This window comes from Sesamum indicum, linkage group LG2 (assembly GCF_026168435.1).
Source record: "Sesamum indicum cultivar Baizhima isolate 11 linkage group LG2, ASM2616843v1, whole genome shotgun sequence".
In the NCBI taxonomy this organism is placed as follows: Eukaryota; Viridiplantae; Streptophyta; class Magnoliopsida; order Lamiales; family Pedaliaceae; genus Sesamum; species Sesamum indicum.
The window spans coordinates 20,741,624-20,804,925 of NC_142658.1; the positions used below are offsets into that span (position 1 = coordinate 20,741,624).

General features: G+C 34.0%; 6 protein-coding genes and 1 pseudogene across 14 annotated transcripts; 6 read left to right on the forward strand and 1 right to left on the reverse strand.

Annotated features, from left to right (window-relative positions):
- The first annotated feature begins 7,926 nt into the window (after positions 1-7,926).
- Positions 7,927-11,014, forward strand: LOC105156377 (alpha/beta-Hydrolases superfamily protein). The gene is made up of 8 exons (XM_011072491.3): positions 7,927-8,518; positions 8,652-8,681; positions 9,073-9,202; positions 9,325-9,471; positions 9,668-9,798; positions 10,154-10,291; positions 10,491-10,589; positions 10,706-11,014. Exons 1-8 carry the CDS (start codon positions 8,231-8,233, stop codon positions 10,922-10,924), a joined length of 1,182 nt encoding a protein of 393 aa, XP_011070793.1. The 5' UTR covers positions 7,927-8,230; the 3' UTR covers positions 10,925-11,014.
- A 4,680-nt stretch (positions 11,015-15,694) lies between these two features.
- Positions 15,695-18,357, reverse strand: LOC105156378 (zinc finger protein JAGGED). Of its 5 annotated transcripts, none has more exons than XM_088876858.1 (6): positions 18,033-18,357; positions 17,811-17,905; positions 17,136-17,270; positions 16,716-16,800; positions 16,288-16,407; positions 15,695-16,191 (listed from the first exon to the last, which is right to left on the reverse strand). In XM_088876858.1, the coding sequence occupies exons 1-6, from the start codon at positions 18,041-18,043 to the stop codon at positions 16,035-16,037; spliced, it is 603 nt and encodes a 200-aa protein (XP_088732984.1). In that variant the 5' UTR covers positions 18,044-18,357; the 3' UTR covers positions 15,695-16,034. The 5 variants fall into 5 exon arrangements, with proteins under 5 accessions (XP_088732984.1, XP_088732987.1, XP_011070794.1 ...); XM_088876861.1 differs by having other exon boundaries at positions 16,288-16,404; positions 18,033-18,347; XM_011072492.3 differs by having other exon boundaries at positions 15,695-16,407; positions 18,033-18,344.
- Positions 18,358-20,766: 2,409 nt separating this feature from the next.
- On the forward strand, positions 20,767-24,407 carry RPL15 (ribosomal protein L15). Its single transcript, XM_011072494.3, has 4 exons — positions 20,767-20,935; positions 21,048-21,402; positions 22,062-22,213; positions 23,817-24,407. Exons 1-4 carry the CDS (start codon positions 20,852-20,854, stop codon positions 24,036-24,038), a joined length of 813 nt encoding a protein of 270 aa, XP_011070796.1. The 5' UTR covers positions 20,767-20,851; the 3' UTR covers positions 24,039-24,407.
- Positions 24,408-34,061: 9,654 nt separating this feature from the next.
- Positions 34,062-36,197, forward strand: LOC105156381 (uncharacterized). Of its 5 annotated transcripts, none has more exons than XM_011072498.3 (4): positions 34,062-34,649; positions 34,897-35,102; positions 35,213-35,279; positions 35,396-36,197. In XM_011072498.3, exons 2-4 carry the CDS (start codon positions 34,918-34,920, stop codon positions 35,696-35,698), a joined length of 555 nt encoding a protein of 184 aa, XP_011070800.1. In that variant the 5' UTR covers positions 34,062-34,649; positions 34,897-34,917; the 3' UTR covers positions 35,699-36,197. The 5 variants fall into 5 exon arrangements, with proteins under 5 accessions (XP_011070800.1, XP_020547687.1, XP_011070799.1 ...); XM_020692028.2 differs by having other exon boundaries at positions 34,062-34,232; positions 34,872-35,102; positions 35,216-35,279; XM_011072497.3 differs by having other exon boundaries at positions 34,063-34,649; positions 34,872-35,102.
- A 3,587-nt stretch (positions 36,198-39,784) lies between these two features.
- LOC105156382 (uncharacterized) lies at positions 39,785-40,575 on the forward strand. The gene has a single exon (XM_020691926.2). The coding sequence runs from the start codon at positions 39,991-39,993 to the stop codon at positions 40,354-40,356; it is 366 nt and encodes a 121-aa protein (XP_020547585.2). The 5' UTR covers positions 39,785-39,990; the 3' UTR covers positions 40,357-40,575.
- A 6,198-nt stretch (positions 40,576-46,773) lies between these two features.
- On the forward strand, positions 46,774-49,363 carry LOC105156383 (uncharacterized). Its single transcript, XM_011072500.3, has 3 exons — positions 46,774-46,989; positions 48,414-48,619; positions 48,822-49,363. Exons 1-3 carry the CDS (start codon positions 46,888-46,890, stop codon positions 49,084-49,086), a joined length of 573 nt encoding a protein of 190 aa, XP_011070802.1. The 5' UTR covers positions 46,774-46,887; the 3' UTR covers positions 49,087-49,363.
- Positions 49,364-55,211: 5,848 nt separating this feature from the next.
- LOC148789262 (uncharacterized) lies at positions 55,212-60,548 on the forward strand (annotated as a pseudogene).
- Positions 60,549-63,302: the final 2,754 nt, after the last annotated feature.

The window sequence follows — 63,302 nt, forward strand, 5'->3', positions numbered from 1 at the left end:
CCGTGATTAATAATAATTATTTATCATGATTTTTAATCATAACTATTAATATTGTAGCCAATAATAAATTTTTTTAATATAATTGTTTCTTTCTTAATTTCTTTTGTTGTGACCCTAAACCAATTGGATGGAGCATAATCGTTTCGCATTTCCATTAATACGTTTTGGAATCCCAAGTGAGAAATCGAGATAAAAAAGTGAAAAAACCACGGTGGAGCTTCGGAGAGGAAGTCAAAAATTCAGATTTCATAATTTAGACGAGTTTTATTTTTTATTTATTTATTATAATATAGACGAGTTAAAAGTAATTGGTCTTCATGTAAATACAAAAATTTGACAGAAAAAAATATTTGAAAAAATAAAAACAAAAAGCAGCACAACCCTTAAACTTGAAGGAAAAGACAACTTGATCCCGTGAGGCAAAAAATATTGAGTTTCTTTCTTAAAAGTTCAGGAATCTATTTTTTTATTTTTTATTTTTGTCTCAAAAAACCTTTTTGTACTAATTAATATTTTGATAGGAGGTAATTAAATCACAACAAACCTAATTTAGACTAAAATTTCCTTCCTAAGCAGGAAACTCGTAGACTAAAATTTCATGAAACACAAAGAGAGAAAGAAAAGAAATGCAATGTTTTACATAAATCTAGTCAAATGTCTTCCAAATGTGTAATAATTGCAAGGATCAAGAATTCCCAAATGAAAGTCATCAATTCCACTATTTCCTTTTTCCAAGAATTTTCCACATCTGTTCAGCCAATTTTTGTTGACAATTGTTCCAGCATTTTAGTTTCAAAATCACGTGCCCATCTCCGTTCATTGGACCCCAAAATCTTTTTTACTCCATGTATTGCAAACGAGTAAATTACCTCTACATAAAAAAAATAACAGCCATTTATCCTTTTATATTTTTTAAAATTGAAGCAATTTACCTCCCTCTCTACAGATGTAAGTTATTACATTTTAAAAACTACAAATTATTGTATTTTTAAAAATATAGAAAAATAAATTACTATTTTTTTATAAAAAGATAATTTACTCATAAATAATATCACAAATAATTTATTTATATTTTTTCCTTTATTTAAAAGCAAAATCGTTAAGGCATGGGTTACGAACTAGTATATATGGGTGGTCAAAAAACACACACCTAGCTAATATTAAATCATCAAAATATCCCCTGATTTTGAAAATTCAGCTTGAATGGATGAAAATAGTCTAGTACCTTAATAAAAGAATAAATTTATTTTCGTCCCTATTTTAGTTCATATAGCATATTTGTCCCCTGTTCTGATTGTATAACCTAAATACCTCATTATCCAATCAATGATGTTTTAGTTTAATGATTAAAATTGAGATTCTTTAAATAAATGGGGTCATGAATTCGAGTTCTACTAAATATGTATGTGGGTATTTGTCTCGTTTATGTAAGTTTGTTATAATTTATTTTATTACTTTTTGCTATATATATTAATGTATATGTATTGATCAGCCGATGTACGTAGTTCTTGTTCATTGAGATAATAATGTTTGTTTTATTGATATAATGATGTAATTACGATATTATTAAAAAAGGGGAACGACAAATTAAGGAAAAAAAGCAGCTCAAACTATGTATATGTAAAAATTAAGATAACTTAATTTGATGTGAAATGCTAGGTCTTTAAATGCTGGAGTAGACGCTACATCAAGCTACTCACAATGATCTTATGAAACGTGATGTTAAAAGTTGATTTCAAACTCTCTGTCAATATAAATGGCCTTTTCATAAATAACATTAATTGCCACAGTTTCATTTGTGTTAACTCCAAGTTGTTAGTTATTATTTTTTCTTTTTTTTAAAAAAAAAATCCCAACTGCTAGTCCTCGACCTCGTCTAATTCGATGATAAATCCTGTCTGAATTAATGTAGGTAACTGTAAAAAAGCAAAAAACTTTTGCACATGACTAGTCTTAATTTGAACATTTATGAGGGTAAAATCAAAGCAATTATGGACAATTAATGAAAAAGTAAAAGGGTGGGTTGAAAAAAATATGAGTAACCATCAAAGTAATGATCATGATTCATGACTCTCTCCCTTCCCCGCCCATGGATTATAATTAAGTGATCTAATGATGACATCTTATTCTTTCAGTAAAAATAAGGCATGAGTTTGAGTCTAAGACAAAAATTGAAGTTGATCATTAAAAAAAAATGGCAAGTATGGAGAATCCAAGAAATATTGATATTACAATATCCTTAGTAAATACAAAATTATTGAAGTTAATAATACATGTTAAGTAGTTGTATATTGTAATATTATGTGCATAAAAAGCGTCTATCAAGAGGAAATATTTTCGTAGTAAATTAGAGGAACGAGGATGGAAGTGAAAACATAATCTTCGAACAAGATTTTCAAATCATAGAAAGGAAAAAAGCCTCCACCCTAATGACTTTATTGTGAAAATAGACTTTATCTTTTGATTGTTTTATCATTAATTATGATTATGTAATAAATTTGGTGAAAATGAGGACGAGGTAGGGTCCCCTCAGATTATGTCGGACATATTATGTTTGTTAGTTCTCCTTATCATGAAATGTAGTTACATTGTAATTGTCAAGTGCATTTGAGCATCGACTTGCATGTAATAAATTCTTTTTTATTAGTTAGTTAGTTAGTATGTAATTAATATTAATGTATACAATTGTAGTTTGGTAAAGTGAAAGCTTCAGCGTGTTATATATGAAATTATTTGATAGATCATAAATGAGAGATTAAAACTTTTCAATTTCAACTTTGTCGATCCAAAAACTTGAAACAATATCTTTTAAAGTGAATTAGTTGAGTAATTGCTACTCAAAATGGGTGAAATACGCCTCGGTTATCCAAGTTATGAGGCTACAAAACACACCACCGTCCGAACTCCAAGAAGAGGCCTGGGTAATAGTTGTTCGATGTTTTAAGTTAGTAGATTGTAAAAGAAACGATAACGAAAATTATAAAAATATTATGATAGCAAAAGTTGACATGTTGCATGGAAGACAACTATTTATAGGTTTCTCCCAATTTTACGATTGCGCGTGAATTACAAATACCAAAATAATTTAATAATCACAGTGAGTCCATGCATATCAGGGTAAAAGAGTGCACCGGGCTAATCATGAATGAAAAAAAAAAGAATCAAAAACTTATCTGAAAAATATTGTAACTATCCTGTGAAAAGATCGTAACATGATTTTCATAAGATATCAGTATGCTAAAATATGTGTGCATTGTCTACACTTAAGTTTTAACAGCTAAACAACTATAAGGTATAAATTATTAATTAGTTTCCTCAAATTTTGTTCTGAGCGTGCATGCGTGTAATTCGTACTTAAATTCTTAAACTAGCCAAATATTTAATTGTCATCTTATTAGTCAACTTGTGGATTTATAGGTAACCAACATAAGAGAGACCTGTGAACCACCTCACATCGATCATCATTTTAGTACAGTAGAATTTGTGCTGTCAAATGTATAAAATAAAATAAATAAAAAAAGTTGCATAAAAATTAACTCTTTTGGTCTAACAATGCACCCCAAACCGATCATTGCCTTACTATTTTTTTTGTGTTGTCCAATATATAAAAATTAAATAAAATTACATCTAATGTCTTTGCTAGAAAAGATTGGCTTTTCTGTTTTGAATTATATTGTGTGTTTATTTCATTCAACATACGCACGTTATGTATATAAGAATGAAATAATGTATTTTATTTTAAAAAAGATTTTGTACACGTGGCGTGTGTATTTTAAACGGCGTAGAAAATATAATAAACTTTGCAATAAAAAATTCGATCGGAGTAAAACCTATCTTTGTATATGATTTACATTGATGACTAATTAACTATGAACATATTAAGCTATATATCATGATTTAATCATCTTCTCTTACCTACTCTTTCGGCATCTTTCCAATGTATTATATTATACACTAGTGTCGCTCAACTGAAACTGGATGTCTGATAAAATTATTTTTAAATTAGTTATTTTTCTTAATTATCATAATTAGGTAAGAACTGCGACACGTGACAATAATTATTTTGCCATTCTTTTGGAACATTTCACCATCCCCCAACTCACATTCATAAATAATTTTGGTACAATGGGTTTAGACCATTCTTAAACAAATTATTTATTGCTTGTCATGCCTTGTTGATATATCCCTTTGGCGTTTTAGAGAAGAAAGTCCACAATATTTCAATCCATATAAACCCCGACACATAGAAAAAACACAAAGAATTATTTATTAAGACATCATCAATAAACGTTTGTTTGCGCGAGTATATATCTGAAACTCTAAGTAGTTGACTTAGTTAAGAATGTCTTGATAATGTTGCATGAAGCCTTAAAGTTAAAAAGTTGCACGTTCGAGTCCTAATAGGATGCATATTTGATCTATTTTTTACAATAGTTTCTTATTTGTTGATTTTTTTTGTATATATTTTACACTTTAATTTTTTGCATTGTTGATGTTTTATTTACTAATAACGGTAAACAAATTATAATAACTCATTTTGATACATTGAGCAATTCATCCATTCAACAAATGCATCAATATAACTATCATAAATAAATTATAATAACTCACATAAAGTGAAATAAACACTCACACGTTTAATGAAACTCAAAATAATGACCTCGAATTTATTCGTGGACCTCAACCTTAACCTTAACGACTAGGCTAAGACACCATTAGTACATTATTGATGTTTCTAATCCAGTTTAAATATGTTAATATATTGAATATGTAATAAATTATTTTCATATATATATACATAGTTGACTTAAAGATGATGATATTATATATAATGTAGCACAAGGCTTAGTTGCACTAAGTTAATCCAAAAAACCATCACATCGTACCATATTTTATTAGCAAAACAACCCCATACTTGGAAGAGATGCATAGTTCTACAATTGTCATTACCAGAATGTTTTCTTAAAAAACCAGTTGACTTAATTTCTTATTATATACAGTTGGTAATAAGCTTCTCTTCTGTCTCTTTCAAGTTCCAAAGAGACATGCAGACAAGATTAAATTTCATCAGAACCACATGAAAGAGCCAAAACGAAAAAAAAATTATTATGTAATCCGTCTGATTATGCATGGCAATGACATTATTAATTATCTTAATTAAACAACAACCTCAATTAATTATTCGCCAAGATGTAATTTTAATTAAATATTACATTATAGTAAGTAAACATCAAATCATAGAGCTGTATAATATTAGATTGAAATGACGGAACATAGTACATACAAACCATGTAGAGTTGTTATATTAATGGAACCAAAGTCATAAAACTTAAGTAGCATACATTGTCAAGCAGATGTTTTTTCAGCTGAGTTCATGTTCTAATGTCCTATTAGTTGATGTGGATTTTCAGTTTAGGTAGTTAATTAATTAATTACTTAACGATAATTTTTATATCGATGTTCTTGCCTACTTTGTGAAAAACTATGTTAAAATATTATTGCTCCACTCATATGTTAACTTGTTATAATTAGTGCAGCAGTTGTTTTTGGGACACAATTTTTATTACATCATATATTAAAATCTAATTAACTACGTCGATAATTCTGAAATAGAGTGTACATTCAAAAGAATTACGTAAAAACAAACTAGTTATAAAAGTAGAGTTACAGTGACATTCATGGAGTTTGAGCGAACATCATTTTAGTTGTGGGACATAATGTTTGTCTCAGTTTATCTGGATTACTATAATTTTTTATTATTTTTAGTCATATTAATATATTGCTCAGTTTATGAGATGTTGATAATCACATGTGTAATTACTACTTCAAAAAAAGAAAACAAGAAATCTTATATTTACTGAAAATCCGAGATTCTTGTATGAAAAGTAACACAATATTTTACAAGTTCTCATCCCTTTTACCAAATTAAAATAATTAAAAATTCCCACCTCTATATTAAAAGTATATCAAATATGATTACGTAATAAATGAATTAAAAGTTTATCAACGAGGTGAAATTATATTCTCAATTAAATTAAAATTTAAGGCTTAAATCTAATTCTATTTAAAAAAAAAACATTAATTTCTTTAGGGAAAACTAACAAGAAAAGCCGCCTTATAGACGAAATATTTTTTATTGTTATACAAATATGATCTATGTGAAGAACATAAGATTTCTTGCTTATTTACCAATATTTATATTTTTAATTCTGCTATGTGATATAAAATTAGTTTTAATTTTGAGAACTTACTCATTGCGTTAGCATCCTAACTCGCCGATAAATGCTTTAGAAGATTATGAAATTAGCAGTTGTTACAATAGTTAAAAATAAGTACTTATCAATTCTGCGTTAAAAATATTTGTTGTTTATAAATTTTGTCTTTTCATTGCTTAAATTAACTTCTTTTAAATCAAAAGTTATAATCAACTCACTATCTACTTTTATAATTTATTAATAAAATTATAAGTATTAAACTGTTTTTACAAACACTTAAATTTTATTTTTATTTTTAAATACTTTCAAAAATGGTCCTCTGAAACTCAATCACAATTTAAAACGCCCAAGTGAGGGTTGAATGGTTTACTTTTCTCTCAAAGTCTAAACTTAATGGGCCTCAATCATTAAATTGGGCCGACATCCTCGGATTGGCCTGTTTTATAGATTTCAGAATAGCCCATAAATCTTCATAGACGTTTATGTAGGCAAATTTAAATTTAAATTTTTTCAATATAAGATAATGAGCCACTCCTAACCGTGAATTTGATTTTTCTTTCCTTCTTTCTAGTTTATTCTTTTATCCAAGTTTCTTCAATTCTTTTTTAATCTAAAAGAAAATATATGCAGGCAGCGGTTGCTACCTCTATTTGATTCACAACGAAAAGTAACAAAGAATTTACGCTTCAAGTGTTTGGGAGTCTTAAATTTTAAATTTTTATTAGTTTGAATTTTGATTTAAGACATTGCTCATTAATGTCAACCGAATAATTGTTTTGATTTAGGTTTTTCAACGATGAAGCAGCTGTTTCTAACAATACTTAACCAAAGGTGTATCACGCACATTAACTCAGTCTTTGTCACCGACGACTTGTTGGTCTATTAGTAAGCAAGCTAAATTTAAAGGCCGACCTTTTGTTATGACCAACTGTTTTAACTCTTTCGTTTCTGTCCTCAATGGTCTTCACATTTATTGACATATTTTAAATAAACTTAAATTTCATCTCCTATTTTGGATTATTATACTAGCGGAAACCGTATAAAAAAGATCATTTTACACTGTACTCGAAATTTAGGGTAATTACACGTAATTTTTTTTGTGATTTGAGAAATTACTTCTAGTACTTGTGATGTGTATTTTCGTCCAACAAATAGATCCCTTCATTAGACAAAATTCATAAAAATAAATTTATGTTAGCAAAAACGTTAGAACAAAAATTCATATTTATCTCCAATTGATTTTTTTTTATAGGTCAAATATATATTTTATAATCAAAGTATCCTTATGCATCTTCGCATACTAATGCATGTGAAGAGGATTATCTCCAACCTTACAAGAATAGTTTGGTTATAAAAGATTTGTTTGACCTATAATATATAAATAGGAAGTAAATATGAATTTTTATTCAACTTTAATATTAATAGTTTTTGTGAATTTTGATTAGTGGATGAATCTATTTGTTAAATAAAATAAATATTAGGAATAATAAATATAAATTTTTAAATTATAAATAATTAACGTATAATTACACAAAAAAAAAATACTTTAAGGAGGACGGTGTAATTAGTCTAGGAAGGAGGGGAAAAGTCTGTGTCCGTTCACGACCACGCCTATAATGTGCGTGATACACCTTTGGTTAATTAGTCTTTTGCTCTTGTCCATGGATACCTTTTGTTAAAAGTTCAAATGGTACCCGGGTCCAGGCAGAAAAATCATCATAAATCCTTAACAAAAATGAAAAACGAGAGAGAGAGAGAGAGAGAGAGGTATTGAGTAGGTACCCATGATAGGCTGGTAAGAGTTTATACAACCTGTTGACTCTAAACCCTTCTCGCACTGAAATCCGTCTGGACGGCGCAAATCTGAAAATAACATTCAAAACACACTACGTTGATTTTTTATTTTCCTGCACAGTGATCCACGCACCACCACGTTTTAGAAATGAATTCGCTCTTTTTTATTGGGAAAGGAAACTACTAGTACTTGTCTTCCCACTTCCGAACCAAGATTCCCCATGGACCTTGCTCTAACCGCCACTTTCCGGCCCCTCTCGCGGCCGGAATATCCCCAGTTTCGCCGTGATCTTTACAGACCCATTTCCCTCCGGCGACAGCTGAGTTCCAAACCACCATCATTCAGACCGACAGTGATCGTCACGGCACAGAAGAAGCCGAAGATCGAAGGGGTCAGTGATGAGCTGAACTCGATCGCATCGCAGAACTTGGACCACGCTGCTGCTCGCAGAAGAGTGCGCTCGGCTTTTGCTAATGTCCAGCAGCAGCTTGATCATATATTGTTTAAGGTATTAATCCTGAATTAATCTTTTGTTCTAAAAAAAAATATATATCTTTAGCTGATAATTCTTGGCTGTTTCATTTGTTTATGTTTTACTGAGTGAATTTTATACTTCCCCGTGTCTTTCTTGTGCTGAGCAGATAGCTCCAGCTGGGATCAGGACAGAGGAGGTGAGTTGTGCTGAGCTTGGAATAGCAATAGTCTGTTTTAGCATTGTTTTACATCTTTTGAAGAACCTTTCCTGAATTACATTTGTGAAAGAATGATAATACCAAGTTTTTTTCCTTTCTTTTTTCTGTCATATGCTTTTGATTCTTGCTTTTAGCTTGGGTTAATTCTGGGATTGATAAATGAATTTTGACAAAGTTTCCTCAAAAATGACAGTGAGTGTAAATTTAAATTTAATAGTAATAATATCTTGGTAAGTACGACAATAGTTGAATTTCAAGGGGCTTTCTTTCATCTTCCCCTGAACTGAGTGTCACATTATGGGCTATCAGTGGAAATAGGAAATTTGTAGATCCAAAGTTTGATGATTCAATGCCTTATCTTTTTTGGTAGTGGTATGAAATGAATTCAAATGGACAAGAAATTTTCTGCAAAAGCTGGTTGCCAAAGCCCGGTGTACGAATCAAAGGGGCGTTGTGCTTTTGCCATGGATATGGTGATACCTGCACCTTCTTCTTTGAAGGTTTGTTTTTTCGCCATTTCCTTTGGTTCCGATCTTTTTTCTCATAGAAAAAGTTATCCACTTGATGTTAGTACTTATGTAAAGAGTCGTTCGACTTATATCATGAAAATTCTGAGTTTCAGGCATTGCCAAGCACATTGCTGCTTCGGGTTATGGCGTTTACGCCATTGACCATCCAGGTTTCGGTCTTTCTGAAGGATTGCATGGATATGTCCCCTCTTTTGATGCCGTGGTCGATAATGTCATTGAACAATACAGGATAATGAAAGGTTAGCTTTCTCCATTGTCGATGGGACGATACTCGGTAAAATCATGATGTTGAGCACTTTGCTTCAATGCCTCAAAATCTTGAAACTTACAAAAATTGTTCATTCATTTGTAGTTATTGTTACGTCATTGTTTCATTTCCCGGGCAATCTGGAGCTCAGTATCCGCTAAAAACCAGTTTTGTCTTATGATGCACAGGACGGCCAGAGATACGAGGACTGCCCCGTTTCTTATTTGGTCAGTCCATGGGTGGAGCAATTGCTCTCAAAGCACTTCTTAAGACACCAAATGAATGGGACGGCATAGTGCTGGTTGCTCCAATGTGTAAGGTAATACTACCGTCTTCGTTCATACTACCTTAGCTTCATAGATGTCTGAATCAACTAACCATATGTCGTGATTATTAATTTGAAATTCCCATTGAGACTAACTATTGTACGAGAAGATTTATTGGATTCACCATAGATAGCTGGATCAACTCTCCTGGGCATCGAAGCTGCTAGCCAAGTTTCAACTCTGTTCGATCTTTCTGTAGTAAACTATAAGGAAACCACCTAGTTTCCAACAATTAATCAAATTACTCCATCAAATCTTTTAATACAGATCCTGGGCAGTTTTGCATATAGGGTTTTATTCTTTTGCCATTTCATCCATATGAATCACCAACTCATATTTGCTACTCAGATCTCGGAGGAAATGACCCCCCCTGTTCCACTCCAGAAGGTACTGATCTTTCTATCTAAGCTAATGCCACAAGCGAAGCTCGTCCCCCAGAAAGATTTAGCAGATTTGGCTTTCAGAGAGTTGAAGAAAAAGCAAATGGTTTGCCCTTTCTCCTATTTCTCCTTATGAGTATCACATTCTAACCAATCACAGTGACTGCAATGCTTGAACATGGCTTAACAATGAAAAATCCCTTAAGATAACGAATATTCTCACATAACAAAGTGAAGATAAACTCATAGCTTCCTTTTTCGTGAATTTTGGTTCACGTTGAAACTAATGGACTTCCCTTTTCTAGGCTCCATACAATGTGATCAGTTACTCGGACCAAACACGACTGAGGACTGCTGTTGAACTCTTGAATGCTACAAAGTATATCGAATCACAGGTGGAGAAGGTGAGTGGAGAACGTTGTGATTCCTCCATCAATCAGAATTATTCATTGGTTTTGTATACGAATTATGATGGATGATTCCATTTCAAGAATTAGTAACAGTTGACAGGGTATCACAGGTTGGGTCTGCGATGCTGATTCTTCATGGAGCTGCTGATAAAGTGACGGATCCCCGTGTGAGCCAATTTCTATACGACAAAGCTTCGAGCAAGGACAAGACTCTGAAGCTCTATGAAGGAGGCTTTCACTGTATTTTAGAAGGGGAACCTGATGACAGAATTTTGGCTGTACTTAGTGACATTATTTCATGGCTTGATTCTAGGACCTCTCTCAAATAGAATATTCTTCCACGGTCTTGTATTCGTTTAGATAAAATTTGTTTCTCATGATGTCTTAATTTCAAAAGACTTTGATGTTTTTTAACTTAATTAACGTGGAAAACTCACTGGTCTAAGAAATTAAGATGCTACGAAGTTGGAAAATTTTATCACTAATTGTTCATTAAATATTCTATCTATACTAACATTTAAAATATCGCATGGAAAATCACTAGCATGAATTATGAAGAGGGGTAATAAGGAACACTGAGGAGGGTATTGTCGGATTGGTGAGGTTGGTTTTTTGAAAATTTTGTTGAGATGTTTTGGGTTAATTTGAGTTATTTAATATATATATATATATATATATATATATTCTCATTTAAGATTATTGATTTTGATTTATTATTATTTAATATGTTCATTGAGTACAAGGGATTACATGCCTGATATGGTATATATCTTTTGTGCAATTTCACTAAATTTGTTGAGGTGAAGAGTCGTTTTCGTCTTGGATTTGGATTTATCGCTCTCACTTTCCATTGGTCAATGTTGTTCTCTCCTGGTTTTGTCCTCATCTTCATCAATAATTAAGAAATATACTACAACTTAAACTTGTATTTAATTTTTACAACTAACAGATTTTGGATTCGAATTTTACGTATATTAATATATAATTTATTTTTTAATAATAATATCTTGTCTCTTAGTTCATTTGAATATATTTATTAATTTAAAAATATTAATATATTAAATTATTATATTTGTTAATTTAAAAATATTAATATATTAAATTATTATTTAATTTATATGTACTGAATAATATAATTTTGAATAGAATAATTAACTAAATGAGGGAGGGAGCTTAAATTTTCTCTTTCAAGAACTTTTTCCTCGGACTTCAACAAAAAGGTCCGATCTCCCAATTTGGATGATCTCAACTATATATATATATATATATATATATATTATGTTATTGAATTATCATTAATTATACATTGTTCTCAAACTCAAATTTATTTTTCTAAAAAGTATAATAGTTTTCCTCGAATATTATATTGAAGGATTATCTTATTAAAAAATTTAATTATTTTTAGAAAATTAATAGAAGCATAAATATTTAATATCTCTAACATATGCCATGATAAATACAAATTTTGTGCATTCCCATCTCCATTAAATTCAAGATATCTTTTATCAGATAAGAAAAACTGATAATTAATAGCAATGTGGCAATAATTAAAATTAAAATAAAATACGTCTTAATTTCTGCTGCTCAATAATTCAAAAATATTCAACAATTTTCTCTCAGTTTAGTGATTGCTCAGCTGGAAAACATTCTGACGCACTACCTACTACCTACTTTATTATAGTACGCCCCTTAAATGTAATTGAGCTACAAACATCCACTCAAGTCAATTAACTAGCATGCCCAAGAGAGCTAGCTCATTCACACTGCCTTTTCTTTTTCCATTTTAAAATTTTATTTCTCTTTGGATTTTTACACTAGCTAGTGATGAAAGAACTATAAGTTTACTTCTGTAAGTATGAAACGTGATAATTTTACTCTTGTACGAATGATAATTTCATTTTGTAATTTAAACATATTGAACACAAAAACATACAAGTGCACTCAATTAAGTTGCTGGTCACGTGCATTTTTTCTGTCATTTTAGTAAATTTCAACAATTTTTGTGCGTAACGTGAGAATGTTTTTAAAATTTATAAGATAAAATTATCAAAATAGAGTAGTATAAAATTGTAATTTCTAAAGCTAATAACCCTGATTGCAGAATATGGCGTCCAGACAGCCAAAATTATCTATTATAGCTATACTAATGTATTTACTCTCTCTTTTGGGGTTTGAGGGTACAATAATCAGAGTTATAAGGCATAGGCGGCTTTAACAAAAAAATAAATAAAAAATCAGAGTTATAACTAAATACGAACGAAAGCAACTTGAGAAAATAAAATAGTTGAAGTTATTAAGACTGTAAATTGGGAAAAAGATTATTAATTTAATTAGTGTAGCAGCTTTAAACGTTGGTATAAAAATAGTGATGGGGTTGTGGACGAGCACGAGCTAGTTATGATCGAGCTGAATGATGCAGCTAGCTAGTAATAATATATAGGGAGGTCGACTTTTGGCTGCACCCAGCTGCATTGTCTTGTATAATTCGAACTCTACCGCCCTCTCTCTCTCTCTCTCTCTCTCTATATATATATATATATATATATATATATCATCTTTAGTTTCTGTGGTTTTTGGAGGGTTAGATGGATGGTGGTGCTTCTTAAGTGTAGTTTCTCTACCCTACCTTCATATACATAAACTTCTCTCTCTTCCATATATATATATACTACACTCCAAGTCTTGTTCCTTTCACCTTCAACATATATATACATCTCAGGATCATTAATCCACCCCATCTGTTTTTTGTGTGTGATGAGAGAGAGAGAGAGAGAGAGAGAGTGATTAACATGTAGTGAGATCTGTGATTCTCTTGGAGTGTAACAGTAGACTGGTTCTTGAGGAAATTAATTAATGGAAATTGCTTTGTAACTATTACAACTTAAGTGATTTGATCTTAGACATATACTATAAGAACATATATATATATGTTTTGGAATATGAATGTAATTATAGTAAATACATATATAGATGAACTAGCTAATTGAATCGATCAGCTGGTTACACGTAAGTCAACCATGTTATTTTTATGTTTTTATGATCAGCTGAAGCGGGACCACATTTTTATGATTAGGGCACTGAAATATGGACAAAAATCCAAATCTTGGATAATCACAATCCAACATGTCTGAGTGAAGTGAATGGAGGGTTGTCCTGATTTGATGATCAGTTATATACGTACATATATATATATATATATGTATGTAGATGGGATGTGAGGTGTGTAGGGTGAGTGAGTAGGCTTTAATCACTAGTCCCTGTGTGTCTGAATGTTGCACATAGAGTGAGTTGACCTGCCAATTGGAGTGCATATATATTTGTTCATTTCCGCATCCTATATTTTGCACTTGTAGCTACAGCTCAAACATCATCTCCAGCTTCTGCCCCCATATCCACTACTTTACTCTTTACGCTGCAACTATTCCCACTCCCTCTTTTTTCTTTTCCTTTCCCTCCTCCAAAAAATAATACATTAATTTTGTTATGGTTAATTATACTTAATTATTAAACTTAAAATAATAATAAATACTAATTAAGTGCGGCTGCACAAATGATTTTAATTGTTGTTTTTGTAAACGATATCAAAATATTAGCCACGATTAAAAATTATAATAAATACCTTGGTCATAGGTTAACTATGATGAATCAATATTGATTAACCGTGATCAAAATCTAAATTTTTACATTTAACGATGATTGATAGTATTTATTTGTCATTATTTTTTAACTTAGGTAATTTATAGAGATTAAATACATTTTTTGTCCCGTAACTTAGATCATTTGTTGTTTTTTGTCTTTTTAACTTTTTATAGTAGCATTTTACTCCTAAATCTTTTTAACTTTTATAATTTCGTTCCTTTTGTTCTCTAGAGTTTACCTCTACCGAAGAGAATGTTGAACTTCGAGGGAAAAAAAAAGGGACTAAAACTGTAAAAATTACAAAGATATAAAATCAAAATACTATTTTAGAAAGTTAAAGAATAAAAAATATTAGCAGAAATTGATCAATAGAAACAAAAATCTCAATTTTAAAAAGTGACTTGAGAGGCACAAGTATTTTAACAACAAGAAGGATAAGCTATGGTGAAAAATAACTAAAATCACAAAAATTAAAAAAAGAATATAAGATCAAAATACTATCGTATAAAGTTAAATGATGAAAACGTCAAGTACTTAATCTATATAAGTTAAAGGACCAAACCTGAAATTAATGAATGCATACATAACAATTGTAAAGCTGGATATGTAAAATATGTATTCAACCCTAGAGATCATCAGTTGGAAGAAAAATCTCAAATAAATGGATATTGATCGTGTGCGGAGATGGAGATTATATGAGATGGATGCTGAATTCTGCTTTACTTCATCAGTTTGCTGTTTATGATTCTAATTAACTGGTTCTTGAAATTTTGGAATTTGCATTTGTTTCCAGCAGTTGTACTGGTTCAGGCTGAACGTAGGTTAGTAATTCAGCTTCAATATACTCTAAAACTGAAACCATTCCAGTATATGATTATGACATAAAATAAGAGGCGGATATAATCTAAAAGATAAATTAGATAAGATGCGGATATAGTCTAAAAGATAAATTAGATCGATGTAAATTCAAATTTTGGTGCTTCAAGATGCACGGTTCGGATCGAGTTTTCCTGGATCATAAACAATGAACATGTATGGTTGAAATAATTAATATAAATTAATATTGCACATCAATTGTCTTGGAAGATAAGCAGCTCATCAAGATCATACATTTCGAAATATATAATTAAAACATTAATATTAATTGTTCCACTTTAATTAACATGAGAAATTAATATCAACATATTAAATTAATTAGACAAAGGTAACAGATGCAGACGAGTAATTGAGGAAGACCTGATGAAGATATTTTCATTGAACTCATCATATATAGATATCATCCAAATATATATAATTAACTCTTAACCTTTTTTCTTTTTTATCTTGAAAACTCCTTTCACCAACAGAACAGCCGAAAACAAACATATATGTTTCAACTACAAGATGACCATGTTCGAAAGAGAAAACAATATTGGAAAACAAAACTTATAACATCTAATCCCTAGATATGGACAAAACTGTTGAGAGGGTTTGGCTACTTTGTAATAATAATAATGATAATAATGAAAATGGAATTAACCACACGGCCCTCCAGTCCTTGCTTGCTCAGATGTGAATGTGTGAGCTCAAAAGTCTGTTCACAAACCTGTAGAAAAACCAAAACTTCTCTTCTTGCAATCTACATTTGTCAGTTTGTTCGGATTCTTGTTTCTCTTTCAGTGAGAGTGTCGTGTCATACCAGCATTTAACACTTTCACTCTCACTCACCAAGAAAAAACACAACCAAAACAAAACAAATATGGAGAATCCATCAAGAAACCCACGCGGAATCCCATCTATATGTTGCAATATTGTCGCTTTTTACCTTCGGCTCCAATTAAATCCCTCTACAGGATTCTCCAGCGCCACGTCTCTAACACCACCGCCATCTCCGCCACCTCCGAAGACCCTACCGCTTCCACAGTTCACCGGTGCACCAATGCAGGTGTAGTTACCTTCATTTGGGGCTGCTCCGTAGCTAGAATTGGACAGGACATGGCCAAGAAAGTACTCGTTAACGGATGGTGCTGCCGGGTGTTGTGAAAATGAGAGTACATGAGGCGGAGAAGGGTACATGTACGTTGCCGACGGCGGTGGCGGGGATGGAATGAGTGGAGAAGTGGAAAACATCCTTGTAGGGCACATATTGCTGCTTACTTGATGATACCCTCCATGTGGAATTGGTTGGCCGCTGCTAGAATATTGTACAAACATCATCATTTTCTCAAAATCCTTTCAAGAGCCCATGAAAAATAGTCTCAACACTTCAAATCATTACAGCTAAATGGGGAAGAGAAACAACAAAAAAATTAAAAGACAAAGAATAACATTGCACTCAAGACGCATGAAAATTTGTAGAAGGAATATTGATCAGTAATAGAACATATATAGAACCTTGAGCCCTTTTCTTTATTTTCTTAGTATTTCAAAGTTTGAACATCTAAAATTTAAAAATGAATTAAGAAAAGGAAGAAAAGGGATGGGGAGAGTTCATACATATACCTTGAAACATAACCTAGGTGAGCAGGAGCCAAATCGTTAGTGAAGACCAGTTGACGAGCCTTGTTCAAGGTTTCTGTCTCCCTCTCTGAGAAAATATTATGAAGAAATATAAAATTTCAACAAGAATCCAAAGGAAAAAAAAAGAAAATACAGTAGCCCAGAAACATTTTCCTTACATGAATGAGAACAGGGATTGACAAGATAGTGCTCCACTGTACAAGGAAAACTCATTGGCGAAAAACCGAAGGGGAGTATTTTATAGCAGATATAACGAACTTTGCTAAAATTCATGTACTTTTACAACTCTACTTTTATTTATTTGAGGGTTAATAAGAAAGATGCAGTGATGGAAATTGTCTTGATTTTATAATGTGTAGAAAAACGTAGAACATTGAAATTAGGACAATGAAAAAAGGTTGCCTTGACGGTGGCGGTTCATGTGTCCCCCAAGGGCTTGAGACTTGCAGAACTTGAGGGAACAAAACCTGCACTCGTAGACCTTCCCGGCCTCATCTTTTCCCTCCTTAGCGCCGCTTTTCTTTTTCCTGTAGCCTCCTGCAAATATGCCAATTAAAGCAACTTTGATGAGACTAATCTTATACCTAAATTCCAACCTAATTCACCCCACTCAAGATTTTTCTTCCTGTCTTATCATACTTACTACTAGGGTTTCCTTTTCATACTACAAAATCCCATGAAAAGCCCGAAACTTTTTTCAAGAAAGGTAGAGAAAATCTGAATTAAGATTTTGGGGGGAATTTGTTGATTAATTGAAGATTTGAGCAAAAGAGTTATCAGTTTTATTGGACAAGCAAAATATCTTCGCAGAAGAAACAAAAATTGATATCAAAAGTTTCTGAGAAGCACAAAAACACAAGGATCAAATTCTGAAAACTGTTCCCTTTTCGTAATCCAGGGCATAAGGGAAGGGTAAGAAGATGATATTATTAGAGAATTTCAGAAAATTCCATTGACTGATCGGTTGTAATCTTGGACAGCAGGGTTTCATCTTTTTCTTTTTCTTTTTGCTTAACTTCAAGAAGAGGTAATAAAAAAAAAACCACAGGCAATAGTACTAAAGACAAAGTAATGTACCAGCAGACGAGGAGCTGTCCTCTGAGCCCTGTATACCATCTTTAGTGTAATCTTCGGGTAAGTTATTGAGGTCTAATGGATTTCCCTCTGGTCTCCTGGAAAAACAAGAACAAAGAGAGAGAAAGTTAAGGAAAGTGATCGAAGAGTTTGAAAAGATGAAGATGAAAAAGAAGGAGATGGATAGATTTGAAGGGAGTTTGTGGGGTTGAGAATTCTACATACAATACATACATGAGAAGCGACAGATGAGAAAGCAGACAGATGAAGAAAAGACTATTTAGTTTGAGGTGATTAATCTCTCAGATGGAAGAGAGGAAGTGAAGCTTGGAAAATTATCAAACTTGAGTTTGGGAACTGATGAAATGTGGAGTGATGGTGAAGAAAGTGGGGGCTTTTTTTTCTATCAGTTTTCTTTCTGCCAGCACCACTGGAGACATATATCCCCTCTCTCTCTCTCTCTCTTTCTCTCTCTAGAATTGAAAGAACATGATCAAAGAGACAGACGGGTCTCGTGACTTTAAAAAGGAGGGGAGTGATGTGGAGAGGCATGCAGCAGGTGGAGGTGGTTGATAGTGTTTTTGTGAGAGAGAATGAGAGGGACGTAGCATTATCTTGTTGGCTCAGCTAAAGGTGGCTAGGGGTGGTATATTGCCCTAGACTTTGCTTTCCTCAGCCTGCATCTGCATCTGCATCTGCATCTGAATCTGCATGCACAATGCCAAATACATTTTAACCCACACACTACACATACAACTCCCAATTCAACAACATAACCATTTATTATTAATTCATATATATATATATATATTTATATTAATAGAACCTATGTATTTATACATGAAGCTTTCTTTATCTGGGGTGCTCATGAAATTATATGTCTTCATTTTAGGAAGCTTCTCAAAAAAATCAGACGATCAAGATTTTATGTTTTTATTTAGTTTTGGTAGATAGAGATGTGTGCATTTTTTTCGTATTTTAATTAATATTTTATTGGTGTAAATTAAATAATATAAGTTAAAAACTATTGAATTGTGTGTTCTATAAATATATGTATATAGGTAAATATTCAAAATATTGTTTTCTGGACGGCCAAAAGATAAAAACAAACAAATAAAGCCCACGTATTTTCTTTCTCAAAAACTCAAAAACAAATTAAAGTTCATCTTGCAGACACTCAAAATTAATAAACTAGGCTTACATTAAGGTTTGCAAACACCCCCTCATTGACAGTTTGTAGTCCTCTACAATCACTGATTTACATTGAACAAAATGAAATATTATACACACATTAATCATATTAATTAGATGAAACACTAATATGAAGTGCGCATGTTCTTGCAATTGGTGTATATATAGGAACATCAAATTAAGAGTTGTGTCTGAAATTTGAAAATGATAGCTTAAGGGGGCAGTGAAGACAAAGGCATTCCATGTACACATGAGAGTGCAGGCATGCTCCCTTTGGTGCAAAGAAGAGCATGGTGGAGCTACCTACATTATAATTCATCAAGACCACCCTAGCTAAGCCCTCGTGGGGTTATATATATATATGTATTACGTACCTTGTGCCATTGAACTGTTTCTATCAATCTAGTACTTGAAATAAGAAATCAATTGTACTGCTTTGCTTCATTTGCTAAATCAGTATTTCTTAACACGAAGTCTTTCATCCATTTATGTATAGAGAGAGAACAGCACAGATAGGAGATATAATTCAGCAAATAACCATTTAAAAGTTTCGATTATTGTTTATGGAAGTCCATGAAATTATTATTATTATTATTATTTACAGAGCTATGATTTATAATTAATTACTTTGTTTCCATTTACACCAAAACATTGAACATATATACCCCATATAATAAATTTGAAGAGATTAATACTATATGTTGAATTAGTGATCTATATATACCTACGCATTTGCCAAGGAAATTTAGTCTGTCCCATTTTGCAACAACGTTGTTAGTTTGTTTATATCGTCAAGTATTCATCGCAGTTCTATTGCAAATTTGTAATCTGGAACAGCCTAACGGTTTGAGATTAAAATTTTTTATGAGATTATTATGTTCAATCTAGACGTTTGCGGGTAACTATGTGAACTATGCCTTAAAATATACACACATATATAAATATATATATATATATATTTGTATATATTCTGTTGCAAATTTGTGACAAGCCACTGAGGTTGCAATTTTCGTCGCAAGCTCAACAAAATATTATTGTCACAAACGATACACTGCAACGATTTTACATCATCTTTCTTTGACAAATTGCTGACGAATCTTGGCACAAGCGGGCTGCAAACTTTCGTACAAGTGATACGTGTAGCGATGATGTTTGCTTAACGAGACTGCTGGTCACAAATTGCGACCAATTTTCTTCTTGGTGAATTTTTGGTGAAGGTTCTAAATGTAAGTTAATTGACAATTACTAGAGTACTCAGCCATATTACACGGTAATATTACGAAACACTTGACAAAAAATAGAAGTATATAATAGAGTGAAGAGTGGAAATTCTAACTCAAATCAAGTTGGTCGGACCTGAACTAGTTATATAGCACTTGTAATATACTTGTCGTAAATGGTGTATAGTTTAAAAAAATGATCAATCACATCACAAGTATATCATATTTATTTTATAATTAATTTAATTCAATTAAATTTAATTTGAATAAAAAAATTTTTCAAGAATACGCACCTCCAGCTTAACAGAGAGAGGGCTCAAAGGGAAAGAAACTTTGAACCATCCATCCAGGCCCACCCATTTGCCGACTTACAAATACATTTGTGATTGTGAATTGGGCTTGAATTCAACTAGTGATTAAAACCCGCTTGACAATGCTAGATAAATTGCAGCGCTACCCCTACAAAAACATTATTGTCAAAAAAGCCCCAAATTCCCAACAATCCCAACTCTGAGAACCGCCTAAAAAGAAAAGGAAAACGAAAAAGAAACACACCCCTATCCGTTATTTGACGAACAGTTTACAGCGAGCAAATAAGGCTCGTACTCTATCATTATCTTCTGATTCTTTGCCATGGCTGCTTCTCTACTCTCCCTCTCTTCTCCCGCTTCTTCTACGACTACACCTCATCTTCACCCACTATCTTCTCATTTCAAGGTACTGTATGCTATGTATACCTAGTTCCTGTGTGAATTCACAAATAAAACCAAGAATTTCCAATATCTTTGTTTTCTCAATCTCAATTTTCATTGTTTATGCAATAAAACAGGGCAATGCAAGAAATCTAAGGGCAAACCCATGTCCATTTCCGTCCGTAAAACTCAGCCACCATAGAGCAAAGCAAAGACAACCACTTGTAGTGAATTCAGCGGCTTCTGGTGTCCAAGAATCCGCTGCAAGCAACCAGAATGTAAGATTCAGGCTTGATAACTTGGGACCTCAGCCGGGGTCCCGGAAGAAAGCGAAGAGGAAGGGGAGAGGCCATTCGGCTGGGCAAGGGGGCAGCTGTGGGTTTGGAATGAGGGGTCAGAAATCCAGGTCTGGGCCCGGTGTTCGGAAGGGATTTGAAGGCGGGCAGATGCCACTCTACCGAAGAATTCCCAAATTAAGAGGGATTGCAGGAGGTAAAGTAATTATTCATGAAGATTGTGAATTTTCAGGCATGGATGGTTTGAAAGAAGTTTCATGTTTGATATGCTGATCAGTGTATTTAGTTCATATCCAACTAGGGAATGCTTCTCTAGCTTAGCTTCTACGTAAATATTTGGTGTTGATTGTGGATGGTATTTATACCATTTACTTAGTTTTTTTTACCCATTTTGCCTATGGAGATTTTGGGATGGTTCGGTGATTTTCTTCTGTGCTGCTTTGGTGGATTGGAAAAGGTGGAAGCTTTGACTTGGGTACTTGAGTCTCTTAGTAAAAGATAAATTAGGTGAAGTAGTTATCTTGTTAGCAGAACTTTGATGCACAATTTCTGAATGTTTTCATTATGTGTGTGGCTAATAGCATTAGTGATCATTAAGAAATTTATGAGAGTGATTCTTATTTTCGTTAAGTTGCCATGTAGCCATTGGTTTTGCTGTATGTTTCCAAAACAATTCACATGTCAAGTGATTAGGTGCAAAAGAAGATTAATTGTAAATATCAAACGAGCTTTTTTCATAAATCTAGGTACAGAACATATGAAAGTACCCAACTTTTTTAAAGCGAAACAATTCCATTGAGTTCAGGTTAAGTTCAGATTATCCTGTTGCTGACTCGTATACTTTTTCTTATCAAGGCATGCACGCTGGATTACCAAAGTATGTCCCTGTCAACTTGAAAGATATAGCAGATGCGGGGTTCGAAGAAGGAGAAGAGGTGTCACTGGAGTCCTTGAAGAAGAAAGGTCTTATCAACCCATCAGGAAGGGAAAGGAGACTTCCTCTAAAGGTAACAATTAGATTCTAAAATGTTGGGTATTTTGGATTAAATTACTGTAACTGACTTGATGATCTAATTATCGATTTTGTCACATCAAGTTGCCACTATTAGGCATCCTAGGCTCCTGTGCATCTTCATGAGAAGTCATATGAAGATGTGCTAGAGAGAATATAAATGTGTGTAAGGATTTCTAGTCCTTGTGACATCTTCTCTGATGAAAAGATTAGTTCTTGTTTGATATGATTATCCCAATCATTGTGGTGTTTGTATATCAGTATGATTGCTACAATCAGAAATCTCAAATTTGAGGCTTCTTATTGTCTGCATCTATCACTTCAAATGAGTATTTGAATTACTTCACATTCACTATACGAGTATTCATGTAATTGTATCATATATGATCCAAAATACTGAATAAATTATTACTGGTAGCAGTCCCCATGTTGAAGTTACAACCACTAATCCTTTTCGAAACACCTGGTAAGGTCTTGTTGTTAGTATGTTCTATTAGAAGCTTTTTGAAAAGTTTAAAGATTGATTTGCAGCCTTAAGCCAGAGACAGGAATCAACCGTATTTACTTTGAGATCGATGTTGCTGGTATGCTCTGTGTGATCATATACATAATGATAATGAGGCCAAACTGTCAGGAAGAAGTAAGTAGAACTGGCCCATTTTACTCAACAAGTCAAACAAATGCAAAATCCAATCTACGTATGTATTTGCAAACATCAAATGTATTAGAAATATAGCCTTCAGATGTCTTTGAAAATATACAATTCTATCAACTAAATGATCTATATCATAGAGGCGAGCATTACTCTCACATGACAAGAATCCTGTGCTGCTAAATCTTAGAATCAGTCATAATGGGGTTCTTCCTTGAGCAAAATTCTTCTTTTCTTTTGTCTCTTTCTGTATTGAAAGTGTATGTGACCATTGCATCTATTTTGAGAACCAGTTTACTGTCATAAAAAGGGTTTTCTCTGGAGGATAAAAAATGTTTGCCTTACGAAGGAACTTGACTGGGGATGTATGGAAAAAAAAGGTTGGGGGCAGAATTAGTAATCTGGTAGAATGGACCATTAATAACTTCACATTCTTTCATAGTTAGTGGAGTTTATCTTCATAGGTTCAGAATGACATGAAATTTGACGCCTTGGCATTGTTGAGTTGTCCTTGCATTTTTCGAGTACTGATTTTTACTTTTAACTGCATGAATTTGGACAGTGGAGTTATATGAGACGAATGGGCTGCTTTAAGCATCATGGGTTTAATTGTTTCTTCTCTCTTTCAAAATTCCAAAAATGATATCATACTGAAATTTCCAAATATTTTACTCTCCATTTTATCTTCATGGTGAGAAAATAAAGTTTGGAAACATCAGATTACCTCAAAGAACTTTGTAAGTTTAGTTGAGCAAAAGGTATTACTTCGAGCCACTACTAAGCTATTTGACGTGATAAGCCATAAAAGCTACATCTTTTTAGTTAGTCTCCTCGTCACAAAAGCCAAAACCTACTCAACCCCTCCCGTGGACTTCAGGTGTGATTTCACATGAATGCTGAAAATTGTTGACTTCTGCCATAGCATCTCACATAACTCGTGTCACAGATCTTAGGCGACGGAGAATTGGACGTGAAACTCAACTTCAAGGCCCGGGCTTTTTCAGCAGCAGCCAAAGAGAAGCTTGAAGCAGCAGGTTGTTCGTTAACCGTTCTTCCAGGGCGAAAGAAGTGGGTGAAGCCATCAGTGGCCAAGAACCTTGCCCGTGCCGAAGAATATTTTGCAAAGAAAAGAGCTGCATCTGACTCAGCTGACTCGCCTTCTGCCTGAGCCTCCACACGAGCAGATCTCTTCACACTATTACAGACATGTAAAGCTATTAAAACGATTCGGGCAACTGTTTCCTTGTTTCACCAAAATATTATTCTGTGGTAGGTTCTTTGCTTTAAATCCAATTAAGTATTCTTGTTGAGTCCTGCAAATTGGATTGGTGGTCCAAATGGTAGGTGTTTGCTGCCCTCCTCTTCATAATTCTAAACCAGCTGTTGCTCCACCATTTTAGGTTGCTGCACATGCAATTTTACTAGCTTTTCTGATGAGAATGGGAAATGGACATGAAATTTTCCTACTCTCTGTTGATGTTGTCAGATTGTATTCCCGTTTTAGAAAGACCCCAATGAACCTGAGCTCTTTTTGTAATTTCGTTTTTTTTTTCAAATGATTCAATGGTAGTAAAAAATTAATAAATTATAATAAAAATAAATAAATACACATTTAGAACTTAAAATTCACAGCATTTCTGATTACGAGACCTCAATCCTGCCAACCTGAGCTACTGGTGGTTTAATTGATTCAAGAATTGAGATTAACTGAGGTAAGCATGTCCATTGGCAGACAAAAGTTTGTTACAACATTATGGTCTCAACAACCAAAGATATCTTCTTGAAATAAGGATGTGGCTCCTAACCTGAAAAATCAGTGCCTAATGACTTGTCCCAATCTGCTCAGCTTAGCTGGAATGCTTCACAATGACCCCTACGTAATGGGGAAATAAAATTTGCATCCAATTAAATAATGATAAATGGCATATAATATATTATTTATCAATTATAATATTTTTAAAATTAATTTTAAGTATAAATAGTTGAGTTAATTGATATTTTACTCTATATTTTGTCATCAAATCAATGGCCAACATATGTCGAAATGAAGTATTTCGGCTAATCAAATTGAGTAAATACTCCTTTATTTATATTCGATGCTTTGAGTCGTGTCTTCTAACAGTATTTCCCATTTGGAATTTTAACAAACAAATAGAGAGCAGTGCCAATCTTCCAATCTAGGCATAGACCGCTTTACCAAAAAAAAAATTAAGTGACCACAAATAATTTTATATTGTCACTCTAAATGCATCATTTATCATATATAATGATAATTTTATGTACAATTCTTGTCTTTAATGAATATATTATCACAACATTCAAATTATTATTACTTAATATATATTTGGGTTCATTTTATCTAACCATCACAACTATAATCGTTTTTACACTTTTGTATTTAATTTTTTTTTTTTTTGTGTCAACTTATCATACATCTCAACTTTATAAAATTTTACACTTTTTCATTTATAACTACTTTTTAACCAAGTTTTTTTTCAAAAGAAACATCACATGCATTCACAAGTGATATTTAAGAATTATATGATGTGATATTTTTCGTATATATACAACATGTAATATTTTTTCGGAAAAAAAAAATCAATAAAAAGAAGGTCATATATAGCAAAATATAAATTTTACAAAATTAAAATGTTAAGTTGACGCAAAATAAAAGAACTGTTGATAGCAAAGTATAAAAATGAGTATAGTTCATATGGCAAAATATAATTTTGCAAAATTAAAATGGTAAATTGACACAAAATAAAAAAAAAAAGTGTTGATAGCAAAGTATAAAAATGAGTACAGTTCATATGGCAAAATACAAATTTTGCAAAATTGAAATGACAAGTTGACACAAAATAAAAAAAGTGTTGATAGCAAAGTATAAAAATGGTATAGTTCAGATGGCAAAATGTAATTTACCCAATATATTTTCATCAACAACTTTAAAATAATTACAAGATATTTAATCATTATATACAAGATAGTGAAATAATTAAGAACTTAAAACTTTATTTTTTTTCTAGGAAAAAAAAAAAAGTAATGCAAGATAGGTAACTTCATGGAGGGAATTTTCTACAGGAAGATCATTAAAAAGAAAAAAAAAACAAATGGAACATCTGCAATTGCTATGCGATTGACAGCTTGGTCGGATTCGATGGATGATATGACTAAGTGATTGCAATAGCTTTACAATGGAATTCCCAAACGCAGAATGATTCGGTTCACAAATTGTGCTCTCATCAAAACTCCAATTCTCTGCTTTTGGTTGGATTTTTGTGGCATTTGGAATTTTTCTTTTGTCCAGATTGTTTGTAACGCCATACCTAAGACATATTATAAGATGTTAGAAAATTTATAAGTTTTAATAAAGTATTTGATAATTTTTTTTAACGAGTTTATAAGATCTCAAAATAAGATGTTTTGGATTTTATAAACTTTTTAAAAAAAATTAACCTTCCTAACTTTTTTTTATAGAATCTTATAAACTATATAAAATTAATATATCATACGACAAAAATATCATCATTCATCCACTCACAATAAGCTCTTTTAAAAATATTAGTCAAATATTTTATTAAAATTTATAAGCTCTCTAATTATTTTATAAAATATTTTTAGAAGTTTGTAAGCTTAGCCAAACGCCCTCTGAGTCTTGTTCCTTCTACCATACTTTCTTCTTTTCATCATTATGAAAATAAGTTAGAATCCTGAATCTTTGTGAGTTGTTTTTCGACGAATTCGTGGAAGTCGTGGAAATCAAGGAAATATACTAGTATTATATTACATCGTATGGCGTTAGTTTCTACACTGTAGACATGTTCTATCGACCTGTAATATGATATATATGTCCATATATTATTAGACAAAAAAAATTCTGTTGACTATAATATTAATAGTTATAATTTAAAATTCATGATATATAATAATTAGAGCAAAATATTTTTTTAGTCCCACAAAATAAGAATAGAATTTTTTTTATACTACAACTACGACAGGTTTTGAGACTTTTTTGGAACAAAAAAGACGTAATTTTGAGTTTTATTGGACTAAAAATATCATCTCCCATAGTTATGGTAACAAAAAAAATGCCCTTATTTTATAGGACTAAAAAATATTTTGCCCTAATAATTGTTAACTACAGTTAAATAAAATCGATGCCTATGTTTATTTTCATTTTCAACTTATTTCCGAGACAAGTCAAAACATACCCAATGTTTGTCATCATTCAAAAACACCTTATTTAGGTGTTTTTAACTGTTTTAGCATAAAAACATACATATATAGATACACACATATATACATAAATATATATAAAAAAGGCATGATTTGACAATGAATAGTAATTTTTATCTCTCAAAATACAATATTAAACATATAATACTTATTTTAAATTATCTCCAAAGACATGATTTGACAATAAATAGTATTTTTTGTCTCCCAAAACACAACATTAAATATATAATACTTATTTTAAATTATCTCCAAAAACAAATCCAAACATACATATTATCTCTAACACACATTTATTGATCTTTGTTTTTCTCTCTCTATTTCCACAAAACACAACAAAATACTCAGAAAACGAATCCAAACATTATGTAGATTTTGTATCATAAAAAAATTATTTGCTAACTTTTAATTTTAATAAATATTTTAGTCACTCAAACAAAAAACACGAAACATATTTATACAGTATATAATAGACATACTAAATTAGGTGCTAAGTATGTCAATAAATTGTTATGAGATGATGATTATGTCCACATTTTGGAAAGGCAAATGTATAGTGATAATAATAGAGTGGTGATGGTGGGCAACTTTGCAGTGGTGATGGTGTTGGTAGCTATTATGGAATCCATACCAAGCCACCTCCACTTATCATTTATTCGCTATTGCACTAGAAATAATGCATATACCCAAAATTTTCGATTTAATATATTAACACACGTTCATTCAGTATTTAAATTTGATATTGTATCTTGGTATCTACGTATTTTTAAGTCATAGGCTTTTTCGTTATTTTATACTATGTTATATATAGGTGTATTATATATTGATTATCATGGTGATTTTAATTAATTAATTAATTAATTATATATATAAGTGTACGTTTATTCATCTTCGGATCATGTGGAATTCGATGTATTTCTTATACTTTAATTTTGTCTCTTACTTCACTTTTTTCAAGCTATTCTTATCGGATTCCTGCTTAATGTTTGTGCTTCATTCTTTAATTTCTAAATATATTATAAATGGAGTTTTGGTGCAAAAATCATAGCAATTATATAAATATTGGTCACGGTTCATTCATTTATATTATGTATTTATTTTAGTAAAATTTAACTTTTCGGCCCTTCTTTACCTATAAAATCATACTATTTAAATATCAATCGATTTAGTTTAAATCACTTTTGCAAATTTAAATTTATTTACTTTTTTCTTTTCAGGTTATCCATTTCCCCTGCTTATAGATATAAATCATATGACCCTACGAACTAGTTACAACTTTGACTGACAATGGTGATTCCAATTTCAGACGTTTCATAGCAATTATGTACATAAAAGAATTTATAACTGGGATAACTTTCTAACAACATCAAAATTGGTAAAAACAACATATCAAATCAATACATAAGGCTCCATCACCAAAATATTTAATTAATTAAAACTAGTACTTTTTCTTTACGTCGTTGAGCTTAACCTATTATAGTAGATATGTGATTTGAGTCGAGATCATTAAGACTTGCAAGGGCAGTTCAATCTCCGGTAAGTACTAGAACTTTATAAAACAAATAAACAATAAACTTGTTGAAAAATCCCCAACTAAAAGTCCAAAATCTTTCCATACTAAAGTAGTTCGGATACAGAATCAAGGAATAGAACAAAAAATATTTTGTCGAAATATAATGTACTCTATCTCCAAATTCTCTTGGAGTATTTATAAGACAAGATATTAATACTTTAAAATTCCTCATACCATAATTTCACCATTCAAGTGTCCGTGAATTATCATGATGAATTCGGGACTCCAAATTGGATCCAATCAAATTTAACAAAAATACACAAATTTTCTATTTAAATATTTGTGATGTCATGAGACCCAATCAACATATATGGGAAGTTCAAACTCATACTCAAGTTTAAACTTACTGTCTTTTATTTATTTGAGTAATTAAGTTTGAACTTAGTTGAGTGAGGTTGAATTTAGTATGGGGCAGATATTTTTAGGAAGGAAAGCATTTTGGATGATGAGATTCCGATAAAAAGAGTGGTGAAGGAAGAAGAAAGGGAGACGTGGCCGACGCAGGATTTAGTATTTTTCTACCAACACAGTTTCTGCCACACGCCTTTCCCACCAAAATCCAACTCCCAATCGCCTCACGTTTGTCTACGTATTTTCTACTTCTCTCAAAATATCATTCACATTTATATTTACATTATTTTTTTTTTCTCAACACTTGAAATAATTGTCGTCATATGTATTAATTTAATTAGTCCATTTGAGAGGAAAAATGGGAAATTTTTGTCATATTATTCCTCTTTCTTTTCTTCATTGTTTTTATTTTTATTTTTTGTTTTTTTCCGCAATCATGTCATAAACTTATCTCCTTTGAATTTTCTTAAAATCATATTTTATATTAATTCAAAACTATGTTTAAATAATAACAAAAATATTTATCACATAAAAGTAGATAAAAAAAAGGATTTATAGTTAGATATGAAGAAGAACTGCCTTAATTTGATAACAGAAATTTGTAATAATGTACCAAATATATAAAGCAATTCTTGTTAATTCAAAAACCCATTTCAATTTCAACCTTATTGTTTAAATAAAACCTTTACTCTAATATTATCAATTTCTCAAATGCATAAATCACAATGTCCACCATAAAAAATAACAAATTGATGGGTTCAAAATAATACATTTAACAATTTTAGGTAATATAAAGCTATTAATGCTAAAAAAAAATAAGAAAAAAGGTTCCACACTTACTCTATGAAAAAAATCAATTATTCCTTTATCATAGATCACTACAACTTAAAAATCACAATAAATCGATACTATCTACCATCGTTAAACAAAATCAATATGAACTCTTAAGTTTTTACTACAATTGATCACTGTTTGTTATGATTTTACCTATAGTCAAATATTTATTTTGATTTTTAACTGTATTAATATTTTGGCATCATTTACAGAAACAATAACTAATAATCGTTACACAATTGTAATTAATCAGTATTCATCATGCTTTTTTGGGATAATTACAATTTTCTCTCCTGAGAGTTGTTGTAATTACACATAGATCCTCTATGGTTTGAAAAATTACATCTAGCATCCCTGAGGTTTTCTTTCGTCTAACAAATAAGTCTCTGTTAGTCAAAATTCATCGAATTTGTTGATATTAATAAAAAGGCTGAATGAAAATTGATATTTACACTCGATTAACTTATTACTGACTTATTACAGGTCAAAAGAATTTTTTTCGACTAAACTACCCTTGTAACAGTAAATGTATACTTCATCACATGTATTGACGAGGAAAAACGTATGAGGGTACTTTGATCATAAAAAAATTATTTGACTTGTAATAAATCAATAATAAGTCAATCAGGGATAAATATAATTTTTTTTCCAATTTTTTTTGTTAATATCAGCAGATTCGATGAACTTTAACTAATGTAAAAATTTATTTGTTAGACAAAAGCAAATCTCAAGGGTGTAAGATGTAATTTCTCGAATCACAGAGAGTTTACGTGTAATTACAACAAATCTAAGGGGAAGGGAGTATAATTATTTCTATTTTTTTTACTTTAAAAAATAATAATTAACTATATAAAAAAATTCTAATTATTCATAATTATATTTCTTTCTTTAGTGTTGTGAAGTGAGTCTACGTTTGTCAGCCGAAAACCCGTTTCTTCAAACCATCTTTCGGCTGGATTGAATGTTTGACAGAGGATGGCACTAACCAGGAGATTATGTCGTCTCAGTTTTCAGTAAATTGGAGGGAAACAGAGACACTATGTTTGTTTTCGTTTTCAAATTATTTTTTAAATAAGTCAAAAAATATTTAATATTTGTGGTCATTTAAAAACACCTAATGTTAGATGTTCTTAACTATTTTAGTATAAATATACACATATATACATAAATATATCTAAAAAAGATATGATTTGACAATGAATAGTAATTTGTCACCCCAAACACAACATTAAATATATAATACTTATTCTAAATTATCTATAAAAATAAATCTAAACATACATACTATCTCTAACACACATTTATTTATCTTTATTTTTCTCTCTCTATCTCTATAAAATACAACAAAACACTCAAAAAACGAATCCAAACATTATAACGATTTGATTTGTCTATTTCTTTGTCTGGCCTGTCCGTTCTTGATTTCTTTCTGCCTTTTTGTTTGTCTTTCTGTTTTTTGGTCTACAAAGCTTAAGCCATTTAAATAAGCAGAAATTGCCTTTGAAGCATGCTGATATTTCTGGTGAAAATTCAAAAAAAAAAAAAGAGTAAATAGTACATTTTTTTGTTAATTAATATATAATATATCTCATATTTTATTCTATATACACATCTTTTTTGTCAATAAAATTTAAAGAGTAAATTACAACCACCTCTCATGAGGTTTGGTATAATTATAGATACCTACTTGTTGTTTGAAAAATTATAAATACCTCCTGATTTTAACATCTGTCTAACAACGAGCCAATTCGGCTAGGTTTCTATCAATTTTTTATAATGAATTGACCAAAATATCCTTTTATATTATAAGTTATAGTTTTATATATTTTTTATAATTTTTATGAACTAATATTCGCTCTAGATTATCTATTTTATCCACACTCATTTTTTATATTGTTCCAATTATATATATTTTTATTTTTTAAAAACATCAACAAGCATAAATTGCAAAGTCCACTTCACCGTTTAAACGTTACATAATTATGTTCAATTTGAAGGTTTTAGTTGTAATTTTTCAAATAATAAGAGAATTATTCGTAATTATATCAAAGTTTATGAAAGCTAATTATTGTTTACCCAAACGAAAGTTATTATAATGTTAAATTCAAATATTGATAAATAATAATGGGCATTGAGAAGGGCAAATGCGAAGTAGAGCAGGCAGCGTAACAGAGTGAGAGAATGAGGCTCTATATTCTTGGGCGTCCGTCTATTACCATTTACCGCCCACTACCATACGGACCTAAACCCACAGGGCGGTCTCAGAAACCAGCGGGCAACCCGTCTCCACGTGTCCTATAATCACAGGCTGTGTCATAAATCTGAGCAGTTAAAAATAAGTTAGGACAGTCGATATTTTGAGCAGATTTTTTTCAACTAAAACAATAAAATAATAGTTGGGGTGCGAAATCCGATGAGCTCTGTTGCAGGAGGCACCGCCTGTGTGCGTGATTGATTAAGATCTAAGCAGTTAAAATCAATATACTATATAATAAAATCATCATCATCTTTACCTTTTCTGAACATGGTATAGTTTCTGTCTTCCACGCAACTCCCCCAATGCTATTCTCATGATTTTTGCTGCATCTTTGGAGGAAGCTTTCAACATGCATGTAATAATGAATCATATCTATTTTAGTCGGTTTCTTTCAGGATTCCTAAATATAAAATGATAAGTTAGTTTTTTTTATAAATTTAATTAAAGTATATTAATTTAATCTTGATATATTCAATTTTTTTTAAAATATTAATTAATTTAAAAAATTTTGACTAATAGAAAAATCTGTTAGTTGGACCACACATGAAAAAAAATAGACGTATTATTCCAAATTATAACAAATCCAAAAATATTTATATAAAATCTAAGAAAATACTAATTAATAATTATTGATAATTGATATTATTATACTCGATTCATTTCCTAAAAGATACATGTAAAATCGGATTTCAGAATTATTTCTAATATTTGAGTGTGCAATATAAAATTTGAAACAAGAAGAATCACTTACCAATTAAGTACTTGTTTACGAAGCTAAATTGAAATTAACATTAATGGTGTTAAGTTTGAATATATACAATTAAATCTCTTATATATTATATGATAGCAAACTTTCACAAATTACTATTAATTATTGCAGTATCAATAAAAAATATTTATTTAATGTTGTAAGAAGACGATTTTGCTAAGTTTAGATATAAAAAGAAATAGAAAAGAAAGGTTCCGTCTTTCAGAAACCCTATCTTCTTTTATTTAAAAATACCACTACACATTCTCAAAGTTCCCATGAAGACTACAAATCCTTCAGACATATCAATATAATCTTTACTGGTCAGAATTTCAAGAACTATAACATCAAAGTCCGCAACCCATTATTTTGGAAAATTATATGTTTTTGATCTCACACAATAAAAAATATTATGTTTCTTACCCATAGTTTATAGGTTAAGCACAAATTTGATTTCATAGAGTATAAAATTATAGCTTTTTTTAATCCCAAATCTTTAATTTTTAGCCTATGATACTAAATCTATTAATTCTAAAAAAAATATGATTTTTCACTATAATTAATTATTATAGCTCAAAAATAGAAAATCATGGCAAGTACAAATCAGTCATGACTTTGTAACAATAATTTTTTGTTATTTCTTCAAGTGTAGCCAAAGCATTACATGGGCAAAATCGTAGCAAATGGTTTAACTATGACTTAAAATTATGACTAATATTGATTAGTAATAATAAAAATTTAAATTTTTTATTTTGATTTTATAGTATAAACTCATAAATCGTTAGAATAAAAAATTCAATATTTTCTACTTTAAGAGATTAAAATCGCAGTTTTTCGTATTATTTTCTTTAATATACAGGTAGCTATTTGCACGTAAAGTCGAAAAAAAATTAAAAGAAGTTAGAGAGAGAAAAAAATATCGGAGATCTACTTTGTAATATAATATTTATTGTAGCACCCCCCAAGTTCCAACGCCCTTCCTATTTCTTTATTTAATGTTTTCAATTTGAATATATAATATTATTACAGTTATAGAAAAAGAGTAGGGTCTGTTTGTTGTATTTTTTAAAATTTATTGCAGCCTTGTATCAGTTGTTGTCTCCCACGCACTAGAATTAATTACCGTAATAAAATTTTCTTTCAAATCTGTCGATGTCATCCTATCGGTCACATGTGTATAAAATCCCACAGAGCCCTTTTCAGCCTTCTCTCCTCCGTGCTTGAGAGTTGAGACTTGAGACCGACCCTTCTATCAATCTACACCTAATATCTTTTTTTTCTCCTTTTTCTCTTTTAATTTTTTCTTGTTTCAAGTTGTTCTGCTAAACTAGGAGCCCTCACAATCTTGTACAGCTCTCTCTTTCAGGTAAACTCAGCTCCTTTCAACCTCTGTGCCTGTCCTCTTTGTAGTTGGGAAGTTGGTGGGCTGTAGTTCTGAAACAACCCGTTTCTTCTTCATCAAATCTTTTGATTATTTCTGAAGTTTCGGATTTCCAGATGTGGTTTTGATCAAGCTTAGGATCCCACAAAAGTTTCAGGAATTCCCAACAGATCTGCAAAGTTGTCTGATTTTTTCTTCTCCATTTTTGAAGAAAAGTGAGTGTCTTTGAAAAATTATCTTCTGAGATTTCAAGAAATCTTCTTGTTCTCTCGAATGGTCACGAGGGGTTTGTCTGATCTGTTACTCAAGATTATGGGAAGTTATGCTAAAGGACGAAAGTTTCGAATTTTCCTATAGATCTGTGTCCGTATAGTTTTCTTCTCAAAACTATTTAACTGTTATGTAAGTATTTCTTTCTTCCCCGCATATATATATATATATTAGTATGTAAGAAGAGGTCAAAAAATCTTAGCCACTCTTCTCATCTTCAGCCCACGTTGAACGGATCTTAGCTTAAAATAAAAGCAAATGGAAGATATTTCTTAGTTTGTTCACAGATCTGCGACTTGTTTGTCTGCTGATTATTTTTTCTGAACAAGATTTCACCTTTCTTAAAAATAACAGGTGTTAATTTGTTCATATTTTCAAGATCTTGAAGAGATAAAAGAGTATGAATCACTACGCGATTCAGCAGACTAGTTTTGCTGCCTGTGAAGAGATGAGAGGCAGCGCCGTCGCCTGCAGATCTGTGGAGATGAAAGAAACGGTGGTTTGCCCCAAACCGCGGCGGCTCGGCCTGCTCCATACCACCCTGAATGACCCCTCGTATGTCAGACCCTTGAGATGGCATGCCAGGTAAATTTTCTTGCTTTTAAACCCCTTTTGGTCCTTTTCACTCTTACCATGTCCATGGCATATTTTTATTTCAGTTCTGATTTTCTTCTTTATTTTCTGGTTTTGATCAGCAGCCATCACCAAGAGGTCTTCGACGCCAAAGCTGGAAATGAACTTCTGGACATCATCCTATCAAAGGTCTGTCTAAGCTTTTTCTTTCTTGTAATAAACTTTTCTGTCAAATTCTAGGTTCGACATCTGCAAGAATCCTATAAACACTTAATCTAACGAGTATTTGGCTTATAAATCGACAGGGTGGTTCCGGTACAGATCAATCAGTCACACAGTTAGCCTCGTCGCCCCCATTTTTTTCCGGGTCTCCGCCGAGCAGAGTATCTAACCCGCTAATTCAAGACGCCCGATTCGGGGACGAGAAATGCACGCCTGTTTCTCCAAGGGCAATCCCCATCCCATCGGGGCGGGCCTCGTCCCCTTCCTCCGCCCGCAAGGGCGGCTGCGTCAGGGCCAATTTTGGTAACAATCCGGCAGTCCGGGTCGAGGGGTTCGACTGCCTCGACCGCGACAGCCGCCGGTGCAGAATCCCCGCCCTGGCTTAGAAACAGTACATACAAGAAAGTTCAATTCGACATGGAAGAGAGATTTTGATCAAATTGAGGTATCAGTTCGTGTCCAGTGTACATATACGGTGTTCGAAAAGAAGTTGTCTGTAATTAAAGGGATCAGTTTCTATTGTAAGTATGAGTTGATGAGAGTAATTTGACCAATTTGAGAAATAATTTTCATGGTTGTTTAGGATGTAGGAAGGGGCAGCCCCTTTTTGTAATGGTGTAAGTAAGAGATGAGAGGAGGGGTGCCCCTAGTAATTTAAGTCCCCCTTTGGGGGTTAGTTTTGAGATTTCAGTAGGCGGCTTTGAGAGGAGGAGGAGGGGAGGAGGAGAATCTGTATAAAAGAAAGCTCTCTCTCTCTCTCTATATATATATATATGTAGTTGGCAATGAGTCATCATGTTTTGTAGTTAAATTCACTTTTGTAAATGAATGAATGCTAAAATATTTGTTTTTGTAAGTATAATATAATGTTTTTTTCTTGCATCATTCTCCTTGTTCGTCACGCGAAATCATGGAAAGAGCGTGGGGCCCTGCATCCACTCCTCGTGATTGATTGGTGTTCATACACCGTACGTACCTCTTCCATTTAGTTTTATTTAATCTACTTGGACGTTTTTTAAGACAATAACACACGATATGAACATAGATAATAGGGATATTTACACTGATTTGTATTGAGATTTGGTGCTGTGACATTTAAATTTAATGTATTTTAAGAATTATATCTAGTACTTTTATGTGTATTATTCAATAAATAAATTTATATGTTAATAAAATTTATAAAATTTGTTGGTATCAATAAAAAAGTTGAATGAAAGTCTATATTTATTCTAATTGATTTTCATATTTATTACATGTTAATATGAATTTTCATTCAATGTTTTTGTAAGTATCGATGAATTTTATGAATTTTAACTAATGAATGGATTCGTTTATATCAATGGTACTTAATATAATTTTTTAAGTCACGTGGTATAAGTATAATTATCTTTGGATAATATTGTAATAATACACGATTATGATATGAGTATTGATATTCTCAACTGTAGGGATACGGTGGCATGGCTAGTTCTTGGTTTTTCATTAACTGCGTTGAAAATTGAGGATGGCTAAAGTGTAACGTCGATTTGTCAATATTTGTGGCTGGAAACGGCAACTCCGTCTTTTCTTACCTCCTACCTAAGCCTAACTATAATGTATTAATTCATCACTTTTTGACTGAACTAAATACACACTCTCTTGCTTGTAATTTCCTCAAGTACTTTCACCCCACCAACTATTATATTTGAACTCCAGATAGATATATTGATATGTATGGTTGAGATTTGTCACTCTTAATTATCCGCTATTACCAAAATTCCATCAAATGATTAGATAATATATAGCTGAACATTATGGTAAGAGTTGGCATGTTTTTGTTCGAATTCGACAACTTACGTCTACATTGAGCTAATTTAATGTTTATGCAAATGTATTATACTTGAATAATGCTTCAATAAATAGCATTAAATTTCTCAGTTTAGAATTTTAAATTTGATTGCTAAAAATGAAATCCAGCTCACCAGTAATCTGAAGTGAATGAATGCTACTAGTGCTTGTATTTTTTGCTTAATTTTTAGGGTAAATTACGCTAGCACTCCTCGAGGTTAGGTCTAATTAGATTAACACCTCTTATTATTTGTAAAATTGAAACTATACTCTTGAGATTGTAGTTCTATAAATATACACTGTTATTTAGTGATTAAATTTTACATAAATACTCTTTTAAAATATATTATGCTAACACCCCAGGGCAGCACGCACTCGTAATTTTATAAAGTACAGTGGTTATACATAATTAGACCTAAGTCCAGGAGCATGGATATAATTCACTGTAATTTTTATTCACCAAAATGCAATTTCATGTATTGAATTTTGGCAGATCCACCCTTGGAGGTGTTTTCACCTCTTTATTGGGCTCCATTGGGCCAGCTACGAAACTGATTCACCACTAAGACAAAGTTAAAAACCTTGTTGCCCAGATTGATAGTCAGGGGTTTGAATCATGTAACGGGTAACACTGTAATAAGGTCCAGATTACATATATAACATATTAAAGGAAACTAATATATGCATTTAACCTGACAACCTTGTCCCAGAAATTAAAACTGTCAAATTGAATTATAATGCTCAGTGTTTGAGGGAGAGTAGATTATTTGAAAGGAAAAAGAAGAGGAAAAGGAGAGTAAGTAGATTCGATTTTGATAAAGAATCCAGAAAAGCCAATAGATAATTAGTCACGTAAAGAGGTATCCAGATGTCTGAATTCTGAACGAGTTACGACAATTTAGCTTTATCTCAGGATTTCCTTTTAAGAAATGAACTCCCTCTTCTGAGGTTGAGGTTGAGGTTGAGGTTGAGGTTGTGGTAGGAGAACTTTTAGATCATACCTCCAACCTTCAATCTTAGCTCGTCTTATCAATTTTCATAAATCTACACTCACAAATTTAAATTCAACGAATATTACTCAGACTTCAATTACAATCTTTTGATACTTAAATTAATAAAGTCAGTTCTAATATATTTCGAATAACATTAATTATAAATAATACTAATATATTTCGAATAACATTAATTATAAATAATACAAAATACACATGGTATCTGAAGAATTATGTATTTATAGCAGTTATCTGCTTGTACAATCAATTAAAGTCTCCCGACACAGAAATAATTGGAAGGTCTCTATAATATCAAATTCGATCCAAATAAAAAACACTTCTGGGACTATTTTATATTTCTCGTCAGTTTTAAGGTATTCAGATCATCTAGCAATGTAATTGGGCACCACACCACTTGGGACAGATTTAACTTTGATTAATACAAGACAGAAGAAGAAAATGTGTCCGTAAAGCTGAAGGGGTAGAGCGTCAAAATTTGGTTTGGCTAGGGCATGCATGGTTCTAAAGGACATTCAACGCGACGGCCCTATCACCTTCGTCGGTCTAACAGCCGCCCCTGCACAGCGACCCTGACCTTTAATATTTGCCGGCCGCCTACTGCCATCAAAAGCTCTCACAGTAATCTAACCGTAATAATTTTAAACATACGTAGGTACCTACGTGGGATAGATAATTTTCTGCCACATATATCCCAAAATAGTAAGGGCCTATCTTTGACGCTAACGGCAGCCACCATTTGACGGGGAACATTTCCATATTTTGGTCTGTGTCTGTCCGATCTGCGAATGCAATTATTGTCACTCCAACAGATAAGATTCTGCAATTTCTGCTCAATATTGTGAATATTAATGACATTTTATACGTATGAACGTAACGTATTATTTTTAATTGAATGGATAACAACACGCCTGAAAGTTTAGCTTAAGAAGCACATCCATTGCAGCTTTAGGACAGAATCCGATACTAAAGATTATTGTGTAGATTCCTCATCTTTCCCTTTTTCCCAGGGATTGAACTTGTGCTGTAAGAAAGTTGTGCTCTTTATGTCTTATTTGTAGTGTTCTTACCACGTAAAACTCTTTTACCAAAACCCCGAAATATTCATTTTTTCTTGTGAGTTAAGAAATAAAAAATTCTAACTGAGTTTGCTCGTATTTTAAACTAATTACACTATAACTTTGATTTACATATAAAAACATTGATCAGTTACTTATAATAAAACATTGATCAATTTAATAAGAATTTGCGTCCAGAGAGTCGGGATCATTTTTCTTTATGTTGATGATAATAATTTGTAGTTTGCAATTTTTTTTTCAATTAGGTTAGATTGAGCCAAAATAATTACAGAGTAAGTATGAAATATTTATCATATAATTCAAACTTTTTTTAAATTATTTATCAATTATATAATAAGTATATTACATCTATCATATAATTAACTTAGATCCTATTAAACCCTATCTGAATACATAAATTGGATGTAGATTAAAATTTGAGTTGCTAGCTTCGGAGTCGATTACTTAGCGTGGCCCTGTACGTGGCTTATAAGGCGTGCATGGTGAGCACTTGCCTGAATTCAATTTGAATATTCCAGCGACTAAAGCGGCGTATTGTGGTCCAAAAAGGCTCCTACACTACTACATTAATTAGGAATGCTCCCAAGAAAGACCACGAGCCCCTCACGTGCGGGTTCAAACTCGTAAATTGACCTCGTCACCTTCCACCCCAAGTTCCCAGAAAAATAAACCACCGCTCATCTTCACCGCTATATATACCAAATATTTGCAAATATATTTCAAAATAATTGATTGAGGGAAACCACATATATACATGCAAACATGAAGAGGCGAACAGTCGGTCCAAGAAAAGGAGCAACGACGACGGCGAAGACAGTCACCAATAAGGTGATAAGGAAGAATGCCAATGGGGCGGCGGTGATGAAGCAGGCGAAAGAGGCGGTGGCGGTGGCTGTGGAGGGGCGGAGAGAAGAGGCGGAAGACAGGGTACCATCGGCGGAGGAGGTGGCGGAGTGGGCGGGTTTGTGGAGTGGGGTTGATGAGGAAATGTCATGGGCGACGAGTTGGTGCCCGTTTTGGGAGATGGAGGCTACGGGGGATGCTTATGACGCCTTGTTTGGTGATGTTTTGTGGGATTTTGATATTTGGGACTTGAAAGCAATTGGGAATGCTCCTCAAAATGCATGACAAACGCACTTTTTCTTAGTTATTTATTTATTTTCCCGTCGACGTCTTTTAGTTTGCTAGAGAGAGAGAGAGAGAGAGAAATTGACGAAGTTTCTAGTTTATCCTGTTTTTGTGTTTTCCGATCGGGCAGTGTTGAATCGCGCAGTGTATAGGGGTTATATATGTTAAGTTGTGAAGATTGATTTGAAGAAGAAAAGGATAACCTGATTCAACTTAGAATTCCCAAGTTGAGTTGGAGAAGGATAACCCGATTCAAAGTTGAGTTGGAGAAGGATAACCTCATTCAACTTAGAAATCCCAAGTTGAGTTGGAAAAAGGATAAGTCATGGCTATATATACTACTCTTATTAGCATTGTTTCATAGAGCAAAGTAGAATAGAGTAGAGAGAAAAGAAAGAGTTGAGACGAGGGTGAGTGTTGTTTTTCACGTGTGGTGAAGACTTGCATACAAGTGTGTGTGTGTTGTACTCCTCAATTTTCCTCCTCTTTGAGTGTTTTCTCCTGGCTTGGTATCGCCCCCAGACGTAGGATTTATATCCAAACTGGGTTAACAAATTCGTGTGTCTTTTATCGCCTTCATATTCCACCTGTTATCCATCTTAACCCGATCCATTTCCTTACAACTGGTATCAGAGCCTGTTTCAAGGAGTTAAGATGGAGGGAAAGTTTCCAGTCGAACGGTTCAATGGTTCCGACTTTGGGTTTTGGCGTATGCAGATGGAGGCCTACCTGTACGGGAAGGACCTGTACGAACCACTTGCAGAGAAGTCCGAGAAGACGAGTGATGAAGAATGGAAGGTGCTCGATCGAAAGGCGATGAGCGCAATAATCCTGTCGCTCTCTCGGAATGTCGCCTATCATGTGAAGGGAGCAAAGAGCACGAAGGAAGTTCTACAGACTCTTGCCGATATGTACGAGAAACCCTCAGCAATGAACAAGGTTATGCTGATGAAAAAACTATTCAGGTTGCAGATGGAGGAGAGGAAGTCGGTGGCCGATCACCTCAATGACTTCAACCAACTCACGACACAGCTGGCGTCTGTGGATATCGTGTTTGACGATGAGGTAAAAGCGTTAATTTTGCTTTCATCTTTACCTGACAGTTGGGATGTGGTTGTTACTTCAGTGAGCACTTCGTCTGGGAAGGAGAAGATGAAGTTCGACAACATCAGAGACATGATGTTGAACGAGGAAACCCGTAGAAAGCAAACGGGTGGATCATCTGGCTCTGCGCTACATACAGAGTCCAGAGGGAGACCTGACACACGGGGTAAATACCGTGGAAGGTCAAGGTCAAGGTCCAGGGGGAAGAACAAGGGCAAGAAGGAGATGGTGTGCTGGAACTGCGAGAAGCCCGGACACATGAAAAGCGAATGTCGGGCGCCAAAGAAGGAAAAGGAGGGCCGAACAGCGAATGCCGCGACGGAGGAGATCACGGATGCACTCTTGTTGAGTGTGAGCAGTTCTTCCGATGATTGGGTTGTGGATTCAGGGGCCTCATTCCACTCATGCAGCAACAAAGACATCATGGAGCCATACACCTCAGGTGATTTTGGCTTAGTTTATCTTGCAGATAACAAACCCCTCAAGATTGTAGGAAAGGGAGATGTGCGGATCAAATCAACGAATGGGTCATGCTGGACCCTACATGATGTGAGACACATACCAGGACTGAAAAGGAACTTGATCTCAGTCGGACAGCTGGATAGTGATGGATTCCACACGACGTTTGGAGACGCGAAGTGGAAGATCAGTCGGGGAGCAATGACTTTGGCTCAAGGACTAAAGTCGGGAACGCTCTACATGGCGGGAGGATCTAGTTCAAACATTCCCTTTGCAGGAACTGTATCGCAGGCTAACCTGTGGCACAATCGCTTGGGCCACATGAGCGAGAAAGGAATGAACGTGCTGAAGTCGAAAGGACGGTTGCCCGAGTTAAAATCGGTGGAGGTGGGTCATTGTGAACACTGCGTGTTCGGAAAGCAGAAGCGGGTGAGCTTCTTGACCACAGGAAGAACTCCGAGGAAAGAAAAGTTAGAGCTTGTTCACACCGATTTGTGGGGACCAGCACCAGTGTCATCTCTTGGTGGATCAACGTACTACATGACATTCGTCGATGACTCCACTAGAAAGGTATGGGTGTATTTCTTAAAAAGAAAATCTGATGCCTTTGATACATTCAGGAGATGGAGGGCACTAGTGGAAAATGAGACAGGTCTACAAGTGAAATGTCTCAGATCGGATAATGGTGGCGAGTACAGCAGTGAAGGTATCAAGAATTACTGCGCCGACCATGGAATCCGAATGCAGAAAACAATCCCGGGGACACCTCAGCAAAATGGCGTTGCTGAGAGGATGAACAGAACACTGAATGAGCGTGCGAGATGCATGCGATTGAAGAGCGGACTACCAAAGATGTTTTGGGCAGATGCAGTCAACACGGCTGCTTTCTTGATCAATCGAGGGCCTTCTGTCCCGTTGAACAACAGGATACCAGAAGAGGTATGGAGTGGTAAGAAAGTGGATCTTTCTTTCTTACGTACGTTTGGTTGTTCAGCCTATATTTTGAACGATGATCGGACTAAGCTGGATGCTAAGTCGATTAAATGTACATTCATTGGGTATGGGACTGACGAATTTGGGTATAGATTTTGGGATGATCAAAACCGGAAAATAATTCGTAGCAGGAATGTTATATTCAATGAGGATGTAATGTACAACGACAGGAAGGTAAGCCCGGGCGATGACAAGAAGGAAAGGGAATTTGTTGATCTCGACATTTCAAATTCCGGGATCATGAGACCAGCAGATACGGATTCAGTGGGAGTTCAGACGGACGAAACCGAACAGACGGAGATAGAACCAGAACCAGTATCGGAGGAACCGATTACTGAAAGCAGCACACCCTTGGCACTGGGTCGAGAACCGAGGCTGAGAAGGGCCCCAGATAGGTACTCCCCCTCTCTTTATTACTTGCTTTTGTCTGATTGTGGAGAACCCGAATGTTACGCAGAGGCAGTCAATGATGTCCACAAGAGCAAGTGGGAGCTTGCGATGAACGACGAGATGAACTCGTTGAAGAAAAACAACACATGGGAATTGTGTCAGCTCCCAAAAGGAAAGAAGGCCCTACAGAACAGATGGGTCTATCGGGTTAAGGAAGAATCAGACGGGAAGAAGCGGTACAAGGCAAGACTCGTAGTAAAGGGATTCCAACAAAGATACGGTATTGACTTTACTGATGTTTTTACACCTGTTGTCAAGTTAACTACTATTCGTCTTGTGTTGAGCATGGTAGCGGCAGAGAACTTGGAGTTACAACAGATGGATGTAAAGACAGCCTTCCTACACGGGGATCTTGAGGAGGAGATATACATGGTACAACCAGAGGGGTATAATGGAGATGATCAGCAGGTGTGTCGCCTGAAGAAAAGCCTGTATGGATTGAAACAGGCTCCGCGGCAGTGGTACAGGAAGTTTGACAACTTCATGCTAGAGATAGGTTTCTCTAGATGCAATGCTGATCATTGCTGCTACGTGAAGAGGTTCGATGAGTTTTTTATCATTCTACTCCTGTATGTTGATGACATGTTGATAGCAGGATCAAATGTCAAGGAGATCAATAGGCTCAAGGATCAGTTATCGAGGAAGTTTGACATGAAAGATCTTGGCGAAGCAAGACAGATATTGGGCATGAAAATCACAAGGGACAAAGGTATTGGTAAATTATGGTTATCTCAATCTGATTATATTGAGAAGGTATTATGCAGATTCAAGATGGAAAATGCAAAACCGGTTGGAACGCCATTGGGAAATCAGTTCAAACTATCCAACAGTGATTCGCCCCAGACTGACTCCGAACGTGCAAAGATGAGAGTCACACCGTATGCCTCAGCAATTGGGAGCCTGATGTATGCTATGATCTGTACTCGACCGGATATAGCACATGCAGTGGGAGTAGTTAGCCGTTTTATGAGCAATCCAGGAGTGATGCACTGGGAAGCTGTGAAATGGATTCTTAGGTACCTGAGGGGTACTAAGGACCGAGCATTGGTGTTTGGTAAGGGCAAGCTTACCTTGTTTGGGTTTGTTGACGCTGATTTTGCAGGGAGTGACTATGACAAAAGGAGGAGCACTACAGGGTACGTGTTCACATATGGCGGTACAGCCGTATCCTGGGTCTCAAAGTTGCAGAAGGTTGTCACACTGTCCACGACGGAAGCTGAGTACGTGGCAGTTACTGAGGCAGCTAAGGAGCTCATTTGGCTGCAACACTTGTTGGGTGAATTAGGGAAACCTCAGGCAGATGTGATTCTTCATAGCGATAGCCAGAGTGCGATCCATCTGGCAAAGAATCCCGCGTTCCATTCGCGGACAAAGCACATCGAGATCAAGTACCATTTCATCCGACAACTTCTGGAGAAGAAGGCACTGCAGCTGGAGAAGATCCAAGGAGAAAAGAATCCTGCGGACATGCTGACCAAGGCGGTTGCGATGGCGAAGTTGAAGCTGTGTACGGCTTCGACTGGCCTTGATGACTAGAGTGGACAAACCCGGCGGTACCAAGAAAGAAGTGGAGAAAAGCTAATCAATCTTCAAGTGGGAGATTGTTAAGTTGTGAAGATTGATTTGAAGAAGAAAAGGATAACCTGATTCAACTTAGAATTCCCAAGTTGAGTTGGAGAAGGATAACCCGATTCAAAGTTGAGTTGGAGAAGGATAACCTCATTCAACTTAGAAATCCCAAGTTGAGTTGGAAAAAGGATAAGTCATGGCTATATATACTACTCTTATTAGCATTGTTTCATAGAGCAAAGTAGAATAGAGTAGAGAGAAAAGAAAGAGTTGAGACGAGGGTGAGTGTTGTTTTTCACGTGTGGTGAAGACTTGCATACAAGTGTGTGTGTGTTGTACTCCTCAATTTTCCTCCTCTTTGAGTGTTTTCTCCTGGCTTGGTATCGCCCCCAGACGTAGGATTTATATCCAAACTGGGTTAACAAATTCGTGTGTCTTTTATCGCCTTCATATTCCACCTGTTATCCATCTTAACCCGATCCATTTCCTTACAATATATGTTGATTGTGAATTATGAGTAGGAGCCAAGAACAACAAGAGCTTAATCTAACCCTCTTTCGTTGTTTCGTTTTTCTGGAAAGTTTAATTAGATATAAGTTCCTAGTAATTTACATAATTTCTAACGTCGGTAACTTGCTGACATGCATGAAACTCAGGCGACACGACGACGTCGTAATCTGTTGATGAACAATTCAAATTGTGGTCTCAGGGTTCCTAGCTACCTCATTCTCCGCAAGAATCAAGCATGAAAAAATATCTATGGAAAATTCAAAGTGTGTTAGAAAGAAATGGCAAATACGACCAACTCTACAACTTAAGTTATCTCTTGGCCGGTGCCTCTCAATCTCCGGCACTCACAAACATTTAAACACAAAATAGGCTTGTCTGTCTTATAATTAATTGGCATAATATATATTAATTAAAGGCACGGCTCATTAAAAATATTATATAGGAATAGTTATATGTATATATATATACACACGATACAATAAATGATAACACGACTGGAAAGAGAAGAATTATCTAATTGTATGTATAATGATAATGGCGATGTAATCTATAAATTAATATTAACGTGGACAAAACATGCATGTTGCTATACGTACGGGATCATATAATATATTAGTGAGAGTGGTGGACACAAATTAAAGATGCTTAATTTTAATCAGATTTATTAATTATATATTTACCATATAATTGTTATGTAGCTAAAAATGTGATTTATTATATCATTTACTACATTTAAATTTAAAACTTGATTTAACATATCAATAATTAAAAATAAATAAATACGTCCAAATAAAGTACAAAAATAATAAATTATATATTATAGAAGTAGATAGGAGCCTCATGCTCGAATTGACAATTCTTCCTAGGAAACGAACCTAGAAAACATGCCAGCAATTTGGGGACGAGAACTGGGGGCACAAAGGACTGCAGTAATGACTCAGATATAACAGAGTTTCATGAAAGATTTCAGAATTAAGGGTCCTTTTCCCCTCGCAAAATTCTCTTCATTTTGAGTACATTATGCAATTAATTATGTCTTGATTTGAACTAATTAAGGTTGTTTAGAGCAACCAAATCTAATTCACTACACTTACGTTAAATTTTCCTTTTTCTAGTAAAAATTTAGTAGTTCTCCTCTCTTTTCCCCAGTCGCGCGTTCAACAGGGTGCTAATTACACGCAATTCAAAGATACAGCAGCCGAAAGGTCAACTCGATTTTCGTTCATTTGAGTCCCGCGTGTAATGCACTTATCTAAATTCACGTCAAAATCAGATTCCCGACATTCTCAAAAGCCTTTAACTGCGCTTTTAATTTTCTCTTTTCCCACTCTTTTATAGTGTTCGGGTCTTCACAGTGGCAAAGCAAACGCTCGCACACTCTGCAGTCTGCTCTCTCTTCACGCACACACACACTGAGTGAGAGGAAAGGCAGAGTGAGATTTAGAGATGGGAGAAGGAAAAGGGTCTTCGCTTGTTCATCTTCTTGTCATAGTCCTTAGCTTAACTGCATTTGGATTTGCAATTGCTGCTGAACGACGCCGTAGCGTTGTAATTCCTTGCTCTTTCCTCCTCCTTTCCCTTTATTATCTTTATTTAACAAGATTGGAACTGGGTTTTGTAGATCACAGTCAAATGTTGCTGTTTTCTGGTTTTATTAGTCGTATTTACAATTCTTTTGGTTCTTGATACTGTTTGTTGCGTTGAGATCTTTGCCTTTTCAAGAATTGAATATCTATTATGAGGAATTTATGCTTAGTCTGAGGAAATTGGTTGCTTGTTCTATATAAGTGCATTTGCACTTGGAAATGCACACGTTTTTCTGGGTATTTTGTTTGAATTTGTTCGCATTGATTAGTATGGTGTTTTTGAGCTAGGAACAGTTTGTTTTGGTTTATTTTGAAGTGTTTGGATTGGGATGTCAGCTTTTTATTACATATACAATATGATTTAGCTTGTATTCTTGCTTCTTGTTACTTTGTTATGGCTCTTTATACTTTTTAGTGATGGATTATGTGTATTATCAATAACTACATAGTACATAAGAGATTATGTTATGTTCTTCCATGTGGGAATTTAACATTCAGTTGATTTGGTGATAATGAGGATGCTAGAGGCAACATAGTCCAATTCTGTTGTTTAGGAAAATTTGCCTTTCTCGACTGTGTTATGGACTCTTTTCATTATTAAGCAAGGTTTTAGCTGCTTCTGCTCTCATATAAAATTTGGGAAAACTGATTTTGGTCCAAGAAAATAACATGCCATTCGACATTGGAATTTATTACCTGATGTAGAAATTGGGTTTGCACGACTGAAATACAAAGTATTGCAATGCCCCCAAACCAAACATATGAAAGAAGAGATCTTTCACTATTCGTTGTCATATATCATTTCGATTCTTCTGAATAATGTAATATCATTGTTTATGCTGAAAATCACAATTGCAGTTTTTTATAGATACCAAACTTTCTAGTGTTACATTATGAGTTTTACTTTCTGTTTCCAAATACACATTTTTCTTAATATCCCAAATGTAAGTAAAGCAGGAGCTCAGCCTCCTTGATCCAATTAAAATCCTTTATTTGCTACTGGATTTAGTGAATGTATTATTATGTCTTGTGAAAAGTGCACTGGAAAAGTTTTGGATCAGTGATGTCCTTATATTAGCTGAAAATACTATGACGAGAATCTTGGCTATTACATAAGAAAATAACTTATGCAAGAACAATGTTCTCCTATAGTACATCATAAAACTTTTGTCTAGTTATCCAGAAGTGTCTGTTTTTCTTGTATCATTAACTGTTATTACTGACATACATTTTTCTTTCAAGCAGCCTTTTCCTGAGATCTTGAAAATAGTTTTTATTTACAATTTGCTCTTTATATGTAGCTTTATTATGTACTTTCATATTGATAGAACCACGGATGTTTCTATAATATATCTCTTGTTAATTTATGTCTTTGTTGCATGGCAGGGCACATTACGTAAAGATGACGCCACTAATCAGACATACTGTGTTTACCACTCAGATGTTGCCACTGGTTATGGAGTTGGGGCTTTCTTATTTCTTCTCTCGAGTGAGTCTCTGCTGATGGGTGTCACTAAGTGCATGTGCTTTGGAAGACCTTTGGTACCCGGAGGAAACCGTGCATGGACCATAATATACTTTATTTCTTCTTGGTAAGATATTATCATGACCACTTCCAATGTAATGTATATTTCTTTTCTCCTCCGTCCATCCTCCTTTTCTATCTTTTACTTTTCTGCCATTTTATTATTTGTTACATATATCATCATTGCTATTATTATTATTATGAATGATGTATGGTAAACTGGTAAACTGTTGGAACGTGAGTCATAGACTATTCATGAAATGGTGCAGGATGACTTTTCTAGTGGCAGAAGCGTGTCTAATTGCTGGTGCAAAAAAAAATGCTTATCACACCCAATATCGGAACTATCTCTATGCGGATAATTTCTCTTGTGAGTCATTACGGAAAGGTGTATTCATTGCTGGAGCAGTATTTGTGGTGGCAACAATGATTCTCAATGTCTACTACTACATGTACTTTGCTAAAGCTACCACACAGCCAGCTAGGAAGACTAATCTTGGTAGTTCAACGGCTGGCAAGACTGGCCGTGTATAATGTTTGCTCGTAAGACTTGGAGAGTAGTTTAATTTTCTTGTCAGTGTCATCTTGTTTTGTGATGAGCCTGTCGTAGTATACATTAGTTGATGAAATGTGTTTATTCTTGGCTATGGAAAATCTTTCCGGTTGATGGTGAGTTTGCAGCCGAAATCAGATCAATTAGAAACCTGTTTTGGCTTGTTTGGTGTTGCGTCATGATTTTGCCGATATCGAGCACTAAAATCCCAGATAGGCAAGGATCAAAAAATATATAGTCAATGGAGGTGTTATGTTTCTTCGTTCCCATGGTTTACTTTTGCAGTACGAGGATTATGTGTCCTGATTTTCTGGGGCTATAATGTGAGTGTTCAGATGTTGGAATCTTGATGCCCTTAATCTATGGTTGTCTTTTTCAACAAACTAACAAGAGGAAATTAATATGAATTATAGAAGTAATATATATCTTGAATTAATAATTGCAGCATTTTCATTTTCATTTTTTTCTAAGATTTAAATAAAGTAAAGATTTTATAAGTTCATTACTGGGTTGCTTATCCGAATCCAAGATTCAGACATGAGGTGATCAGATACATCAAAAAGCTCCTTTGACTCATTTAAACATTAGCGACTGTCTAATTACTTCCGACGATAGAAATTCAATTGTTTTTCGGACAGGAAAGAGTCATTACAGAGGGAATAACGTATCCAACAAAAAATAAATAAATATGCAGATAATATCTCAACGCAATTACATTGTTTGAAATATTTTCAGAAAATATAATTTACTGTTCGCAGTAAAATTAAAAACAAATAACATATGAATAATATTTAAAATACTAATATAAATTTAAACTCTTACTCAAGTACCCCTTGTAATAATAAATAAAAATTAGGTATAAAAGAACAAAATTCTATTGAAAAGAAAAAGAAAACTTTTAGTAGTCCTAATTGCTCTAAACTACTTAGAGAATGAAGGTTTAAATGCATGTTTTGTCTAGCTACTTAAGTTATACGGCGCTTTTGTATTTTAACTTTTTAGGATAATATTTTAGTTTTACATATTTTTTAATTTTTGAATTCTTGTATTTTTTTATTGGAGTTTGCCGTATCAAAGCATACGTAAACATATTTAGAATATTAACAAGTGTATCAATAATTTCATAATAAACAGAAACACTAAAAATAACAAATAAACCACCAGGTATACTATTTTGTGTTTTCTTTTTTCCAGTCATATATAAACACTAGCACTTAAAAATATATAAAGAATTTTTTTCAAAATATATTAATATTTTAATTTGGATTTCTTGTAATAATCTATGCCTTTGTTATTAAGTGAGAGCACCACTTTGGTATCTCACTTTTTTTGGTCTGCAAATTTATATAATTCTTAATATATAATTTAATTAATTAATTAATTAATTTGTCTACTTGTCACCCTTCTACTCTCCTACATCCCCAAACCACTATTTTAAACCCCCACATCGCTCACTATTTTCAACTTCCATTAATTTAAATTGGATTTAATTGAATGAAATTAATTCCATAACAAATATAATAAAAAATGATAGCATGCTTGTCTTATAGATGGAGACCTGAATTATGAATGTAATAAACATGTATCCAATTATTCAATACAGCGTAATAGGATGGAGGTAGCAAACGAAGCTTATAAATAAACGTATGGATTGAGTTGAGACAGCAATAATAATAATAATCCCGCAAGAAAACATGAGCCCTTCTTCCCCACAACGTCCCTTGCCGACCTTAGCTAATCCCATCCTTTTCACATATCATTCTTGTCTTTATCACCACTCACCTCATCTTCTCTGGCACTCTTAATAACAGCAATTATGGTAGCTCCACTTGCAATTTCGCATTTATTCGGTCCTTCGCCACCCCCCATTCCCTATTAACTTTATGTATGCCAACAAAGGTTTCATACTTGCCCAAATTGAGACTCAATTATTATTTGGTCCTGGATTATATTGCTTTATTTTAATAGTAATTATTGATTACTATACATATGTGTTATTTATGACTTGATGTATATTGATGATTGATAATTGAAATTCATAATATAATTACAATTAATCACTAAAATAAACAAAGGGTTTAAATTATACACTTTATTTTGGCTATAATAATATTTTTTTGGGTTAATTATATTTAAACCCCCAAAGAAGTTTTTATTGCACTCACATTTTCTTTGAAATTTTTTTATTTACATATGATCCTCTTCCGTTGGGGTTTGAGAGGAAAATGTTGATGTTAGCAAAAAAATTGCATAAATTTTCAAATTCATCCTTCATTTAACATCTCCATGTATATTTTTGTACTTATAAAGTTATACATGTCATTTATATATATATATATATGAAATGAGGTTAATATCGTTATCTTTTTTTCCTTTTAAGTACAAAATTATTACATGAGAATGTTAAATGATGTGTAAAATTAAAAATCTACATAAGTATTTTGTTGATGTTACCATTTTTCATCCAAACCCTAATGAAAAAGGGTCAGGTGTAAACAATAAATATTTAGAGGGGGTTTAAGTATAATTTTGAATTATTTTGGAGAAAAATTAGTGTAATTTTATATTTTTAGACGAGATTTAAATGTAATTAATTTATTTTTTATATTGACTATATTTTGCGGACACATAAGATGTAATTTCCAATCACCAATCGTACCGTATAATCAGGTCATGAACAATTCGTCTAAAAAGGATATACAATGAATCAGAGTTTTCTGATCAAAATGTATAAAATGGTTTATCCTTTTTAGTTTTTTGGCCAATATATATATATGAAGGAGAGGGTATTATAATCACTCTTGCATCAAATGTGATTTCCTTGTAACTGCATCATGTACTCATGATTGGTCACAATTCTTGAGGTGGTCCTGCACATATTTTGTCCGCACTTTGTTCCATAAGTTCAATATATAGTTCCTTCATGTGGCGCTCTACTCTGACACCCATTCCAAAAGTTTGCAGGACGGTATAATTTTTCATCGAGATACTTAAAACCGGTTATGAATAACTCGTTCGGAAAGATATATGATGATTGTAATATTTCAATACATTTATAAATACGTGAACTGTTTTTATTAGTCAAGTTTGCCTCGCGCTATCCACATTGTTGTAGCAAAAATTTTCACTTTAGAGGCTGAAAAATTCTAATATATTTACCATAGAAAAGAATGAATCCTTTAATTTATATTATAATCTTATTTTCAAAATAATAGTTTTATTGTGGTTGTCTCTTTAACAAATTAAGTAGTTTGTTGAAGCATTAAAAATTGTGATGTAGAGAGGGGGAGAGAGAAGTGTGAATGGGGCAGGAATGAGGCTAAAAGGGTAAAGACACTCTTGATATTTAATGTGCTGTAATAAAATGGGCAAATCCACAGTGAAAGACTCCAAAAGAGGGAAACAAATACGAGGTAAAAGGCTAAAAGCGTCTCAACTTTCTTGAGTCCGGAAGATCGTTTCATTTCAAGACTGGAAGCTTTTTTTTAAGTCCTTTTCTTTTTCTTTTTCAGAGTTAGAACTGGACCATACCTGTTTTGTAAAAGATATTTTATATATAATATTTTTGGGGGGACAAAATCCCAAAATTCACCTCGTTGGGTTCTTAATGGTGTTTGTAATAGAGATTATCAGTGAAAAACTAAAAAAAAGACGAATTTATCCTTTAAAATGCTAGAAATTGTGAAAAGACAAGGATTTGCATCTTGTATGTGGGTTGGGCTCGATCGTACTGATTCGGCCACCCATCATATCCGTTACCCTCAAACCATCCAACCACGTATTTTTAGTCACGTGGATCCATACAGTATCTAAGACATAAAATTCATGTAAGTATAAGAGGGCTCCATAATATAGATATGCATTAATGACTTTGAGATGAGCTCTACGATTCCGTTGTAATCCTAAGCAAACTATGACTTGAGTATTTAGTTGAAAGCTACTTTAGTAAGCCTGACGCTTTGTGTTGCAGGCCAATTCACCACTTAGATCGAGGACCAAGAGTAGTCTCCTACCTATGTAGATCATTTGAGTGGATGTTTGACTCCATCCGACTCAGATCGTCAACTGACCTGAGACCTCGACTTGGATCAATTTACACGGTTTAAACTCTGACAAAAGTTGTTCTTATAGGTGCAAAACAATGCCGTTTGATCTTCTGGCAATGCTCAATACATTCTCACATGCCCAAGCATCCTTACAATAAGTGCATCATATGTTTGCAATCGTAACAAAATATTTAACGTGAAAAGTATAAGATTTTATTCAATTTTAACATAACGTTAGAGACATATCGTAAATACAAAACAGAAAGCTATTCTTTATTTTTTTTCCCTTTCCTATTTCTCGTGATGCTTTAAATTTTGAAAAAGATGTTTAAATAATAAATACCCAACTACTCCCATTTTCGTGCCACAAATAATTTATTCTGCCATTATTATTGTTCGTGACTCGTGATATTTTGAAGAGGCCCCGTGTCATGATAAATTTGGAGAGGGCATATCTGTAATATCTGGCAGTAAATATATAATTGTTCAGTACCAATAATTTGGTGAGGGTGTGTTTGTAATGTAAGAAAATAACAATAAAATAATTATTCAATACAAATTCAGGTGTAACGGGAAAATTGAGTGTAGGATAAATCGGGATTAAATATATATATATGATTAAGTCTGTATAATTTGTAGTTGGTTTTCTTGATTTAATCCAATGGTGGGATAAAAAGCAATCACATATTTACTTGGTGTAATAACAACAAAATAAATTTGAAATGTTCATAACAAATATGGCAGCAAAATTGGGGGCATAAAAATAATTTACAAATAATTAGGCTAAAGAAGTAATTAGTATTGGGAAGGTAGGAAGAAAGCAAAAACTAAAATACATAAGAAGTGAAGTGTGATAGAATCGCATTTTGTACTTATTTCATATAATATTTTAGCCTATTTTGTGATCAAATACTCCTAATTAAATATTATTTTGCAGCATTAGGACAAAAGAATTGGAAAATGAAGAAAAGCACCAAAATGGAAATTCAAACAAGACTCAAACTCAAATTGTGGCAAGAGTTTGGAACTGCTTGGACTACCTCTGATGAAGGAAGAGTTTAAATAGGATTATAATTTTATCTCTATAAGTCTTTTAGTTCAACTAGGAATCTACTTCTAATCCTAGTAGAACTAGGTATCTAGCTATTATAAATAGGTGATGTAATTCACTTTAAGAGACAACTTTTGAACTCTTCTATTTCTCTACGTTCTTATATTATTTTGCTTTTCATGCGTTCTTCCAAGAGCATGTCTAGCTAAATCTCTCATTCCGGTTGAAGACTTGGTGAACGCTTAAATCCAACGGGTTGTGAGATCTAATTTATACTTTCTACTTTTATTCATATTGGTATTTGTGTTGTTCTCTGTGCTTTCATTACAAATAATCTGATTTATTGTCAAGAATATTTGCCTAGCCAATTGAACTTTCAAATCCGTAATTGTTTGTTTAGTTCGATAACTAGTGGTAACACAACATAATTGATTATGTAGAAGTTTTCGATTATGTTGTGGGGAATGCACAATCTAACTTAAATAAATTCTCGTAGGAATTTATTGGTTAGAATTGGGCCTTTCTAGTTCTTAATGCTGTCGGTAAATTAAATCTTGAGGACGTTCCCAAGGTTGTTTACTGATTAGGGATTTAGTCAACGGACGTTCCTTGACTATCCACAAGGTAAGGAAAGGTGAGGTCGTTAGGTCGTACCAATTGCCATAACCAATTTATCTATCATGAATAATTGTTATCTTTGCATCTATGATCAACCGTGGAATTAAGTGTGATCCTATCTTTAACTGGAATACTCTTCTCTTATATTTATCTCTTCTAATTTTATTAGCTTTTTAGTTTTATTCTTCTTCACAATCAAAACTCCCCCTAATTATTTTCGTTTTTGAAGGAATTAATTTAAAACCAATCTCTGTGGATTCGACCCTACTCACACATCTACAAAAGTGTTCGTAGGAATTATTTTTGGTGGATTCGACACCCATCAAATTTTGGCGCCGTTGCCGGGGATTGGTGTCTTTAAATTAATTTCTTTTTCTAGTTACTTGGTTTTATGCCACGTTCTTCTCGTACAGGTGAACTTAAATTTGACCCAGAGATCGAGAAAACTACTCGTAGACTCCGAAAAGAAACCAAGCAACACAAGGAAGAGGCTTCTACTTCTTCCAAACCAGCAGCAGACTCTGAGTTAGACGTGTCCACGTCTAACAACTCTAAAGACGAAGTCATGGCCCAAAATCCCGAACGAACGATCAAAGAGATGACTTCGCTTGACTTAAATCAACAACCACTCTGCATTGAATATCCTAATTTAGATGTTGATTTTGAACTTAAATCCGGTCTCATCCACTTACTTCCCATTTTTCGTGGCCTTGCAGGTGAAGACCCACACAAACACCTCAAGGAATTTCATGTGGTGTGTTCCGGCATGAGACCTCAAGGAGTCACCGAAGAACAAGTCAAGCTAAGAGCTTTTCCATTCTCATTGGGCGATAAAGCAAAAGATTGGCTCTACTCCTTACCTTCGGGATCTATTGTTAGTTGGAACGAACTCAAGAAACTATTTCTTGAGAACTACTTCCCCGCTTCAAGGACTACAAACATCCGAAAGGAAATAAGTGGAATACGCCAATTCTCCGGTGAAAGTTTCTATGAGTATTGGGGAAGATTCAAACAATTGGTGGAGAGTTGCCCTCATCACCAAATTCCCGACCATCTTCTAATTCAATATTTTTATGAAGGATTGTCTGAGGCAAATAGAAGCTTGGTGGATGCAGCTAGTGGAGGTGCTTTGTATGACAAAACTCCTACTGAAGCACGCAAACTAATCACAACCATGGCGGCTAATAATCAACAATTCGGTAATAGAAACGACAACCCCCCACAAAGGGTAAACGAGGTAAGTACTTCTCTTGATGAACGTTTGGATAAACTTACTTCTCTTGTTGAAAAATTTATAGGGGGAAGCATTCAACAAGCCAAAACTTGTGGGATATGTACATCTTCGGGACATTACACCGACGCTTGTCCCACACTTCACGAAGAATCAACCGAACATGCTGACGCCGTTGGTAGATTTTCTGGGCAACAACAAAGGAGATATGACCCATTTTCCAATACCTATAACTCCGGATGGAGAGATCACCCAAATTTGAGGTATGGCAATCAACCTCAAAACTTTCAAAGGGTTCCACACCAACAACCACCACCACCACCTCAAGCCAATCCCAATAATGGTATGCCTCTGGAAGATATCGTGAAAACACTCGCCTTGAGCACCCAACAATTCCAACAAGAAACCCGCTCGAGCATACAAAATTTGGAATCCCAAATGAGCCAACTAGCCTCTTCCGTTAGCCGTTTGGAGTCTCAAGGTAAGTTTCCTTCCCAAACTATTATTAATCCTAAGCAAAATGCTAGTGCTATTGTTTTACGCAGTGGAAAAGAGCTACAGTCCGAAATTAGCATTAAGCATGGAGACGCACAACAAGGCACAACAGAGGAAGAGGTTGAAAAATCCAAACAAACCAGCAATGACATTCCTAAGGCATTGGTGACAAAACCACCCTTCCCGGAAAGATTTGCTAAGGGTAAAAAAGAAGGAGAAGAGAGGGAAATCTTTGAAACTTTCCGTAAAGTGGAGGTAAACATTCCATTACTTGACGCAATTAAACAAATACCCCGCTATGCCAAATTTCTCAAAGAACTGTGCACCAACAAAGGAAAGTTGAAAGGCAATGAAAGGGTAAGTATGGGGGAGAATGTGTCCGCAATTCTCCAACAAAAACTACCCCCCAAATGCAAAGACCCTGGTATGTTTTCTATCCCTTGTAAAATTGGTTTAATAGGTATTAAGAGAGCCATGTGTGATTTGGGTGCTTCTATAAATGTCATGCCTCTTACTATCTTTAAATCTTTGAATGTTGGTCCATTAAAAGAAACGGGTGTTGTGATTCAACTTGCTGATCGTTCTATTGTTTATCCTGAAGGAGTCCTTGAAGATGTTTTAGTAGAAGTTAATGAATTGGTTTTTCCTGCTGATTTCTTTGTGATAGATATGAGGGAAGATAACTCCCCCAATTCTACATCTATTTTGTTAGGAAGGCCATTTCTTAAAACCGCTAGAACAAAAATTGATGTCCACAATGGTACTCTCACTATGGAATTTGATGGTGAAATTATAAGATTTAATATATATGAATCCATGCGATATCCTAGTGATGTACCTACTGCTTTCTTTTTGGATGCACTTGACCCTGTTGTGCAGGAATTGACAAATTATGATAATGAAGACCACGCCAAGTTAGTGCTAGAAAGGAGCCTCACACCCACACAAGTGCAACTTTTGGAGGACTTTATAGCACTCGATCCAAACATAGGAGAAAGTGTCTTCGAATTTGAAGCCCTTCCACCTTTACCCTCCAATCTTGCTTTCATTGAATTGCCACAATCTCATACTAAACTTGTCCCTTCTATCTTGCAGGCACCTACTTTGGAGTTGAAGGAATTACCCAAGCATCTAAAGTATGCCTTCTTAGGAGAAAACGACACTCTACCGGTGATCATCTCTAGCAAGCTTTCCTCCTTAGAAGAGGAAAAATTGATCCGTGTGCTTCGAGAGTTCCGAGAGGCCATTGGTTGGACCATAGCCGACATCAAGGGGCTAAGCCCTTCTACGTGCATGCATAGGATTCTACTTGAAGAAGGAGCCAAACCATCACGAGAGGCACAACGTCGATTGAACCCGCCTATGATGGAAGTGGTAAAGAAAGAAATTTTAAAACTTCTTGATGCAGGTATAATCTTTCCTATTTCTGACAGTGAATGGATAAGTCCTACTCAAGTTGTGCCTAAGAAAACGGGTATCACTGTGGTTGAAAATTCTTTTGGAAATTTGATACCCACTCGTGTTCAAAATGGTTGGCGTGTATGTATTGATTATAGAAAACTCAATGCATCCACTAGAAAGGATCATTTTCCACTTCCTTTTATTGATCAAATGTTAGAAAGGTTAGCTGGGCGTTCTCATTATTGTTGTCTTGATGGCTACTCAGGTTTTCATCAAATACCCGTGGCACCAGCCGACCAAGACAAAACAACCTTCACGTGCCCCTTCGGCACATTTGCCTATCGACGAATGCCCTTCGGTTTATGCAATGCACCCGCCACATTCCAAAGATGTATGGTAAGCATTTTTTCTGACTATGTGGAACAATTCATAGAGGTATTCATGGATGATTTCACTGTTTATGGAAATTCTTTCAATGATTGTTTGGAAAAATTGGCTAAAGTTCTTGAAAGGTGCATAGAGAAGAACCTTGTGCTTAATTATGAAAAGTGTCATTTTATGGTTGATCAAGGTTTGATTTTGGGGCATATCGTATCTTCTAAAGGAATAGAAGTCGATCCAGCTAAAATTGATGTCATAAAATCCCTACCTTACCCCGCTAGTGTGCGGGAGATTCGCTCTTTTCTTGGTCATGCAGGATTTTATAGACGGTTCATTAAGGATTTCTCCAAGATAACTCAACCCCTGTGCAAGTTGTTGCAAAAGGATGAGACATTCGTGTTTGATGAAGCATGCAAACTGGCATTCGACAAGTTGAAAGATTCTTTGACCTCCGCACCAATAATTCAACCTCCAAATTGGAAACTACCATTTGAGGTCATGTGTGATGCAAGCAACCATGCTATTGGCGCCGTTCTAGGCCAACGAGTTGGAAAGGACCCTCATGTCATCTACTACGCTTCAAGGATGTTAGACAACACTCAAAGCAATTACACCACCACGGAAAAAGAACTATTAGTTGTTGTCTTTGCTTTAGAAAAGTTTCGTTCTTATTTGCTTGGTACTAAAGTGATTGTTTATTCTGATCATGCAGCACTTAGGTACCTCTTGTCAAAAAAAGATGCAAAGCCAAGGCTCATACGGTGGATACTCTTACTACAAGAGTTTGACTTAACCATTAAGGACAAAAAGGGGGCGGAAAATCTCGTTGCCGACCATCTCAGTCGATTAATAATCGATGGACATTCACCCCCTTTAAAAGATGAATTCCCGGATGAACAACTCCTCGCCACACAAGGAATAATCCCATGGTACGCTGATCTAGTAAATTTCCTTGCTACTAATGCTTTGCCTAATGATTTGTCTAGAGCAAAAAGAGAAAAAATTAGAAGTGATGCAAAGTACTATGTGTGGGACGATCCATATTTGTGGAAGTATTGCTCAGATCAAATCATAAGGAGGTGCGTACCCGAATCCGAAGTTACATCTATTCTTGAATTTTGTCACTCTCATGCTTGTGGGGGGCATTTTGGGCCTAAACGAACAGCATTGAAAGTGTTAGAATGTGGTTTATTTTGGCCAAATTTGTTTAAAGATTCCTATCTATTCTGCAAATCTTGTAAGAATTGCCAAATGACGGGAAATCTCGGTCCCCGTGATCAAATGCCCCTAACCTCCATACTTGTGTGTGAAATCTTTGATGTATGGGGAATTGATTTTATGGGACCATTTCCCTCATCCTTTGGTAAATCTTACATCATTCTTGGGGTAGATTATGTATCTAAGTGGATTGAAGCAAAAGCCACACGTACGGATGATGCTAAAACTGTCATAGATTTTGTGAAGACTAACATCTTTTCTCGGTATGGGATGCCTAGAGCCATCATTAGTGATCGAGGGACTCACTTTTGCAATAAGATGGTAAGTGCTTTGTTCAAAAAGTACAATGTAACTCATCGAGTCTCCACTGCCTACCACCCGCAAACAAATGGTCAAGCCGAAGTCTCCAATCGTGAGATCAAGTCCATACTTGAAAAGACAGTCAATCCCAATCGCAAGGATTGGAGCGTTCGCTTGGATGATGCATTATGGGCTTACCGCACTGCATACAAGACTCCAATAGGTATGTCCCCGTACCGTTTAGTTTTTGGTAAACCTTGTCATCTTCCTGTTGAACTTGAGCATAGGGCTTTTTGGGCAATCAAACAACTCAACATGACGATGGATGAGACGGGGTGTCAAAGAAAATTGCAACTCCAAGAGCTTGAGGAAATTCGAAATGACGCTTACGAAAACTCAAGGATCTATAAAGACAAGACTAAAATTTTCCATGATCAAGCCATCTCAAGAAAAGTCTTCGTTGTTGGGCAAAAAGTGCTGCTTTTTCATTCCAAACTTAAACTTTTTCCGGGTAAGCTGCGTTCTCGTTGGATTGGACCTTTTGTTGTGACTCATATTTTTTCTCATGGTGCAGTTGAAATCAAAAGTCCAACCACTCAAAAAGTGTTCACGGTGAATGGGCATAGGCTTAAACCATTCTACGAAGGTTTTCAATCAACTTTAGTAGACAAAATACAACTCATGGAACCCACCATCACCTAGAAACACCATCCCGTCTAGCCAAAGACGTTAAAGAAAGGCGCTTATTGGGAGGCAACCCATGTCCTTTTTCTTTTTCTCAGTTATTTATTTCTCTCTCATCTAACCTCTTGTGAATGTTGTGATACCACTAAAATCAATTTTTGCAGGTCAAAAGGTATGAGCATCCACAAGGGACTCTCCTTCTCATTCAAAGCCTCACAATTCTCGAGCTCCCGCAGTTCCACCACCTACTCCCGAATCACTAAGGGACGCTCTCTTTCTCCCTTTCTCTTATTTTATCGTCCTAGATATGCATGCTTACCACATTGGGGACAATGTGGAATTAAGTGGGGGGAAGGTGTTTTGATTGTTTTGATAGAAAATGAGTCTTGGTGGATTAATTATTTTGATTGATGCTTGCTACCCCTTCCATATTTGTTGAAGCAAATATTATTTTATCTTGTTCTCACACTAGCTTTATGATCAAAGACTTAGGCTAATCAAGTAATAATTTGGTAATGTGTGATAAGGATGTGCATCTAATGACTCCTGACAACTTACGGTTAAGAACTTATTTTTGCAAATGGTGATTTGATTTGAAAATTGAATGTGGAAAATTGGTGGACATAACCTACCTAGAGAGGAATTTTGAGCCTATACACTCATGAAAATCTACAATTTTTTCTTTTCTTGAGAGATAATGCTTCATGATTTTGTCTTCCTAGAACTTGCTTTGAACCATATCGAGGCCACATCTTTATGCATACACTTGAAAATGATAAAGGCACTAGGATAAAAACCCCTTTAGCTTAAAAAGACCACCTACATACAAATCCCCTTAGTAAGCCCATTTGAGCCTTATAAGCTTTAATTCCTTGTTATGCAACCCTATGTATAAACAAACTCTACCGTCTTTTTATTATCCTTGTTTGGCCCTTCCAAGGACTAGTAGAGCGTCAAAGAACAAAGATGTATTCTAAGTATATGTTTTGACATTAAGTGGGGGGATATCTCAATTATTGTAAAGGACGTTTATGAGCTAACATGTCACATGACAATCTTGTTCTATGCCTTAATAGACAAAGAAAGAGAGAAAAAAAAAATACTTTCAAAAAAAAAAAGGAAAAAAAAAAGGAGAAGAAAAAAAAAATTCTCTCTTCGAAAGAAAGGCATAGTTCAAGTCGAGGAAAGTGGGACATGAAAGAGCATGAGATAAATCAATTTTGAAAAGTTTGGATTCCTACATCTATTACTTGGTGCTCTAATTTAGTTCCTTGGATTTTCACCTCATTTTTCCTTATTCTTTCTACCCCCAAACCAAAGCCCCATTACAACCAAAATATAAGACCTCTTGATTCAAGTGTGTGCATATTTATAAGTGGTGGAGATTTTGGTGTATAATCAAGCCTATGGTGAAGCATTTTCATAGCAAGCATTTGAGCGAAACACTCAACCAAAAACACTTGAGACATTGGGAGATATGAGAGCATAGTCCACTTGTTTTCCATGCTTAGTTTTCATGAAGATCATCTTGTAAAAACTTGTTTGAAGCTTGTTGAATTGTCTTTATCATATGATGTACTATTTTTTGAACACTTAACTAGATTCTTGCTTGTTACTTTCGTCTGCGATCCATAAAGTTTGGAATGAATTTCTTCAACTATTTTATCTCTATTTCTTTGCATCGAGGACGAGCAAAGGGTTAAGTGGGGGGATATTTGATAGAATCGCATTTTGTACTTATTTCATATAATATTTTAGCCTATTTTGTGATCAAATACTCCTAATTAAATATTATTTTGCAGCATTAGGACAAAAGAATTGGAAAATGAAGAAAAGCACCAAAATGGAAATTCAAACAAGACTCAAACTCAAATTGTGGCAAGAGTTTGGAACTGCTTGGACTACCTCTGATGAAGGAAGAGTTTAAATAGGATTATAATTTTATCTCTATAAGTCTTTTAGTTCAACTAGGAATCTACTTCTAATCCTAGTAGAACTAGGTATCTAGCTATTATAAATAGGTGATGTAATTCACTTTAAGAGACAACTTTTGAACTCTTCTATTTCTCTACGTTCTTATATTATTTTGCTTTTCATGCGTTCTTCCAAGAGCATGTCTAGCTAAATCTCTCATTCCGGTTGAAGACTTGGTGAACGCTTAAATCCAACGGGTTGTGAGATCTAATTTATACTTTCTACTTTTATTCATATTGGTATTTGTGTTGTTCTCTGTGCTTTCATTACAAATAATCTGATTTATTGTCAAGAATATTTGCCTAGCCAATTGAACTTTCAAATCCGTAATTGTTTGTTTAGTTCGATAACTAGTGGTAACACAACATAATTGATTATGTAGAAGTTTTCGATTATGTTGTGGGGAATGCACAATCTAACTTAAATAAATTCTCGTAGGAATTTATTGGTTAGAATTGGGCCTTTCTAGTTCTTAATGCTGTCGGTAAATTAAATCTTGAGGACGTTCCCAAGGTTGTTTACTGATTAGGGATTTAGTCAACGGACGTTCCTTGACTATCCACAAGGTAAGGAAAGGTGAGGTCGTTAGGTCGTACCAATTGCCATAACCAATTTATCTATCATGAATAATTGTTATCTTTGCATCTATGATCAACCGTGGAATTAAGTGTGATCCTATCTTTAACTGGAATACTCTTCTCTTATATTTATCTCTTCTAATTTTATTAGCTTTTTAGTTTTATTCTTCTTCACAATCAAAACTCCCCCTAATTATTTTCGTTTTTGAAGGAATTAATT

Bases quoted from the DNA above. Each gene is read 5' to 3' on its own strand.
- LOC105156381 (XM_011072498.3), top strand. From the start codon at position 34,918: ATGAATCACTACGCGATTCAGCAGACTAGTTTTGCTGCCTGTGAAGAG. The intron at 35,103-35,212 runs GTAAATTTTCTT...GGTTTTGATCAG, and splicing joins CCCTTGAGATGGCATGCCAG to CAGCCATCACCAAGAGGTCT. The intron at 35,280-35,395 runs GTCTGTCTAAGC...ATAAATCGACAG, and splicing joins TGGACATCATCCTATCAAAG to GGTGGTTCCGGTACAGATCA.
- LOC105156378 (XM_011072492.3), bottom strand. The intron at 17,271-17,810 runs GTACATTACTTT...GCATATTTGCAG, and splicing joins GGACAGCTCCTCGTCTGCTG to GAGGCTACAGGAAAAAGAAA. The intron at 16,801-17,135 runs GCAACCTTTTTT...ATATTTTCTCAG, and splicing joins CATGAACCGCCACCGTCAAG to AGAGGGAGACAGAAACCTTG.
- RPL15 (XM_011072494.3), top strand. From the start codon at position 20,852: ATGGCTGCTTCTCTACTCTCCCTCTCTTCTCCCGCTTCTTCTACGACT. The intron at 20,936-21,047 runs GTACTGTATGCT...GCAATAAAACAG, and splicing joins CACTATCTTCTCATTTCAAG to GGCAATGCAAGAAATCTAAG. The intron at 21,403-22,061 runs GTAAAGTAATTA...TTTCTTATCAAG, and splicing joins ATTAAGAGGGATTGCAGGAG to GCATGCACGCTGGATTACCA.
- LOC105156382 (XM_020691926.2), top strand. From the start codon at position 39,991: ATGAAGAGGCGAACAGTCGGTCCAAGAAAAGGAGCAACGACGACGGCG.
- LOC105156383 (XM_011072500.3), top strand. From the start codon at position 46,888: ATGGGAGAAGGAAAAGGGTCTTCGCTTGTTCATCTTCTTGTCATAGTC. The intron at 46,990-48,413 runs GTAATTCCTTGC...GTTGCATGGCAG, and splicing joins CTGAACGACGCCGTAGCGTT to GGCACATTACGTAAAGATGA. The intron at 48,620-48,821 runs GTAAGATATTAT...GAAATGGTGCAG, and splicing joins ATATACTTTATTTCTTCTTG to GATGACTTTTCTAGTGGCAG.
- LOC105156377 (XM_011072491.3), top strand. From the start codon at position 8,231: ATGGACCTTGCTCTAACCGCCACTTTCCGGCCCCTCTCGCGGCCGGAA. The intron at 8,519-8,651 runs GTATTAATCCTG...TGTGCTGAGCAG, and splicing joins TTGATCATATATTGTTTAAG to ATAGCTCCAGCTGGGATCAG. The intron at 10,590-10,705 runs GTGAGTGGAGAA...AGGGTATCACAG, and splicing joins TCGAATCACAGGTGGAGAAG to GTTGGGTCTGCGATGCTGAT.